The sequence below is a fragment of the Labeo rohita genome, chromosome 22 (genome assembly GCF_022985175.1).
Source record: "Labeo rohita strain BAU-BD-2019 chromosome 22, IGBB_LRoh.1.0, whole genome shotgun sequence".
NCBI classification, from domain to species: Eukaryota; Metazoa; Chordata; class Actinopteri; order Cypriniformes; family Cyprinidae; genus Labeo; species Labeo rohita.
The window spans coordinates 65,597,123-65,669,211 of record NC_066890.1 but is presented as its reverse complement, the minus strand read 5'-3'; the positions used below and the strand labels follow the sequence as shown (position 1 = coordinate 65,669,211).

General features: G+C 37.7%; 1 protein-coding gene and 2 pseudogenes across 4 annotated transcripts; 1 reads left to right on the top strand and 2 right to left on the bottom strand.

Moving 5' to 3' along the window:
- The first annotated feature begins 31,381 nt into the window (after nt 1–31,381).
- On the top strand, nt 31,382–51,301 carry LOC127153480 (uncharacterized; annotated as a pseudogene).
- A 6,204-nt stretch (nt 51,302–57,505) lies between these two features.
- Nucleotides 57,506–59,049, bottom strand: LOC127153454 (putative nuclease HARBI1; annotated as a pseudogene).
- An 8,540-nt stretch (nt 59,050–67,589) lies between these two features.
- Nucleotides 67,590–70,356, bottom strand: LOC127153497 (zinc finger protein 239). Of its 4 annotated transcripts, XM_051094573.1 has the most exons (4): nt 70,262–70,304; nt 70,116–70,143; nt 69,519–69,670; nt 67,590–68,552 (listed from the first exon to the last, which is right to left on the bottom strand). In XM_051094573.1, exons 3-4 carry the CDS (start codon nt 69,601–69,603, stop codon nt 67,948–67,950), a joined length of 690 nt encoding a protein of 229 aa, XP_050950530.1. In that variant the 5' UTR covers nt 69,604–69,670; nt 70,116–70,143; nt 70,262–70,304; the 3' UTR covers nt 67,590–67,947. The 4 variants fall into 4 exon arrangements, with proteins under 4 accessions (XP_050950530.1, XP_050950528.1, XP_050950526.1 ...); XM_051094571.1 differs by lacking the exon at nt 70,116–70,143 and having other exon boundaries at nt 70,262–70,356; XM_051094569.1 differs by having other exon boundaries at nt 69,519–70,143; nt 70,262–70,286.
- Nucleotides 70,357–72,089: the final 1,733 nt, after the last annotated feature.

Below are 72,089 nucleotides of genomic sequence, written 5' to 3'. Positions count from 1 at the left end.
TCGTTAACAAACATTCTTTCTGTGACAAAGAAGAGACGTTGACGAGCTAAAACTAATATTTGATGATAAAAAGTATGACAAAACTTATGTCGCGTCTTCGTTAACAAGACGAGACGGGACAAGAATGTTATTTGAGGACGACCGGACATTGAAAAAATGCACATACAGTAGTCCAAATGTGAGTATCTCACGTAAATTATGTAAATTATGGCTTAAGTGAACGTAAACAGGTGGGTAAAAACTGAATGTGTGTCAGTATTACATGCATGCCTTCCATCTTACAAGGACAGCATTCCTGATAAAATATCAATCTGTCATTAATGTTAACCTAAAGATGTAAAATAAATGCCTACATGTTAATTAAACTTACTGTATCTAAAAAATGAGTTTAATTTGTATAGCGTATGTCTTATTGTGCCTCTTTTTAAAAAATTATTATATATATATATATATATATATATAAATTGACAACTATAATTATAATAATTATATAATAATAAGTAATAGTACAAGTACTCCTTTTTCCATACTGTTAAAGGGATAGTTCACCCAAAAAAGAAAATTGTCATAATTTATTCAAGTTTTCCCAAATTTAATCCTTGATTCAAATTTATCATAAGCTTTGAATTTGAAAGAATTAATGATTAATAGCTACCAAAATAAATGTTAGTAACTGCAGTTTGATTAAAAGTAATGGCTAAAATCTGACAAAAATGCAATGACTTTTTGTAGACTAAAACTAGACTAATGTGACGGAATGTGATCATGAGTGTGGACCAAGAAATTTGGCTGCTGAACATACTGTGTTTTATTGTAAATAAACAATTTAAAAATTAAATTTAACGTTACTGAACGTAATTCAAAGATCCGATCTTGTGTCGGCACCAATAGCCTTGGGGACAATGCGCCGACACATGGTGCAGTTGCGCCTCGGGTCCCCCGAGTCTCGCCTCGTTGACCTTTCCCGATCCCACTCCCCCTCTCTCTCTCTCACACTCACTTTCTGTCTCATCTCCACTGTCCTATCAAAGAAAAATGGAAATGATTTTGCATTTGAACAGCGAGATGTTTCGTTACAGCTTGGGTTTGTAATATGTAATATTTTTGTACTTATCTGGAGTTATTCATTCATTTTGCAGGATCAGTACAGATTTGTTACTGGAGATAGAGTGTGGAAACACAGACCAGTACTGAAGAGGTGATGTTAGTTTTGTAATGAATTGTTGCCCAGTCAGCTCACCCTGATCACACATTACCAGCTAAAAGTGCAATTAAGTCACTATACCTATGGATTTTAAATGATTTGAATATATTCCCACCTGTGCATTTACAGATCCCCCGCTAATAATCATATATTTTACAGGTAACAAACCCAAGGAAGGGGGCTTCAGCTTTGTTGTGTCAGCCATGGTAAATACAGGAACATTCTTCATGAAAATGTGTGAGAGAAGCTTACAAGGCAAGATGAGAAAAAATGTAAGTACCTTTCTTAATTTTCATGAATTTTGAGATATTTATCTATATTTGGGTAATTGATAGTTATGTTTTATTCCATGTAAAGTAGAAATAAAAAAAGTTTGTATGACTGTTATCTATTTTTAAAGCCTAGTGTCAGTGAAGATGGTGTGGTCAGGAAGTCTGGTGTTTGTGGGAAATGTGAAGGAACATCTTCCAGCATTCTGCTATGATGTTGCCCTGATGATTGAGGTAATTCACCTCTTAGGTGATTCAGATGTGGTCACAAGTTTACATACACCTTGCAGAATAAACTGCTTCATCAGAGCAGAAATTGCTTTTTTTTTTTTTTTTTTTTTTTTTGTGATTCTACCCCTCTACCCTCTTACTGCTTATTATTAACATTAACATAACTTTGGACTGTAACTGTCTATTGCTTTCACTCAACTGAACCATTTATAATAACTGAATATGTTTTATAATAATTGTTCTTCTGTGTTTTTTTTTTTTCTTTCCTAAAGGAATTTTTTTCTGACTTCCCTGCCTCTTTGGAATATTTGGATGGTGTTCTGACATTTATGACATTTTAAGTTTACTGCCGATAGAGAGCTTCTGGGACATTGACAAGACAGCACTTCCCAGCAAGTTCATCTGGAGTTCTTTTTTTTTTCAGATCTTTTTTTAATTAATTAATTAATTAATTTAGTCAAACTTGCATTCAAGATTTTAGAATAAAACTTTCAGTCCTGTTTAATGTTGGTGCTAGTAAAGGTTTGAGAACTTATGGCCTGGTTTCACAGACAGGGTTTAGACTAAGCCAGGATTAGGCCATAGTTCAATAAGTCATTTTCATTAACATGCCTTAGAAAAAACATTACTGGGGTGCATCTTGAAAGAAAAAACAAACGCACTGATATTTTTAAAGATCAGTCTGTGCAAAGTTTCTTTCAGTTGAAACAGCATAGAATTACATTTTAGTCTGGGACTAGGCTTAAGCCTTGTCTGTGAAACCGGGGGTACAATACAGTTTGGTAATTTTTTCTTTTTTTTTTGTATTAAGTATGTGTGCGTGTGTGTGTGTGCGCGTGTGCGTGTGTGTGTGTGTGTTAGTAATCTACAGTAGTCAACATTTGAAGTGGATCAAAAGCTTTCATCAAAGTTGTCCTAAAACTAAATCAATACCTTGACTTCATTGTCAGAGATATATGACATTTAAGTACACTGAAATGACATTAAAATATATTTTAGTTCACATTAAATACTTATTCAGAAGTACGTATTTACCATATTTCAAAGTACACATAAAATATACTTAAGTCCCAATTAAGTGTTTCAAAAATATCACTCAAAAGATCAACTAATTGCATTTAATGTAATTTTGAACTGTAATATATTTGAAATCAATGAAAAATAATATGCATTTAGGTGGTCGAAAACATTACATTTAATTCACACTAAAGTGTATTGTTAACTGACATAGTAGTACACTTTAATCATATTTTAAAGACACTAGAAGCAATTACGAAAGTACATTTAAAGATGTACTAAAAAGTCCCACTTAAGTGGTTCGAAAAAGTCACTCCAAAGTTCTGCTTAGTGCTTTTAATATAACTTTAAAATGTGATACATTTTAAATTAATTACAAATACAACATACTTAAGCAGCGAAAACATTACATTTAATTTGCACTTCTGTGTGTTCTTTTAAAGTATATTAATTCAGCAATAAGTACACTTTATAAAAGTATACTTAAGTGCACTTCTTTTTCACAAGGGTCTACATCTCACTTAGTGTGCGTTTACTTTTTTTCCACTAATTTTCTTGTACCTGTCCCTTTTCTCATCAGCCATCTACTGTTATGAACAGAACTGTCTCCACCTTCTTGCAAAACAACCACCTCATTGTATTCTGTTTGCAAAAACATAACTTTATCTTAGTTAAATTTAAAGTATCACGTTATGACCATGTGTTGTTTTATCGTAAAATTACTTAAATAATATAGATTTAGTAAAACTATATTTTCTAAATTGCCTAAATGACAAAAATAATACAGTAATAAGTACATTATGACAATACCTTTACATAAAAATTCTTACTCTGAACATGTTATTGCTTTATCATGAGTCATATTTGGTAACACTTTAGATTACAGTTCCGTCATTAGTGATTAACTACACAAGAACAAATAACTAATGCACTATTAACGTTCTAGTAACTACTACTGACTAATAAGAAATTCTGCTTAACGAATCAGTAAGTAACAGTGCTCAGGTGAAAGTCGTAGTTCACTATTAGCTAATCAGTAACTACTATTTTTTCATATCTCTGAATGATGCAAAATGTATAATTAATTCTGAAGTAAAGGTCATGGTAACCCACTAGTAATGACTTGGGTAATACCAAATACTTCAGAAGGAATTACTAATTATTTGGATCCGTATTCTAAAGTGAAGATCATGATAACTCTCTAGTAATGACTGAAATCATTGTAAGCTATTGAGGTATATGTAAGGTTTTGGAGAGTAATGACTCAAGTGTTACTACATCCTTCAGAAGGAATTACTAATTATTTGGATCAGTATTCTAAAGTGAAGATCATGGTAACTGTTACGTCCCAGATGTAAAAAGTCTAGGGTAAAGGAGTAACAGAGAAAAGTAAAAATAAAATTGGTTGGGGTGAGTGCATACCAGTCCCCTACCCCACACGACAGACACATTAAATTCCAAATTAAAAGGTATTTTATTGACAAATGTATAGTTGACAAAGTAAAAAACTGGAAGCAAAATAGATTTCAGGAGGGGGCAAGGCCAAAACAACAAACAAAAGGACAAAAGTAAAACTGTCTAAACTGACAACATAAAAGAAAATTAATAACAGAAATGTACACTAACTCCCTAACTAAACCAAAAACAGGAGAAAAAGGTTTACAGAAATAAAATGGCGCCCACCTCCCTACAGTTCCCAACACACAGGAACACAAACACTTGATCAAAAAGGCTACAATAAGCCGTAACTTGTATGTTCTACACAAGACCAATATCTGTGACACAATAAACACAGCAACACGAGACAGGCAAGGGGAACAGCACTCTGTAAGGCAAGCTTCAATGTGGCTGGCACGTTGAGCAAACTTTGTTTGCAGCCTCAGCCCAGTAACGAGCGGCAGGTGTGAGTGAACACCTCCCTCTCCTCCACACCTGGTTGAGCAGCAGGTAGCATACACAAAAACAAAGAGAGAGAAAGAGAGAGAGAAAAAAAGCACACCACAGCACACAGCATCCAACATTATATAAAGAACCACGGAATGTAACAGTAACCCACTAGTAACGAAGCCATCGGAAGTATGACTACCCAGAACCTTACAAAAACCTCAATAGTTTTTAATGACTTCAGTCATTACTAAGAAGTTATCATGATCTTCACTTTAGAATACGGATCCAAATAATTAGTACTTCCTTCTGAAGTATTTGATAATACCCCAGTCGTTACTAGTGGGTTACCATGATCTTCACTTTAGAATTACTTATACATTATGCATTATTTACATTAATTATGAACCTGTATATAGTAGTTCTTAGTAGTTCTCTGGGAGATATTAAAAAAAGTAGTTACTGATTAGCTAATAGTGAACTACCATGATCAACTGAGTGCTATGACTTGCTGATTCGTTAATCAGAGTTTCTTGTTAGTTAATAATAGTTACTAGAATGTTAATAGTGCATTAGTCATTTGTTCCTGTTTAGTTATTCATTAATGATGGAACTGTATTCTAAAGTGTTACCTCATATTTTTCTCTTATTAAAATTATCCCTGTTTTTTAGCGGATTGATTACAACCTGTTTTAATTCACAACCATAGTTTTACTACAAATTTCATGGTTGGACTATGGTTAGTTAATTTGTGATTACCATGGTTTAACCTATAGTAACCATGATTTTTAGATTGAATTTTTGTAAGGGTTGTGTTATTATCTGCTCTGGCTCCCCCTAAACGTATTATGAAACGATCTCTTATAACATTTGTTTGCTAAATTACTACTGTACCAGTACTTACATAGAAAACTATACAAAGTAGCCAGAAAGAAATGCTCATTTTTAAGAAATACGTCAGATGGATTTGGAGGCTTTTGCATCTGAACTCTTAATATATATTAAAATAGTGAAAATTCACAGTTTAGTGCAGAAAAACAGTGATTTATTGCAGCAAGCAGAAATGACTGTGTCTTTCTTTCATGTTAAGAACACGCTGCAGAGGTGCTTTCTCTTAACACCAAAACAGTTAACCTATCAAAATAAACCACGTAACATTTATAATAATGACGGAGAGCAAGAGAACAATGCTGTCTGAATTAGCTGCTTACTTAAATGGCCTTGCTCGTCTCAATCTGCTCAATCTTTTACATCATGTACAGTGACTAAAATAATTCTTTTACAACAGTAAAGTGACTTTTACTTGTGATACTTGACTGTTGTGTTTCTATTCTCAATACCTCATTTTAAACCCGTTTTTCTCAAAATTCTATTCCTGAAAATCACAGTGATCAGCCAACTTCAGATAGCCATAACTTCTGTTCCATTCAAGCTATAGACAAAATAAACAGTTTTGGAAAGGGCTTACCGAGATTTAATTGAAGGGAGGCAATATGTACTCTGTGAGATTAGGCATACCTGAATTGAAGAGTGTCCCATATCCACATACATTGGGCTAAATGGATGAAAATGGTCTCAATTTACACAAAACACCTTAAGTTTAAACACACAGGTGGAATAATTCATAATTATTTTTGTACTTGTTCACAATCCATAGTGTTAATCAGCATATTTGTGATATATGCCTTAAATTGATTTGTAGGACACTTTTTAACTTTATGAATGGCAATATTTTCCTAACCTTACTAAATGTATGTGTTATCATTTACATCAAATTCTTACATTTTATCAATACATTCAGTTAGAATAATTAGACTCTGTATGGTTGTTACCATTCAAATAAAATCAGTATCAACAAACTCCATCATTCCACTGCAGAGAAAACAATGAAGCTGCATCGAAAGTGCCATTTAGATATATTTACTCAGACTGTTTAATGAACATAAGAGGTAAAATTCCCTTTCACTTGCCCCTTCACAAAATCCACTTGTCCCAGACAAGTGGACAAGCCTTAATGTTGAACCCTGAGTTGCATGTAAATTGAGTTCCTAAGGGAGAATGTGAATGCAACTAGTAATGGAACTGACAACCAGTAATATATATAGTGGTAGACAATCAGGGCCAGCAAAGTCTTCTCTGCCGGCCTAAACACTATCAGAATCACTGACTTAGTTCTAATATATTTTTCCAAGGATGTGTATTACAGTTTTTCTCGATTGCTAAAACACTATAAGTAGTCTTTTGAACTAAAATTTCAAAACCATAATGCCATTTTTCAAAAAGCACACCCATTTTCCTAAACTATAAACACTACTCCCCTGCTTTAACACATGAGTCAGATTTGGTGAACTGTTACTGCAAAACTCTACACACAAATCCCTACATTTCTCAGTGCTTACATCATGTGGTCATTTAGAAAGCACTAGCATTCAATATTGTTCACTCAAGTCTGCAAAGTTTGAGCTCAATTAGTACACAATTACCCAAGTGGAAACACTAGGAGTCAAAATTTATCACACACCAATCAGAAGCTTTGATTTAGATAAAAGGGCCAAAGTCAGTTTACAGTTTGGTGCTTTTCTCAGATCAGAAATGAAATTCTCAAAACTACTTGTTCAACCTCCACATCATGTAATCACTTGTGCACATCATAAAATGTTTCTAATTTTTTTTTTTAACAAGTTGTGTTTGCTTTGGTACGTTCATGTAACTGATTATGCAATGGATTTGTCTGCTTTTTCCTACATTTTCAGTCCCTATTGTCATGTTGCTATAGTCTTACCCCTCAAAACATCAAGTCATTAGCTCATCGTATATGTCTTTGCAGGAAATGCTAAACTTTTTATCTAGTTGTCATAAACGGTCAAGCATATTCTACACATTTCTATTAGACTTTTTGTATATTTGCCATAAATTGTTAAAGTGAATACTGACTTTCACCAGAGACTACAGATCAACCAATGATAAAGCAGTTCTTTGAAATAGCTCAAAGGTACATCTCAACATCTCATGAACCTTCAGTTGGAAAGCATATATAGACAGAGGACAACACAACACAGTTACAAATTCTGACAGTGCACTTTCTAATGTATATTTCCGCCTTTGCCCATATTTACTTTTTTTCTTTCCTATTGCACAATGACTTTGTAATGTATTTATATGTTATTTTATTTTGTTATATATATATATATATATATATATATATATATATAAATTTTTTTTTTTTTTTTTTTTTTTTTTTGTCAGACCACTAGTAAAAGTGTAACTGTGAATACTATCTGCTCTTTTTCAATCAATATCCCGCATACAGTAATATGCAATTTCGAAGACAAAGAGTATAAGGTGAAGAATGACGACAACAACATGGAAGAGAAATAGGAAGGGCAAGAAAACAAGCAGTCTTATATATTTTAGTTGATGCGTGCCATGCAAGGGGATTTTACCTCTGCTGCTTGTCCATGCCCAATTTAGTCTGTGATGTTGAGGAGGTTGTTTGGCCTGTCCCAGACCAAAGACAGGGTGCTGGGGCAGAACAATTATTTTTGTTGTTGTTTGCTGTTCTACAGTACAATAAATTAAGGATTACAGTTTTTCTCAATTGCTAAAACACTATAACTAGTCTTTTGAACTAAAATTTCAAAACCATAATGCCATTTTTCAAAAAGCACACCCATTTCCCTGAACTATAAACACTATCCCCCTGCTTTAACACATGAGTCAGATTTGGTGAACTGTTACTGCAAAACTCTACACACAAATCCCTACATTTCTCAGTGCTTACACCATGTGATCATTTAGAAAGCACTAGCATTCAATATTGTTCACTCGAGTCTGCAAAGTTTGAGCTCAATTAGCACACAATTACCCAAGTGGAAACACTAGGAGTCAAAATCTATCACACACCAATCAGAACCTTCGATGGAGATAAAAGTGCCAAAGTCAGCTTAGTTTGGTGCATTTCTCAGATCAGAAATGAAATTCTCAAAACTACTTGTTCAACCTCCACATCATCTAGTCACTTGTGCACATTGTGCAATTTTTTTTTTTTTTAACAAGTTGCGTTTGCTTTGGTATATTCATGCAGCTGATTATGCAACTGATTTGTCTGCGGTTTTCATGTTGTTGCTATAGTCTTTCCCCTCAAAACATCAAGTCATTAGCTCATTGTATATGTCTTTGCAGTAAATGCTACATTTTTGATCTAGCTGTCAAGCATATTCTACACATTTCTATTAGACTTTTTGTAAATTTGCCATGAATTGTTCAAGTGAAAACTGACTTTCACTAATGTAGAGACTACAGATCAACCGATGATAAAGCAGTTCTCTGTAATAGCTCAAAGGTACATCTCAACATCTCATGAACCTTCAGTTGGGAAGCATATATAGACAGAGGACAACACAAGAGTTACAAATTCTGGACTTTCTAATTTATATTTCGGCCTTTGCCCATATTTCTCTTTTCTATTTCACAATGACTTTGTAATGTATTTATATTTTATTTCTTTTTTTTTATGTTGATTTTTTTTTTTGTCAGACCACTAGTAAAAGTGTAACTGTGTATCCTATCTGGTCTTTTTCAATCAATATCCCGCATACAGTAATATGCAATTTCGAAGACAAAGAATAGGAGGTGAAAGAGGAAGAGGAGGAGAAGAAGGAGGAGGACGACGACAACAACATGGAAGAGAAATAGGAAGGGCAAGGGCAAGAAAACAAGCAGTCTTCTATATTTTAGCTGATGCGTGCCAGGGTTATAACCAATTAGAGTGTGATGTTGAGGAGGTTGTTTGGCCTGTCCCAGACCAAAGACATGGATGCTGGGGTAGAATAATTATTTTTGTTGTTGTTTGCTGTTTTGTGCTGTACTCTACAGTACAATAAATTAAGGATTAAAACACTTGCAAATGCATACATTTGTTGTGTTCATCGTGTTAATTTAAAAAAAAAAATTTCCCCAAGCAACACTTATTACCAGTTTTCGTAGTATTGTTTTGAATTGATCTCATCAGTGTGTAAAACTGTGTTATAGTGTGTGTGTTTTTGAGGGTTTGTGTGTCATGTCTGAGAGCAAAGTTTGTTTTTTCAGCAAGATTGAGCGGTTTTGAGTGGAGAGCTTCATTTTGACCTGAATATAGTAAGTTTAGGGAATTGAGTTAGAAGTTACGGATTTGTGTTTAGAGTTCCGCAAAAGCGAGGCATAATTTCAAGAAATGTGTTTAAGCAATTGAGAAAAACTGTAAATTACTTCCAATAGTCAGTTCTCTTCATTCCATTGCTTTTCTCTTGGATGTGCTGCTTCCAGTAGTGTATGTTTATGTTAGAGCTTTTATCCAATCATATTTCAGCAATCATGTTGCCAGGGTCAAAGGAAAACCACTAGATTATGGTAGGTTAATTTTCATTTTTGACTTTTTAGATTGCTTTATGTGTTGTATGATGATGTTATTTGCAAGATATAAAGCCACGTTTAAGTTTCCGTAAGAATATCTCAGTTTCCGAGTCAAGCTTTTTTTTGTGTTGCATTATTGGAATATTTCTGTTCCCTTTCGAGGAACTCGAACTGCGTCCTCTAGGGGTCGCTATGGGGAACGCCATCTCCGTGACCCGTGTCTGAAGCCTACGTACAAAAATGACGACGGTGTTGGCCGGCAACAGCCTATGACGTCACTTCCGGCACAACCACAGTATAAAAGGACACCGCTGAGTGCATGTTCCCTCACTGAAGGTTTTAAGGTCGGCTTGCGTGTGATGATGTGTGGTAAAGAGCAAGCACTTTCTGCATACTTCAGCATACTTTTTTTTTTATTGCACTCATTGCGAGAGGCAAGCACGCTCTGATACCCGCAGGTTTCATATGGCTCATGGGCTGTGCATTTATGGTAAGGAATAAGTGAAAATCAGCTCTCGAGGGAGTTGAATGCAATCGTTGCATTCATTGCTTGTTTCTTGTGCCTGCTTTCACAAGCTCACGGGTTGTGTGTGTGTGGTGAAGAGCATCGCGTCCAGCTCTCGAGGGAACTGGATGCAGAGTATGTGAGCGAAGCGCGGCGTGGAGTGGCGTGATTTTGAACGGAGCGAGGAGCAGGTTTTTAAAAGCCGGAGCGTCGTGGTTTTCACTCGCTCTAAGAGCGCTCCACTATCGCGCTCCATCACGAGTATAATTTATGCCAACGGCCCGTTATATAACTGCATATTTAGCAAGAACTCACATGTTAAACGTAGTCAGCTAACTTGATATAGATTGATCACTGAGATCAGAAAGAATGTGAAGAATATAATGACAGCAATATACATGAACGGGAGGTTTAAGAGGATAGTTTTCGAGGAATTTGTTTGCTCCTAGATACTGAATATTTTCAGATGAAAGCATGATTTAAACAGGTATAACACTTATTTACACATGCAGTTGCTACCTCAATAATGGATTCAATCAAATGTAATCTTACTGCACTGCTTCTGTATCCGATTTCGACTGAGCAGAAATCTGTAGGAAATGCAGCGATCCGTAGATACAATAACTGACAAAAATGAACTGTTATTTAAATCCTTTACAAACTAAATTTGCATTGAAAATAGCAGATGATACTTTTTAATGCTGACAACCACGTAATAAGCTGGATAGGAATGTGGTAGGATAATAGTTTGCACACTAGTGGTCGAATAAGCCACACAAACTTCTCTCCTACTATTTTATTGTTTTGTTTTATTGTAATTAGGGGTGTCGCAATATACCGGTTTTCACGATAATCGTGATATTCAAATCATGAAATATCGACATCGTGTTAATTTAGGGTTCGACGATATACCGGTATTGGCAATAACCACAATATTTAAAATAAATAGGACTCTAATGATGACACGGCACGTAAATGTACAGCGCCAGTACCTGGTTGACCTTCCAGGTGGCAGTAATGCGCCTTGCTGCATTTGACACCCGTCAAACAAGAAAATGCGCAGCTACTGTCATGTCATCGGAGCAGGAGAGTGAGAGGCTCTGTCCACACCCGAAAAAGTAAGCTCGCCAGTATGGGAGTTTATCGGTTTCAAAGAAAACAGCTCCTTAGACAGCCCAATCTGCAGAAAGTGTCAGGCTACAGTCAGTGCGAAGGGGGGCAACACCACCAACCTTTTTACCCACCTCCGTGTCCATCACCCTCTGGATTACGCCATTTTACAGAAAGTAAGTTGCTATTATTTTACTAGTTATAGAATTGGAAATGTTCCATTAACCTGTTAACAGCAGTTTTCGGTGTTCACATACTTAAATTAACGGTGATTCTTATAATAAGTATCACGGTTTCTTTATTCGTTTTGTTTCTGTATTTGTATTTGCAATCAAGTCACGGCCAATACGGCCTGTGCCTCACACTTGATTTCTTTGTTCAAATCTATTACATGACTAAAAATGATTTATAAACGCTGAGTGACCACATTTCTACTTTAAGTTGAACATCTGCGGTGGCGCCGGCGCAACCATAGGTTAAATAGCTTAAAATAACATTACGTGTACATTAGTTAATACGTATCAGTTTTGATGTTAATGTTTATTTATTGTACTGTTGAACTTTACAGTATTTTCTGTTTTGTTATTTCATAGGGAGCTTTCAAGAAGAGAGAGCAAGCCAGAGCCTCAGGTCAGCTAACAATTTTTGAGTCTGTGGAAAGGAAAAGGAAAGCAGACATGACTAGTGCATGTGAAGACACAGCTATCACTAAGTCACTAGCCTACTTCATAGCAAAGGACATGATGCCCTTTAGAATAGTAGAGAGGCCAGGATTTAATGCACTGATGAAAACAGTTGCTCCAAAATACAAAATCCCAAGAAGACAGCATTTTTCTGAAAAAGAAATCCCAAACATGTACATAAAATTAAAAGAAGACATTGCCAACTCTTTGTCTGAAGCTAAACACTTTGCATTTACAACTGATCTCTGGACCAGTAACACTGGTCACCCCTATATGAGCTTAACAGTTCATTTTATCACACCAGCATGGGAAGTGAAAGCTGCATGTCTAGAGACTGCATATTTACCTGATGACCACACCAGTGACAACATCAAAGAGACATTCGAAAACCTAATTAAAGAGTGGGGAATTCAGCAATCAGCAGTGGAGTGTGTCACTACTGACAATGGCACAAATATGAAGGCTGCATTTAAATCCCTTCTTCCATCCAGCTGGCTCAGCTGCTTCGGACATAATTTAAATCTTGCACTTGGAAAGGCCATGAAGATTGACCAAGTGGATGTTGCAGTGAGGGCTTGCAGGAGTGTTGTCCAAGGATTCAACCACTCATGGAAGAGGAGAAGAGAGCTAGCGAAAAAGCAAGCAGAACTTAATCTTCCTCAACATACCTTGATCCAAGACGTTGTAACTAGATGGGGGTCTACATACGACATGATTTCTAGGTAGGTCTGAATTTCTTGTGCATGACAGTGTTCTGCTGATTTAACGATTCTGTCATTGTCAACTCTCAGCATAAACTTTCTTATCAAATATAAATGATTGTGTAGATTAGGAACTTTTTTTCTTCACCTTAGTAATTTTACCTAATATAATGTTTGCAGATTTGTCGAACAACATGCTGCAGTGACAGCAACTCTCATGGCTGACAGGAATACCAGGCATCTTGTGCTAAGGGGGTCATACATCTCTACACTTGAGGACATGTGTAAGGTGCTGAAGCCACTCAGATCCTTTACAGATTCCCTGGCTGCAGAGACCTGTATTACAATCTCATCCCTGAGACCTGCCCTTCAACATCTGACTGAAACCATCCTGGCAGAAAAGGATGATGACAGCAACCTGGTGAGGGGCATGAAACATGCAATCTGCAAGAACTTACAAGAGCGGTATGAGGATTCTGATATGGCTAATGGTGAGTAGGCTGGTACTACAAATGTCTCCAGTCTCACTTTATTCATAGTTTTATATCATTACTACTCATTATTACTGAATGTGTTTTATTAGCTGCATTAATAATTAATTTTCTATTTGGTTCATCTACAGTGATTGACATGGCCTGCGTACTTGACCCCCGCTTCAAGTTGAACTTCATGGAGGAGGCAGATTCAATCAAAAGACAGCTGGAACAGCAGCTCATGCAGCATACTGCCGATGAAGGTAGCACTTGTACTCTGTCACAGGTGTCTTCTGCCAGAGGAGAATGTGAAGATGAGGGAACCAGTGCCTCTGTCCCTGAGCCCCCAAAAGGCTTGGTTGGAATTCTCAAAATGATAACAATGAAAAAACAGGAGAACAAACAATCAGCAGGCATGATGAAGTCTACACTAGCCTTTCAAGAAATTTCTGCATACACAACTTTGCCCACTATTTCTGTGGATAAAAACCCACTGCAGTGGTGGAAAGAGAATGAGCAGGAGTTTCCAAGGTTGGCAAAAGTGGCACAAAAGATCCTTTGCATTCCCGCCACCAGTGTTGCATCAGACTTTTCAGCTCTTCAGGAAACATTCAGACAGTGTTTCGCTCCATTTTGAAACCAGATAAACTTAACATGCTTGTCTTCCTTCACAAAAATTTGCCATAGATTAAAAATTCAAGATGTGAAAATGCATTTCCCCTGTATTTCTAAGTATTGTTATGTTTGTTGGATAAAAAAGAAAAACAAAATAAATAAAGTAAAAATTTACTGACTGACTGAAGTTTTTTATAAATATCGCAATATATCGATATCGTGATATTTTTTTACGGCAATAACCGTGGTGTGAAAAATTGAATATTGTGACAGCCCTAATTGTAATATATGTTATGTGATATTTCAAAACATACTGAAATAGTTTAGCCATAAATTTCCTCTGAGCGAAGGTGGAGCGGTGTTTCTGATCAGCTGAGCGAGGAGTGGAGTGGGAAATGATGAACGCTGATCGCGTCTGATTGTTTGCACAGCCCTAGTGCTGGCTAAGACCCTTGTTTGGTGTTCTTAATAGCAGCTTCCTGGAGCCTGCCGAGATGGTGCTCTCTTCCCTTATCGTGTTTATAGTTTAACAGCCCACTGCTAGTGGTCTCGGCAGTTGCATGGTCCCCTTTCCTAGAGCCAGCTATCTGAGGATAGCCATGTGCTAGCTCGGCGGATGCTCCCCTTCCTAGGGTTTCTAAGTAGCGGTCTCTTTGAGCTCTTACCCAGATACCGCTGTCTCCCCTGCTAGAGTTATAAGTAGACAGTCCACACTTTGTGGTCAGGTTAGTCTCAGCTGGTTCCCTTCTAGGCACATTGACTATCTAAAATACCCTTTTGCTAACTCTGTGATTGCTCCCCTTCTTAGGGTTTTTAAGCAGCAGTCTCCAGCAGCATCCATTCTGAAATCCCGTATGTTAGGGATTCACACGCTTATGGCCCGTACCCTTCTTGAGTTGGTTCAGACCCCGGCCACCTTGAGTCCCACTCCTTGTGAGCATCTGCCAGGCTAAGTCCCAAGTAAGGGACTACAGGCTGCTTCCTTAAGCTTAAGGGAGTTGGTACTTAGTGCTCACCTCTATGATGGCATGCACTCCCCTCAGCATGGCAGCGTGGGTATACTGTTCCCCATAGCGACCTCTAGAGGATGCAGTTCGAGTTCCTCGAAAGGGAATGTCTCAGGTTACGTATGTAATCCTGGTTCCCTGAATAGGGAACGTTACACTGCGTCCTCTAGTCTCGTTGGCATGCTTCGGACGTAAAGCTTCAGACGAAGAAGCAAATGTTGTGTTCTACTGGTGTCCTTTTATACTGTGGTTGCACCGTAGTGACGTCATAGGCTGTCACCGGCCAGCACCGTTGTCATTTTTGTATGTAGGCTTCAGACACGGGTCACGGAGATGGCGTTCCCCATAGCGACCACTGGAGGACGCAGTGTCTCATTCCCTTCTCAGGGAACCAGGGTTATATACGTAACCTGAGATGTTTTAAACCATGAACGCGAGCCAATGAATATCACACAAGCAAAGTGCAAACCTAGTTAAGCAGGTGAGCATCTTAACCTCATTCATTAAACAGAAAGTGAAAGTAAAAACACTGACAGCGTTTTCTAATGCTGCATTAATGGTGCATATTCTCTCGTATATTAAAAAACACGAGAACGTATTTTGCGTTAAACAGGTTGTTTTTGAAAATCGGTGCATGAAATAAAGCTGCTCTTAATTTGCAACACAATATGACAAGATAGGACTAGGAACTCGTGATGGACGCTTTGAGGCACGGCTTCATGAATCTTCGAAACTTTTGTGAATCAATTGCCAAAGTCACATGATTTCAATGCAAGCTCTCCATAAAACAAACAAAACAGGCACTGCAAATTAATATAAAATGTTTCAAAAAACACATATTATACAGACATTTAATATTTAATTGTATTTTATTATTATTATTATTGTATTTCACATACTATATTTTCAATAAAACATTTACAATGGGTTTTTAAAAACTGTTTTTATACACATTTTGGCCTAAGTTTTTGTTGCATTTACACACTTTTGACCAGTAGGCGTCATTAGCATGTGGTGTTTCAAATGCTTAGAAAAAGCGAATAATTTTGCGAAGCAGTTGGTTCAATTAATTTGAAGCTTCGAAAAGGTTTGTTTCTCCCATCACTACTAGGAACTTTGAACTACACAAAACTAAGAAAACCTAAACAGGCTCCGTAATGTGCTATCCCTAGGAGAGAGATAAAAACAGCAACACTCAGCTATGAATGATGGTTTTAGTTTCCATATTTCCTTAACCAAACACACCTGATTCAGATCATCAGCTCATTGGTAGAGACTGTAAGACAGTGGTTCCCAACCATGTTCCTGGACGCCCTCCAACACTGCATATTTTGCATCTCCCCTTTGTCTGACACACCCATTTCAGGTCTTGGAATTTCTACTAATGAGCTGATGATCTGAATCAGGTGTGTTTGATTAAGGAGACATGGAAAACATGCAGTGCTGGGGGTCCTCCAGGAATGTGGTTGGGAACCACTGTAATAGGCTATTTGTTTATTTTAATAGTAAAACCATGCTTAATTTTTGTATGGGAACTTGTAAAAGTAGCCAGCTTACATACTATTTCACAGTTACAGTAATTGTGTATTTCGTCATCTTATTTAGGCTAAAAAAAAAAAAAAAAGGGAACTGGCTGTGACATCCCTGCTGAAAAAACAAACAAAAAAAAACAGCTAAACCCTAGGCTGGTTGGCTGGTCTTAGCTGGTTTAATCTGGAAATAGCTGGTTTTAGCTGGTCTCCCTGCCTGGCCAGGCTGGTCAGGCTGACCAGCTAAGACAAGCCTGGCCAGCTAATGAAGCCAAAACCCCTCTAAAACCAGCCTACTGACCGACTATGACCAGCTAAGGCCAGGCTGGATGACCAGCTAAAACCAGCCAACCAGCTTAGGCTGGTTTTAACTGTTTTTTTTTTTCAGCAGGGATGTCCCAGACAGTTTCGTCACTTAAGTTGTTGCGGTTCTCTAAACAGTGCACATTTGCAGCTTGTTTGGATTTGCAAATTTTTTTATTATTTGTGTTGTGAGTATTTGCAGTGCATTTCTATTTTCGCAACACATTTCTGTATTTGGTTGTGTTGTGATGTTTTCTTAATTTGCAGGTGTTTTTTTTTTTTTATTTGCAGCGCTTTGAGCTGTCTCTGTCACCTTAGTTGGCAGCATTTAATTGTGCATTCAAACTGTTCATTTAGTTCAGTGGTTCTCAATCCTGGTCCTGGGGGCCCCCTGCTCTGCACATTTTGCATGTCTCCCTTATTTAACACACCTGATTGAGATCATCAGCTCATTAGGAGAGAGATCCATGAACTGAACTGACGAGCTGATGATCTCAGTCAGGTGTGTAAAATAAGGGAGACATGCATAATGTGCAGAGCAGGGGGCCCCCAGGACCAGGATTGAGAACCACTGATTTAGTTAAAACTCACAGATTTTGGCAAACCTTTCTACGGTAACGAAAGAAGAGGACTTGCTTCATGTGGTCATCGGACATTCTGCTTCCACAGAATAGTAGTTCCACATAGATCTCAGTTTGCTAAATGATTTCAGTTATTTCAAAGGTCAGACTCCTTACAGGGAAATAACCAAAAGCTAAAACAACAACTGAGCAAAATTACATATTTTAAACAACAGGATACAAATGACAAATGATATCCATATTTTTAAAAATTCTGTTTTATGTATGTATGTACATATGTACATACTCTCTTTCTCCCCATACAGATGCACACACATACAGTACAATACTATGGACACACACCCACACAGAAACGTGTTGTTAGCATTGCTCTGGTGATATTGGCAGCAAAATAGTTCAGCAAATTAAAAAGCTCTTTGGTTTTTCTAATTGTGATGATTTTGGCTCACATTTAACAAAAACCCACCAATTCACTATCTCAGCAAATTAGAATACTTCATAAGACCAATAAAAAACATTTTAGTGAATTGTTGGCCTTCTGGAAAGAAGATATTAATTTACTGTATATGTACTCAATACTTGGTAGGGGCTCCTTTTGCTTTAATTAATGCCTCAATTCGGCATGGCATGGAGGTGATCAGTCTGTGGCACTGTTGAGGTGGTATGGAAGCCCAGGTTTCTTTGACAGTGGCCTTCAGCTCATCTGCATTTTTTGGTCTCTTGTTTCTCATTTTCCTCTTGGCAATACCCCATAGATTCTCTATGGGGTTCAGGTCTGGTGAGTTTGCTGGCCAGTCAAGCACACCAACACCATGGTTATTTAATCAACTTTTGGTGCTTTTGGCAGTGTGGGCAGGTGCCAAATCCTGCTGGAAAATGAAATCAGTATCTTTAAAAAGCTGGTCAGCAGAAGGAAGCATGAAGTGCTCTAACGGGTAAACGGGTACAGTGACTTTGGTTTTCAAAAAACACAGTGGACCAACACCAGCAGATGACACTGCACCCCAAATCATCACAGACTGTGAAAACTTAACACTGGACTTCAAGCAACTTGGGCTATGAGCTTCTCCACCCTTCCTCCAGACTCTAGGACCTTGGCTTCCAAATGAAATAAAAAAACTGGCTCTCATCTGAAAAGAGGACTTTAGACCACTGGGCAACAGTCCATTTTAGCCCAGGTAAGACGCCTCTGACATTGTCTGTGGTTCAGGAGTGGCTTAACAAGAGGAATACGACAACTGTAGCCAAATTCCTTGACACGTCTGTGTGTGGTGGCTCTTGATGCCTCAGACCATTCCTTGTGAAGTTCACCAAAACTCTTTAATCGATTTTGCTTGACAAGCCTCTCAACGCTGCGGTTCTCTCGATTGGTTGTGCATCTTTTTCTTCCACACTTTTTCCTCCCACTCAACTTTCCGTTAACATGCTTGGATACAGCACTCTGTGAACAGCCAGCTTCTTTGGCAATGAATGTTTGAGGCTTACCCTCCTTGTGAAGGGTGTCAATGATTGTCTTCTGGACAACTATCAGATCAGCAGTCTTCCCCATAATTGTGTAGCCTAGTGAACCAAACTGAGAGAGCATTTTGACGGCTCAGGAAACCTTTGCAGGTGTTTTGAGTTGATTAGCTGATTGGCATGTCACCATATTCTAATTGGTTGAGATTTCTTTAGTAAAACCACGGTTTAACTATGGTTTTTGTAGTAAAACCAAAGTAACCACAAAATTAACCAAGATTTAACTATGGTTTTTGTAGTAACCACAAAATGAATTACGATTTTACTATAGGGTTTGAAGTAAAACCATGGTAACTGCAAAATTAACCAAGGTTTTACTACAAGAACCATGGTTTAACTATGGTTTTTGTAGTAAAACCACAGTAACCACAAAAAATTAACTATGGTTTTACTATAGAATTTGCAGTAAAACCATGGTAATTGCAAAATTAACCATGGCTGTACTACAAGAACCATGGTTTAACTATGGTTTTTGTAGTAAAACCACAGTGACCACAAATCAACTATGGTTTTATTACAATAACCATGGTTTTTGTAGTACAACCACAGTACCTACAAAATTAACCATGGTTTTACTACAGTATTGACAGTGAAACCATAGTAATGATGAAATAAAGCACACATCTATAGCTTAACTGTGTTTTCCAGTAAAACCATAGAACACGAAATTAAATATGGTTGTACTATGTGTGCTATACCCTGGAATAAAGAAATGAGCACGATTTTGTAAAGAAAGAAGAAAATAATTAAATAAATAAATAAAAATAATACAGAAAAAAATAAAAGAATGGCTTTTATTGTCACTGTATCAATTAGTTATTATAAGCTCAGCAATAATTTATTGTTTATACCCCTCCTTTTGGGGGGCTCATGCATTTAACTTTATAATTACCTACAGTTATCTACAACATATATTATTATTATTGTTGTTATATTATTATATTTTTCTCCATATCGTTGTTATTGTTATAGTCATTACAAAATACTTGCGTCAGTTCCAGTCCCTGATAGCACACGTACATCTCTGAGACGTCTATTTGACGTCGGCATTTACATCTGCAAGACATCTGCAAGACGTAGTTTGCTCATCTGCAATACGTCTATTAGATGTTTCCTATCAGATGTCAAATAGACGTCTATTAGATGTCTTTAAGATGTATATGAATTAGAATGTATGTAAAACTGACATCTTACAGATGTCTGCCAGACGTTTCCACAGAGCAGATGCTTTCCAGATCAAGAGATCTTTAAAATACATCTTGCAGACGTATGTGTGCTATCTGGGGTGTCTATGGCGATTATTGTTGGATATCTCAAGACTTTGGCGCGCTTATGGCTTTAAAACTTTCACGTGACGAACTTGCAAACAATGGTCGGTGCGTTTCTTTTATTCGATTAAAAAAAATAAAAAAATAAAAATAATAAAAAAGGGTAGAAACTGGCATTTTGAGTTATTTGAGGACACTCAGGTAGAGACATATTGGAGTTTAATAACGAAGATATTGGACCTTTCCAAGGATCATCCAGACATCAAACCAGACCTCAGTTCGTAGCCAATTATTTTGCAGGTGAGTGGCATTACTAAAGTGTATTTATCTGTATTTCTACATTTAGGCGTTTCAGCATTGATAAACGTGATTGTTATCGTTGCGATTGTTTAATTATTTCTGTTTGATATGATTTTAAAGGCTAAATGCATGATAGTCAGTAATGACACGGACAGTTTCCTATGCATGCGAAACTGGATTTTGTAACCGACATAACTAAAAGTAATTGCGATCAGGCGTTTACCGAGTTTAAAACATTCATTAAAAGAATTGACTCCTAATAATTGTTTGTTCGTGTATTGGACTGTATTTTTTTATTTCTTCCAATCAGTCATTACTGTGCTGCTGCGTCTGTGTTTCTTGGCAACCTTTTTGCTATCAGAACTAACGTTACATTGTTGTGTGAGAGAGAGTTGCTATGTGTTTATTTTATTAATACAATTAATATTAAAATACATATTTTTATGGAATACCATTATAAAAGCAAGCCCCGTGATGTTGTGGTTTAACTCTTAAATTAAACCACAGTTTCACGGGACATTGCTTCATTTACTAAATAAAACTGACTCAAAAGAATCATTAATTTAATTACTCTACATTCATATTTGAATGCTGTGTTATACAGCATTTGTATTAATCTGGAATCTTTTTTTTTTTCCACGTGCAATTTAAATGAGTAAAGAACCCTGGAAGAGAAATAAAGTTAGCTGTTAATAAATATATAATGAATATATAAGTATATCTCACTTTTTTCCGCAGCCTACCGTATACAAAATGTCCTGTTCTGTTGGCAATTTAAGTGCATTAGTGGTAACCCACTGAGCAAACGACGTCCAAACGACGTCATTTCAACGTCTTTGTCGGAATATAGACATGATCTGCACGTCGGGTGGACGTCTCATGTTTGTTGGGAAGTAAATTTATAAAACACTTTGCTTCCAGTTTGTTCTTTCCATGTAATGGCATTCAATAAAGTCCAATAATTTTCTAGCTTTAAAAGGAATGACAGTCACGATACAATTAATATGACTCATGTGCTATATTCCAGGCCTTCTGAAAAAATATGATAGCCTTGGGTGAGAAAAACCTATACTTCTTAGTCTGTCTGGGTGCTGCTCAGTTTCTTATTATTTATGCATCCTAGCTGCTCTCTCTTAGGATGCAAAAAAAAGGAAACAAAGACAGAGCAATTGTATTTTTAAATTCAAAATATGCTTGTTCACTCAAGTGTAATTTGAAAATGTAGTCTTTGTGCAGGTCTGCTATCACATTCTGAGCCTGAAAATGATTGCATGCCATTGTATGGAAAAGATTGATCAAGACACATGAGGGTTTTTTACCAAACCCTAAAGTATGTGCTCAGAAAACTTTAACAGGGTTTCCGCAGGTCATAAAAAAATCTTAAAAAGTCTTAAATCGCTTTTCCGTGAATTAAGGCCTTGAAAAGGTCTTAAATCAGAGCAGAAAGTCTTAAATTCATATGATCATGGCATTAATTTTCGTGAGGGATTCTTTCGTCATGTGTTTCATTTTAAAGTGAAACAAAAGCGTAATTTCTGTGTAAATACATGGCTTAGGTCACAAGCGTACTTACGTCGCTCAACATTCATTAAACAATACGTGATAGATGGCGGTATTTGCTGCTTCATCTGTCAGTCACCAGGAGAAGAACCATCCCAGTTCCTCAAAAAAAAAAAAAACGTCCTATAGTAATATGAACATATACATACACATATAGTAGGCTAAGCACACATAACACACCATTCCCACATTTGTGCCCACCCTCGCTCTCGCCCTCACCTAAAGTAGCCTAATGTTTGCGGCTGACTACAATCATAATAAGAATGCAGAGAAAAGAAAACAAAAAAAAAAGCCAAGATGATGCCCGTGTATCACTTTCAGGTGCGTTCATAATCCTGAGAAACTTGAGACAGAGACTGTTGACGTTAATAACGTGTTTTAATGTCGGTAATAATTTTACCACCACCAACGCACCTGCCCTAGTTTCCATGGTTTAAAATGCATATATAAAATATATATAAAAACAGTGAGGCAATAATGATCAATTCATTAAAAATAATCATGGTTTCATTAAATAACACTGTTAAAATACATAATGTGGGCTAATATAATTATTTTTTTTTTTTTTTTTTTTTTTACTTCATAATGAGGGAGGGGTCACAACAATACAATTCTGTTTAGGGCACCCATTTGGCCAGAAGCGGCCCTGTTTACAAGCTACTTAAACCAAAGGAAAGTGAAGAAAAGAGGGAAAACTCAAACAAACTAAAAACAAAAAACTGCTTGATGCCGAATTGTCACTAATTTGAAAGTGAAAGTAAAATGTGCACGGCACTTTTACTGAAGCAAAACGACGAAAAGAGGGAAAACTCAAACTAAAAACAAGCAATTGCTAGACGCTGAATTGCTGCTAATTTAATTGTTGTATTGTTTTCCCTTCAATTTTTTTTTCCTTAAATTTTCTTAAGTTGGTCTTAAAAAGGTCTTAAAAAAAGTCTTAAATTTACCCTTTTAAAACCTGCAGACAACCTGTTTTAATACACAGCACAAGTCAAATGGGATCATTATGTGTTACTTTTGCTTCTTTTTCTTAAAGCTTGAAGCTGATCGCGGTTTACTGCTATTGTATGGATGAGCATGTGGTCCAAAAGAGAGAAGAACAAAAGAACAACACCAGGGTGAATAAGAACTGAAAAAATTATCAATTTAGGGTGAATTATCCCTTACACATTGAACCTAGAGGCTGTATGTTTTTTTTGGTCAACCCTTTTTTTTGTTTAATTAAATGATGTACTGGTATGTGTGAGACTAGTAAATGATTTTTCTTTTATGTTAACCCTTGCAACCCTTATCCTCTTTGTGGAGGGTGCCAATGATTGTCTTCTAGACCATTGCCATGTCAGCAGTCTTCCCCATTAGTGTGGTTTCAAAGAACAAGAGATATCTGGAATTTATACTGTAGGGATGGTCATTTAATGAAACTCAAATGTAAATATTCTAATATTTTGAGATACTGGAGTTTTGACTTTCATGAGCTGTAAGCATCAGCAAAATTAAAACAAAAAAAAAATAGAAATATTTTACTTTACATGCAGTAAATCTAGAATATACAAAAGTTTCCTTTTTTTTTTAAATAAGTTACAAACAAAAAATGAACTTTTTCACAATATTCAAATTTTTTGAGATGCACCTGTATATAACGTTAATGATGGAAACCAAAATACTGTAAATACTTTAGGTTGTTTATTTTTTAAGATGCATCTTAACTGAAATGCAGAAATACTGTATTACAGAGTCAATCTTCTGGATAAAAAAAAAAAAAACCTTGCTGTGAGCAACCACATCTTCCTCCCGAGTCGTCTGATATTGCCACATGTCCTAAAGAAATAAACATCACAGACACCAAAAGCATCTACTTACTGACACGGCTGGTAACCGTCAGCCTTTTCATTTCAACAATTACAGACACAAAGGGCAACTTTATTAAATACCTTAATTTTGCTGGCGAAAGTGTGTCCACACTTGTGTTTATTTGTAAAAAAAAAAAAAAAAAAAAAAAAAAAAAAAAAAAAAAGTGTCTTACATATTGATAACACATTATCAATTAAATTAAGTATTTTAAATAAAAAACAGGTGTGGCACAAATATGGTAAAAATGGACCTTATATGGTATTATTATATTGGTGAGGTATATAAAGGTCTACAGCCTTTATGTGGCCCACATGTGGCTAACAGACCAAAAGCCATTATGTAACCATATTTGTGCCACATCTGTTTTTTATTTAAAATACCCATTACACAGTAAATCTTAAACACATCTTAAACACAAAATTGATTCACAGACTTTTTTTTCATTTTTATAAAATAATTTTAATAACAGAAGTACAATACATAACAGAAGTGTGTTATGATGTGATGTCAAATGAGTAAATAAATACAACAATACAATAATGGATACTTTTAGTAAGTCTCGCCAGTCTTTCTCACTCGCAGTCTGTCAGGAAAAAGGAGAGAAAAAAGAACATTAGCATTTCATAATTAGTATCATACATTATATGTTATCTGAATATTAAGATAAGACATGAGTGCTGCTGTGTAGCCCTTTTTAAATGAGGAAAACTGTAGCCACTCTAATAACAGACCATTTTTAGACATATACTTAAATATACATAACATTAATGAAAATATGAAATGGAAAATTATCCAAACATGTAAATTGCACATAGGCAGTTTTCTAACAAAGTAACAAGCGGTGGACACTGAATGTCTTGCGTGAGGTCAAAGTAATGCTGTTTTATTGGCGTTTTTCCAAGGTTGCAAAAATAATTGAGATTACATGAGACATGAGATATTCGTTTGTGTTTAATATGTGTTTTAACTAGTAGAAAAGAGAAAGGGATGATCGCATACACGTGCTCTCTGTGCTGCCGCTTGCAGCGGTCTGTCATGACACATCAAAGAGCACCAAAACGGCATTTATCGTTTAAATTTCCTGATATAATAGACCATTTTAAAGATGAGACTTTATGATGTGGACTGCCACAAACCTGCCTATAACAGATTATAACTGTAACTGTAAAATGATGTGTGTTTTTCCAAGTAAAAGCTAAATGTTAACCATAGATGAATATATTCCATGGTGTGCCATAGCCAAGCCACATATGGCTCTCAGTTGTGTGCTGTCATTTGGGTCATATACCTCAATACAAATAGTCATCCAAAAGAAAATTCCCTCCAATTCTAAAGCATACTTTACCTGCCTGTTATGTGTTTTAAATTGAGAAATGGCTAGGTTTAGGGGTACGGGTCAGGTTAGGTGCTCAAAAACATCTATGTGATAATCATACCCTAGAATATCATGTCATGATGACAAAATTACACCCCAATATACTGTATAATTTAATGATGATCAAACTCACCAATCACTGGCCGCGTTACAATAAAGATAGTAAAGAGTGCTTTTGGCACCCGTGTAGTCACACGCATTTGCCTCTGTCACATGGTGGGATAGAATACCTTGTAAATGAGAAGCTGTTGTCTCACACCCTTTTTCTAGTTAACCAGGTGCAATTTCTCAATAATATAAGTTATTTATTTATTCTCATTAAAAACAAATGCCATGCTTTTTCCAGAACACCTACAAAGAAAAAAATATATATATATCAATCATTTACGTGAATGTTGGCATTGAAAAGTTTTTAGTGGGACACTAATGTCAGATAGCACCATAAATGCAGTGGTTTTGGGCTTAAATATTAATTTTGATATTTATGGCTGGTTTCCACCAAGGGGTACGGTTCAGTACAGTACAGTACAGTATGCAATTATGCCCGTTTCTATTGTCAGAAGTTGTGAGCGGTACCAACAAAGCGAACCGTACCATACCACTTTTTTGGTACCCTTCCATTGGAGTACCAAGCACAGCAAAAGGTACCGAAAGAGTGGAGCTAAACTCGTTGCAGAACATTGATTGATTCACAGTGGTTTGTCACTTGCACATGCTTCAAGGGCACAGATAATGTCACGCTTTCTTCTTCGCACAAGAAGGATGTCGATCACTACTAACCACCAAGGGCATAGTTTTGGTTTGAACATTGGGGAAGTTAAAGTGTGAACTCTTTTAAGGAGGGTTCTGGGGTCATGCTCACTCATAAGGTTTATTTATTTGTTTGTTTGCTTATATATTTTTTTCATCAGTTCATCAGGCTCTTAATGATTTAATCTGTGCCATCTTTTGGAATATTTGAAAGACATTTACCAGAGCTCTTAACTGTAGCATTTGTTATAATAAGACTAGCCTATTAATCATTACCAGGCCAATAATTACTTAATTTTTTTAATTAATCAGTATAGCATTTGTTATGAAGAAACAATCACCTGCACATTTAGCTACAGCATGCCACAGTTGTAATGTAAATCTATAGGGAAAAAAATATTCCCTTTACAGATAATTTAAAGGGGTCATCGGATGCCCATCTTCCACAAGTTGATATGATTCTTTAGGGTCTTAATGAAAAGTCTCTAATATACTTTGATTAAAAATTCTCAATGGTTTTGTAAAACAACACTGTAAAGAAGTGATTTTTCTTTACCGCTGCAGACGGCAGCGCTGGCGCTTTCATGTACACGCACACACACATACCTTCATTATTCTCCCTTCCCGTCCCGGTTTAAGCGGCACAGCATAGTGGGTGCACACGCTAGCTGGGTAGCATCGGTCAAAAAAACCCTCTGTATATTAATAGATACAAGTGGAAAGTCTGTATATTTCTTTTATTTGCTTTATTTTTTGGGTTATTTTGGTACTTTTTTTTGGTTGTGTATATATATTGGTTTGGACTGAGCACTTGTAAATATCTACACTGCTGGACTGCTGGATTATTGGTGCACGTGTAAATAAAACACCAGTTTACACTGAAAGAAAAAATTTGCGGGTTAAGCCAACATTTTTTTTTTGTTTTCTCTGTTTTCTGGACATTAACACCCACAGTAGACCTTGCTACAAGTTTACAGCTTCACATTTGGTGTCAGAAGTGGGATGGCTACCCGTAAGAAAGCACCAAAAGGCAGAAGGCCTGGTTTGCGTTCACAAGCCAAGTTGGAGGCTAAAGGGGACGAGACCTGAGATAGTTTGACGTTGGAAGGACAGGAGGCATCATCAGTAGAGCCTCCTGGAGCGTCAAGCAAACCCGGCCCAGGACAGACCAGTGGCCCTTCCACATTGCCCAGCGGGGGTCTGGTGAGCCTTTTTACTTTGTCAAAATGAGCTCAGCAAAAATCATCTCATTCTAAGGGGTTGTTCCTTTAAATGCAAATGAGCTCTGCTTGCCCCGCCCCTCTCTTTTCTCTGTGAAAAGACGGTCTTGTTTACATTAGCCGCATGTAGCCACTAAACTTCCTAACTACCACGTTATAAGGAAAGGCGATCGCAAAGATTCATAAAAAAACCCTTATACTCACTTCTGCTTTAAGTGAAGCTGGATCATAAATGATTCGCGCCAACATAGATATATGTAGATCTGGAGGCGCATTCCCTTCACAAACAAATGTAATCTACTTCATCTTCAGCGGCTCAGATGTCAGGAGTAAATGACGACCACTATGTTCATTATTGCATCCAGCAACACGACTCCTCAATCGCTCAATCGGAGATATTCTTGTCTAACTTACAGCCCTGCTTCAGCATCGAAACAAAGAGGGCGGACTGTGACAGCTGATTCGAGGTAAAACACTCATGTCAATCAACTATTGTGGGAGCGGCCTCTGTCTGTGTGACGCCACAACGACAGGCATCTGAGAACGGCTCGATTTGAAAAAGGGAATGTTATTTTTACAGATTAATTAAAAACCGCTGCATGGATTTTTATCATTATAGGGTAGATTTGTACATACACTGCCAACGCACATTAATGTTCAAACAACATGAAAAAGTGAACTTAGCATCCGATGACCACTTTAATAAAAATTCTACAAAATTCTCTGCAATACCTATGGTTCACGCAAATTTTATCACACTTTTATCACAGACTATACGGTGATTCACGCGACACTCAAGAACTGCGATTCCCCTTCAGTCGTACTCTTCGACATTACTTCATAACTGATGTATTTGGGGTCTCACTTGGGAGCCCAATCAGTATATAAGATGGCGGCGTGCATCCACTCATTCAGATTTTTGCTTCAGAGCTGATTGCTTTGTGAGCTACTTCTACGAAGAAGAAAGAAAAGAAATCCTTTCATCGCTGCAGGAGTGTCTCGGCTGTGTGGAACATCCTTTCTTTGCATTTCAGCAGAGAGATCGCCCTGATGAGTGCTACGGTTCTCCCCTGGGCAATCCAGCCTAAAAGAGCAATTTCCTACAGCATACACGGCCGTTGAGAGTGTCTTTTTCAAGACGCATCTCCAATCGTGTTCTTTTGGGGAATGATAGTTTCCTTCTTCCTCATGACGGTCACATTCGCTGTCTCACAGGTCTGGAATGTAAACAAATGTATGTTGAGATGGCATTTGTGAATGGGTTATGCACGCGCTGCATGGCCATGCCCATCATTACGCTCAGTCATAGCTTACATTTAAAGATGTCCATTAGTTCCTCAAACATAGTGTCCAGAGGCCAGTTAAAGCTCACCCTCAGTGGCGGGAGTGTGGGCAGGGCTTCCCTCGATCTCCACAAGGACTGGAAGTTGTAGGACCAATAAATGTTTGTCCAATCAAAATGATTGGTCCAAACATTACAATAGGCTGTCATACCTGCCTGTCAACATATGTATTTGCATACCTCTGCTGACAGCATACGTCATAAGCACATTCACGAACGCTTTGCAGACAGACCGCAAATGGCAGGCAGACGTCAACAACCTGATCTTCCTTCCTGGTATTCTTTCCTGAATACTGTTACTAACTGTACGCAAGTGTTCTCACAGTTAATGACGTATGATGTCGTAACGGCCACTACAGCATGTACAGTAGATTTGTAGCAGACTGACAACTGCGCATATGCGTATCTGTACGTTCTGGAAAGGTGAAGAGATGACTCACTCTACCGACATCTGTCTCTCTTTATTTTAGTTATGTCCTTTCTGTTTGTGACGAGAGTTGGATGCATGCTTGTGTACGTTTTTCGCACGATCCCCATGTATGTGGACGAGTGTGTCGACGCGTGAGGCGTTTTATCTGCCATCTTCTCGTCACCGGTGCTAATAATACACGGGAGACAAGAAGATGGTGTGTGATGATGTGTGCGCTGTACCACACAGTTTTCCTATCTGGGCTGTTGAACATTTCAACTCGGTGTTACAATGTATTGTGGTAATGCTGTCTCTGGTCGTCTGGTCTGTGTAAAGATGTGTTTAGGGGGCATGGCTTTGGGGGGCAATTTGCAGGGAGGGTGGGACTTTTGCTTTCAGTGCCATCAGGCTAAATTTAGTATTTAATAAAAATCTCCTATTGCACCTTTAACTAATGATCTGTAAAGCATTATATAATGTTTGTTAATGATTTATTAATGAAGGTTTTAATAATTGTAAATCATGTGAAAATAGTTTGAAGATTTAAAAAAAAATGCATGATAATATGAATTGAAAGTTTGATAGTAGTCAACATTTGAAGTGGATCATTTGAAGACCCGTTCTTGTCTTAGGACAACTTTGATAAACATTTTTGATCCATTTCAAATGTTGACTACTGTCACACCCCTGTGGACTGTTTTTGTGGTTTCCCCTTGTGTATGCCCTTATTTGGTCTTTCCTGTTCCGTTTCCAATTATGATGTCATTGCTTAATCGATTTCACCTGTCTCCCCCTGATTAGTCTGTGTATTTAAGTTTGGTTGTGTTCCCAGTTTGGTCGTCGGTTCTTATAAGTCATTTTGTTTTGTCATTCAGGTGTCATTTCTTTTACGCAAAAGTGCGTGTGGATTCCTTGCTTTTCCTGTTCGTTCCTGTTTATACTGTGGATTATTTAATAAATGTGCATGTCCTGGACCTCCTCGTCAGTATTCCTCATTACCCGCACACCACGCCGTGACAACTACTGTATATATCCAACAACAGCCAACAAACACACTGAGCAGTGCTGTCATCTGAAATTACCCTTAAAAGACAAGAGTAGCATGACAAAGATATCTCTTTCCTCAGCGGACATTTAAACTAATGTTTTATTGTGAATATGAGACTGAGCTGAAGAATGAATGCTGTATCAAATGCAGGTAATCACACTCGCTCAGACCATCTCTCTCATAATATCCATAATACACTGCTTTTAAAACAGCAATACAATAAACTTGTAATGAGGCAACTCAACTTTTCTTTTGTGACTAGTTCTAAAGTGACGTTTCTAAATTAGTAACAGAGGTTGGGCTCAGCTGTTTAACTGTCAAACTTAGATTTGAATCTGTAGTGGAAAGAAGTAGTTCTGCACAAAAGAGGGCTTTTAAAGACACTCTGTTGTTGTTTCCTATGTATTTACACACTCGTGCCATCAAACTTTTGTATAAACGCACTCGTAGCTGTGAGATATGGCTGTATATCGGCACGCTGTGATTACAGCCATATCTCACTGCTATGAGTGTGGTATTGCTCATTTATGCCATTCCGAACACAGCTTTTGAACTGATTTCAGTGTACTTGAGTTATATTAAGCTAATTGTGGCAAATATAATAGGTCATCTGGGTATACAGAAAATGTATATACTATGCACAATATACATACTGGATACTGCAGAAATAGTAAAAGTAGTATAATAGAATGCCATTTTGAACACAGCACAAGAAATGGGTTTGTCAGACAAAGGAGACATGCAAAACGTGCAGTGTTAGCGGTACTCCGGTAACATGGTTGGGAACAGCTTGGCAGATACAATATTTTATACAACAGTCTGTGTTATCTGATCTAAAATTGAAAGACAGTATTTTCCAAGAAGAATTATTTTATTTCATAAATAATTTACATTTATTATTTTATAGAACATCCATCAGTTAAAACCTTTTACTGCATGTGTAAGATAAAGACTTTCTTCTGGGAAGTTATTGCATTTTATGTATTATTCCTTGTATCTGTTATCATCTTCTGTTAGAGCGTCAGATCATTTCAGAGTGGTGGTTTGAAAAACATTTTGGGAATTGAGTCATAAGCTGCTAGGAAGTCACATGGTGTCTGTAACTGTAAAATATAATAGCATTTTTAGTTGAGTCAATTATATCAGTAAATCATTAGCAAATTGTTCCTTTTTACTCCTCCTTTAACTAAATAAATACTGAGTACACTCAGTCTCATGAAAGAACATTCAACAAAGCAAGATTTACCAGTATCCAGGTACGTTAGAATAATCTGTAATTTTATTTACTTTGTTTTGTCACCAAATTTCTGTGATGGAATTCGTTAAAATCAGGTAACCTGTCTGGTCACAGACTCTAAATAACGCCACATAATTAGTTTTATTTAGATAAAGCACAGTTCGTAAGGCATGCTGTAAAATGATTTTTATCAGTATTATTACATCTAACCTAACTCTATAGACACATATATTGCCACCTGTAACACTTGTTGTTATTACATGAGAATTATACAGAACTAAAATTGGTTTTTGTTTTGTTTTAATTTTAATGTGCGACTTCAAATGAATGGTGACTTCAAATGAAACTATTTTAAGAACTTCTGTAGATGTTTTAAAGAAATTAAATCAAACTGGTTTGTAATAAGGTTAAGATGGTAATGTTGTTTGTGGCATTGTTTAATTATCCTCTCCTGAGAGATCTAAAGGCGGTTCCATTATGCTCTCTTTGTAAGATGTAATATAAGCCTCAGATGTCCCCAGAATATATCTGTGAAGTTTCAGCTCAAAATGTCTCAATCTGCACAGAATGCCGACATTAAACAAAGATCTCTTTTGTCTCAACTATCACATTGTAACACCACGCCACGCCAGCAGAGGGAGCTCTTACCTAGTACTGTCTGTTACCGCTCCCTCTGCTTCCTCTATGGTTACTTCCAGCCATATAAAGAGGGCCATGCCAAACAGACCCTGGCGAAGTATTCTGTAACGGGGACTCAACGTGACAGCGTAGATAGATCCAAATGCGAGCTTTATTATACAGATCGTGGTCAAGACAGGCAGGGTCGGACACCAGCAAACAGTAACATCCAAGGGCAAGACAAAAGCGTAATCCAAAACACTGGCAAAGGACAAGGCAGGCGGCCAAACAATCATAAAACAGGGAAAACAGTCCAAGGTCGAAATCCAAGAGAGCAGTCCAAAGTAACAAAATAACTAAGGCAATGAAACAAGACAAAAACTATGGCAATGAAACAAAACAGTGACAATGGAAATAACTACAAAGAAACGAGGCAATGAAACACAAGGAAAATGCTTGGTAGAGTCCACATCAGCAAAACAATACATGCCAGGGTCTGTTTGGCATGGTCCTCTTTATATGGCTACCAAACAGGATGTAACCATAGAGGGAGCGGTAACAGACAGTACTAGATACGAGCTCCCTCTGCTGGCGTGGCGTTACACACATACATGCAAGGATATGTCAAAAACACACAAAAACAAGTTCACATAGTGCTGGGTATGTCTGTGACTATAAACAGTTGGGGAAGAAATCGCGTGTGTGTCAGTATATTGGATCTATTAAACAGTCTCTCGGACATGACGACAACACACCACTAACGCAACTCAAACTGGCCCTGTATGGTTGGGTGGTAATTATTTAAATGTGGGATATAGTGATGTATACATTCCTAGAAGAAAACTCAGGATTGCAATCGAGGCATTTGAGGGAGTTTAGAGTTTAGATTTATTCAAAGAATAACTTCCTTGGGAGTGATTTTGCACTTCGTAACTTTGCAAATCTTTTTCAAGCACAAATAGCAACATTATGTACTAAAGGAAGGTGGAAGTATAAAAAGCTTAACAGAACCCCTTTAATGTGTTCTTGTATTTGTAGTCAATTTGATCTAAGGCTGTGAGGCTGGAAATCAGTTGTAGCTATTGTGTTTCTGCTTGTCTGTAGTATTTTATCTTGTCTCTTCTCTTTATTTACCAGTTGTCATTTATTTTGGGAATTTCCTAAGCTCCAAAGGAGAAGCTTAAAAATTATTTAATAAAATATTTGTGGATTTTATGCACCTCATATTTGGAAATGTTACAACAATACTCTACCCATAAATGAGCAATCTGTGCATAAAATCCACAGATAATGGCTACATAGCACTGACTAATCACAACACTTACGTGCTTCAATCATTAACCACTTTATCCTAATCTTTGAAATAGCATAAGGAAACCTGTTTTTGTTTATAGTGTTTTTTTTTTTTTTTTGCAAAAACCATGGAATGAATAATTTTTGTACATGCAAATATATACATTCAAACTGTTTTTTTTCTTGTGTGTGTCTATGTTTTAATACAGTTGTCTGTTTTATAGACTATAAAAACAAATGTATCTGCACACACAACATATTAAAGATGATGCATGATGAAGCAGAAATTGCTGTTGTTGGAATTGGTTGCCATTTTCCTGGAGGTAATTGTTAACATTTACAGCCTTCTGTTGTTCTTTATATAATGTTTTTGGCCTTGTATAGCCTAATGTTCAGCAGTTTTATGTACATTGTATTTTCTCATCTTTTTTAGGTGAGGGACCTGAAAACTTCTGGCGAGTCCTCCTTCATGGAGAGAACTGTGCAGTTCAGATACCAAATGACAGGTTTAATCTCTCTCAATGGTACGATCCAGATAAGAATAAAGCAGGAAGGACATACACAGCAAAGGCAGCACTCATTGATGGGTAAGACCTCAATTATTTTTCTCTTAAAAAGAAGTATACATTTTTTTTAGGTATTATGTTTGTTTTGTAAAGGTTCTTTTTTATTTCATAATATATGACCATTTTCCACATACTCTCAGAACCTCTTACTGAAATGCTCAGTTTTGGGGCCTGGTTTTCAATGTAGGAAACAAAAATGCACAAAATAAGAAATGGGAAGCACCTAATGTGTTTTCGAATGGGAACTTGAATAGGAAACACACTACATTCTCTAGTGGATATTATGGAGAATGCCTCTGGTATAACCACTATCTGAAGTATGTATCAAAACACAACAGTGAATTTGACATTGACTGGCGACAGCCTATGACATCACTACCAGTGCGATCATGAGCATAAAAGGCCTCTGTAGAATGTGTAATCTTCTTTGTCTTCAACAGACTTTAATAGTCAGGCCTCCCCTCACTTTACAGCTGGGGTTCTCTACTCTGGCCCTCGAGGTCCACTTTCCTGCAGAGTTTAGCTTTTATCCTAATCAAACATGCCTAAACAAGCTCTTCAATCTCACCTGCCTGTAATTTTCTAGTGATACTGATCAAGGTTGGAGCAAAACTCTGCAGGAAAGTGGACCTCAAGGGCCAGAGTTGAAAACCCCTGCTTTATAGAGTCATCATGCAGAGGCCTCTGTCCTTAGAGCTCAGTTAGAAAGTGGTGCCAAATTGTTAGGCTCTCTGTAAGTCACCTAGGCTAGCTGCCTTTGCAGAGGAGTGTTGCTAGGCTTCCTCTCGCAATACGGAGTCTTTCTGCTGAGGCTTCCACTCCTTAGTTAGGTGTACTCTCCATTTAAAGAGTCATTATGCAGAGGCCTCCATCCTTAGAGCTTAACCAGACAGTAGTGCCAAGTTGTTAGGCTCTTTGTGAGCCTCCTTGAATAGCTGCCTCTCCAGAGGAGTGTTACTAGGATTTCTCTCACTATAGAGTCTTCTTTCTGAGGCCTCCACTTTATAGAGCTCCACCTGGGCAGCAGTATCAGATTGTTAGGTGCTATGTGTGGCTCCTTGATAGTTATTCTTGACTAGGAATAGCTTGCTTCCTCTTAGTTTAGAGAGTTGTCATGTTGACACCTCTGTCTTTGGAGCTTAAGTTTGGGTTGTGCCATGTTGTTAGGCTCTCTGAGGCCTCGCTGGTTACTGCCCTTAATTAAGTGCATCACTAGTCATCGTCTCACTGAAAAGTCATCTCTTTGAGGCCCCTGCTCCCCAGAACTCCATCTAAATAGCAATTCCAAGTGGTTAGGCTCTCTGTGAGCCTCCTTAGAAGCTGTCCTGAGTGTTGAACCTAGTCAGGCTGCCTCTCACTTTAGAGAGTTGTCGTACTTAGGCCTTCATTCTTAGAGCTCAGTTAGGCAGTGGTAATGAGTTGCAGGATCTCTGTGAGACTCCTGGGATCGGAGCATTTGTTAGTCCGCATTTCACACTAGAGAAAGTCATCCTGCTAAGACCTCCACTCCCCTGAACTCCACCTGGTCATTAGTGACAAGTCATCAGGCCCTCTTTTGAACTTTTAAGGTGTAGAATGTAGGTTGGCTGCCTCTCACTGAAAAAGTTATTATCAGCTAGGGGCTAAGTTGCTAGGCTCTCATCACACACCAGAGATTTTTTTTTTTTTTTTTTTTAAATTGTAATAGTATTGATATTACAACATCCCTTGAATTGAAAAATTGGTATAGATATCTATTAATTGGTCTGTTTAACAATAAAGCATGTTTTTCTTTCAGATGAATCTCTTCAACTGTTATATCATGAACCTTCAGTGTGATTTCAGAAATCAGAAATTTACCTTAATATGTTTCTTCAAATCATTAAATTTGTTTTGATTTGATAGGAGTCACAAAACCGATCACTCTCTTTCTAGCCAATCATGTTGACGGATAAAAATAAAATTAAAAAATGAATGTAACAACCACAGATGGAGAGAAAACAGCACAGTAAAACTGCAGATCACTTAAAATGTACTCAAATAAAAGAACACAATTTTTAAACTACTTTGTTACTTTACACCCCTGGTGTAACGCATATGTGAGTCTCCTCATGCTTTAGAGAATCTTCATATGAGGCCTTGGTTTTTAGAGCTCGTTTAGGCAGTAGTGCCAAGTTGTTATGCTTCTTGTGTTATGCTCTTTCAAAGAGCATTGCTAGATCTCTCCTCGCTGTATAGAGTCGTTTGGCACTCTTCGAGCCTCCTTGGAAGCTGTCCGTCAAACATAGTTAGGCAAGATCTCAGGCTACACATGTAACCATGGTTCCCTGAGAGGGGGAATGAGAAGTTGCGTCCCATTGCATTGCTTTAGGTATTCCTATGCATGTCTCCTTCAACTAAGAAGTGAATGACGTGTTCTACAGGCGCCCTTTTATACTCACGGTCACATTGATAGTGATGTCATAGGCTGCTGTTGGTCAATTTCTAGTTAATTATTGTGTTTTGACACATACTTTAGATGCTGGTCACGTTGGAGGCATTGCCCCTAGTGTCACTAGAGGATGTTGAGTCTCTTCCCCTTTCTCAGGGAACTATGGTTATATGCGTAACCTGAGATGTTTTGGTTAAAAAAAACAGGTTGCTGCACAATAGTATGGTGAATGGTGACTGCAAAAGATGGCAGGATCTCAAGTGATCAAAGCCATTTGTTTAGACCAGACTTATTATGTCAGCATCTCCTGACCTCAAATTTACTCATTAAAAGCAAAAATTAAAATTAATTTACTCCGATCCAAACCTCTATGACTTTCTTCTGTGATGCAATGTGTTTTTTCCCCATACAATGTTGTTTGGACCCCACTGACTTTAAAAATGTCTTCTTTATTTTCCCACATAAGAAAGTTTACAACCTTAGAATGGTAGATGACAGAATATTCGTTTTACATCTCTGTAGTATCTTATCTCAAAACATTAAGCATATCATTTACCTTTTATTCTGTCTAGTCTGAATGAATTTGACCACAAATTCTATGGCATCACTGAAGCCGAATCGATCAACATGGACCCCCAGCACAAACTTTTGCTGCAGTGCACATACAGGGCACTAGAGGATGCTGGGATACCAATGGAAAAGGCCAGCGGAACAAGAACAGGAGTATTTATAGGTAACATAAGATTTAATATATTCTTACTGTAAATGACTTTTTAACCTGTCTGAGAAAGAATGTATGCTTGTTCAACCATAAAAATGGATCTTTTGGAATCTTTTAAACCCAGTGGATTATATGTACAAAATGATCCAGATTTTTTCTAGATAATGTTGTTATTAATGCCACTGGACAATGACTTGCTGCAATTTTTGATTATTTATTAAGTGTGTACACACATGGCACTCAACTCTACAGTGCACTACCCAGAACTGTCCGGTCCGCAACACCTTACCGGAACCATAGTTGTTATCGGGCATGACATCACATCGAAACATTCGTATGCCTCCATTCCCGTCGTACGAATAATTGTATGTTGATAAATATGGAGGCTGAAAACAAACGTCATTTAAATATCATGCCCCTAAAAACACCTCGATTTAGAAGCCTTGCCGCTAGAGTTTCTGACATGGAGAAACGAAACCAGGCCAAAAAGAGGAAGTAAACTCATGAAAGAGAAATTGATCTTACTCTAAAAACACACTTTAACCTTATATTTGCAAACAATAGCATTAATTTATACAATATGTATATTAAATACCAATAAATATAACTAAACATTTTTAAACATTATAGCTGATTTAGTTCTCCTTAAAGAGCAACAAACTTTAAATATAACAGTAATACAGAACAAGAATGAAAAATGAGTAGCTATAAAATTTTATATTAAACTATAAACTAAAAGGCTATAGTGAATACAAAATACAAACGTTGAGCTAAAATGAGTAAAGTGAAACTAAACTGCATTGGGCTCACAAGCCTCTCTCATCAGCATCTAAATGTTTACATTTTTTGCCATGTAAAATTTGGTTGCTAAACTATTATCCATGATGTTGTTGAAATGCAAAATATACATATACTTCACTTGTGCTCCAAAATGGCTGAAATGTCAAGTTAGCAATGGTGAAATTTGTGTGTGTGTATGTGAGGCGCCTGCAGGATCAGTTACTTTTAATAAAGTAAAGATATAACAAATAAAATGCATTGAGAGTGTCACAAAAACAAAAGTGGCCTGTACTTATCGCAGAGTTTTTTTCTTTTGTTAATCTGTTAATTATTTAATATTCAGTGTAGGCTAGCCCTATTTATTTTATTACTTTTATAATTTCTGTTTTTCTCCGTTCACCAAAGCGCAGCACTTCACTTTACTTGAGTTTTTTTTCAGCCTACTTTTACATTTACTCCACAACATTTGCTAATTAAAATGTATACTTTTACTCCAATACATTTCCCCGAAGCATATTCGTTACTACAAATAGTCAGAAGTTAGAAGAACACTGACTGCAGGAAAGCAGGCTTGATGAATCAGTGGCCTGGCGCTTGCAAGTTAGACTCCTAGAAACACATTTGCTCATGTGCAAACAAGTGCGTGCACAACTGCGAATGATTCACTTTCCACTCAAGTCGAGGGTGGGGTGTGTGATATACAGTGTATCTTCTGCGATAATAAATACGCTAAATGCTATTTCAGATGCAGATTCCAGAATGTTTTCTTTTGTTGGAATGAAAGACACGACGTACTGGACAAAGTGCTTCTTATTCTTACCCAAAAATACAAAATGAAAATAAAAAATAAAGAGTTAAAACTGAACACAGTCTTGCTATTCAAGCTATGTATGAACATTTTATATAAATTTATTTGCTTCTTTTCCATTTTGCCTTTACTTGTACTTTTACTTTTAATACTTCAGTACGTTTAAGATTTTAAGAATACTTTTTGTACTTAAGTACAATAAATTTCACATACTTTAAGACTTTTACTCAAGTAATATTCTAAACGGTGACTTTAGCTTCTACCAAAGTCATTTTCTGGTAAGTTATCTGTACTTTTACTTAAGTATGGCTTTCAGGAACTTTATACACCACTAATGCTGCTATTTGCACATATAAATCTAACGCCCTAAAAAATAGAAAAGCTTTGTTTGTCGATCAGGAAAATAATCTAAATGCTGTCAAAATGCAGTCATTATACAATTCTTTCAAATTCTCTGTGTTGCACGCAAATTCAGGCTAACTTGCTAAACTTGTGTAACTGAGCTCAGACCTGACGTGAGATTTGATCATAGCTACCGCTCACGTCCATATCGATAAATTCTAAGTTTTGCGTAGAAACAACCGTACGCCCAATTTTCTGTTGTACGTTCGTTTCATAAATAAGGCCCAGTGTGATCCGCAGAACCTCTGTCAACTTGTTTACTTGTGGAAATGTCAGACACATCTTGTTCATTTGATTGTGACTCAGCTTCTTGAACACTTGTGGTCTTAAGTCCCCTCTGTTTCCTTTTAGAATTGCACCATGCTCTGTCTGAATCTTGTATGACCATGCTAATTATCTTTCAACATAACCTTTTTGTGTCCATGTTCCTGAGGATACAAACTCTCCAAAATCTCCATGCTTGAGTTTCCGCAGGGTCTTTGCTTTCTTGTTGTAGTTCTCTCTTTGTTTGTTTTTCTTTAATTTTGGTAGCTCCAGCAGGTGTCAACAAGTCTTGGTGGATGGGTAAGTTTGTTTCCTTTGACCCATCGGCATTTGGGCTGGGGACAACCCATTCTAAAGTGGAGCACTCCTCTAAATCATTAGACTTTTATGGAAGTCTGACTTTCCATCATGACTCTTCTTCATTAGAGCCTTCACAAGCTTTACAGAACTCTCCACCAGCCCATCGGACCTAGGGTAGTTTGGGCTTGATGTGGTGTGTTGAAATCTCTACTCCTTAGCGAAGGCATCAAACTCCCTACTGCAGAGAGAGTGTACAGTAGCATCTCACCAAGGCTCAAATATTGGTTTATGATTTAGTGCTTTTAGAAAAGCAACTGAATCTAAAACATTTCCACAAATGGTGTTAAATTCACAGATCTGGCGATGATCAAGGCCATTTTTAGCCATGTCAAGTGCTCAGTGGATTCCTTAGGCTGCATTGCCTGAGATAGCATGTGAAGTTGGTCTGTGCACACTCCTCCACGGTAGAAACATGAAGAACAGAAACCAGGGAGTGGTGGTGCCGCCGCCGCCACAGTTGGAAGCAAGGAAATGATCCACTTGCGAACTGGCTTCAGAGAGTGCCACCCTATGAAGCGGTTCTTTTCAAAGGCCTCCGCACAAAGCCCCTGTAGAGTCTGAGTCTCCCAATGTAGTGCCAGAGAGAGCTTTAGTTTCACAACTAAGCTTCCCCGTCTTCCGCTTCTTCTACTGCGCGTTCTCACTGGTAGGGAGCACAGCCACCGGCGTAGACAGTCAGGTATGGACATCAGTAAGGGAGGGGGACCATAATATGAACCAGTTCTTGCTTGATTAAGCAGTTTGAAACATCTTCCAAATTTAAAAGAGATAATCATAAGTTAAAACTGGCGAATCACACTGTGTCAAATGAAACACAAAACAGAATAAAACAAGCAAACAAGACATCGCAGCAAGCAAAAGACAGCCAGCACATACAACGGCGCCATCATGGATGCCTGTTTATGGCCCTGTTGAGATCTCTTGGATTAAGACAGATTCTCAAAGACTTTTTTTGCTTGAGCACAATGACTAGTGAACTCACACAGTCTGTTGGTTCATCAGTTTTCTTCTCCATGCAAGTTAATTCTTCAGGAGTCAGGGTCACTGATACTTATTCTGTGTTCCCCAGGCAGAAATTTGAGTCCTTCAGCTAGATCTTGTACTCTTCCATTAATGAAGTTTCATTTGCTTTGAACTGTGATGTCGCTACAAACACTCTCCTCACTAAATGCAGTTTTTCACATGTGCTTAGTCCTGGAATTGGCTGGACGCCCTTTTCCACAATCAGCATTTGTGTCTTTAACAGCTGTCCCTTGTGTTTCATCAGGCAGCTTCCTTTGACAACGACATCCTCACCTGTGTATCCTGTTGCTTTTATTTTTGTTGAGTATTTTGTTTTTAACTCTGAGCGTTCTGTAGTCATCTGTGGACATGAGGTTAACTTGTGAACCCGTATCTAATTTGAATGGAATTATTATCTCATTTACAGTGGCTGGTACAATCCATTCAGCTTTGTCTGTCATATTTGTTTGAACAGAACCAACAAAGAATTCCTCTGGCTGTTCTTCAGCTGTACTTTTTTCTTTGCAACATCAGGTTTGCAGCGCCACCTTGTGGTCAAAAGTTATACTGAAATTTACTAAAATGCTGTTTTGAGTATATTAGCCAACTGTAATGAAGCTGGTCTCAAAATATTATTTGGGTCATACATACACCAATTTTGCCTTACTCAGCCGAGATTCCCGTCTGCCATTTTGATTTCTGTTGAAAACCTACTTTTTCAAGCTCCTCCTAGATTGATGGTCTAATTTTCACCCAATTTGACTCATCTTCCAACCATATTTGCAAAACATTATGGATTTCGTGTCAATATACAAAATGCTTATCGTTTAACACATCAGTGAAGTTGCTGGAATGATGCAAAACTGCGTTTGAGGCTGTATCTCTGTAAAGCTTTGACATACTGATACCAAACTTTGCATGTGCCATTGTCACCTCACACTAACCACACTACATCAATATGATAACAGTGCCACCTACTGGTCAAGTGTAATAAACAATTCATTAACCATTAATGATAAAATTTCCAAAAACGCTAAGCCTATTGTAATGTAACTGGTCTCAAAAATTTCTTAGGTCATGCTGAGACCATAGATACTAATTATGCTATAGTTGGCCGAACTTTGTCTGCAATTTAGATTTTTTTAACTACGTTTTCAAACCGTTCATAGACCATTTGTCTGATTTTTACCAAATTCAAGTCAGATCATCTTCAGACTGTTCTGACAAAAAGTCACAAATTTTCTGTTGATAGATTAAACCAATTTTGTATAGCGCCGCAACAAATTTGAGGCATGATGCCATACTGCTTCTGAGGCTGTATCTCTGCAAAGCTTTAACATATTGACACTAAACTTTGTGTGTGCCATTGTCACCTCACACAGAAGACACCACATAGATTTGATTACAGCACCACCTATTGGTCAAAAGTGATAACCAATTAAATTATATTACTAGAGGTTGCATTTACTTAGCAATTTGACTAAAATCATCCTAAAATGGCTTTAATTACTCATTGTTTCAATTGTTCTGATGCTCCATGCCATGCTTAGCTCCTCATATTGCCTCTGTTGTGCTTGGCTCCTTAATTGCTGCTTGGAGCTATATTTATTGTTGTTATCCATACATTTTCAAGTTTACTGTGTTGCAAGAAATGCAGAAAAAGTAGTAAAGCACTTCATTCATTATTTCATTCATGCCCAATTACAGTCAATAACAACAGAGACTGAAAAAAAAAAGATTGGATAAGGAAAACTCTGGCTTCTTATGGATGGGCCCTAAGTCTCTGCTTGTGTTTTCACAGCTTTGTTGGGGTGGCATTTAATATAGTGGGTATAAAGCCCAATAGAATAGGCTTGTTTTCACACATGCTTCGCACACTGGTCATGCTGGAGGTGCTCTTATAACGTCAACACGATGATGCAGCATCTCGTTCCCTTCTCAGGGAACCGTACATTCTCTGAGTATTTTCCTGCGCATGAGACCATCTAAAAACTTTCAATAAAGATTTCTACAGTAATACTGATAGGAATTCATCATTACCAGCCTGTCTAACATGTTTTATGCTTGTTTGTTTTTCAGGCCTAATGAACAGAGACTTTGAGTTGGCTAATGTGAGGATTCATCCAAAACACATAAACCACACCATTGGCACTGGTATGGCTATGAGCATAGCTGCCAACCGCATCTCATACATATTCAACTTCACTGGCCCCTCAGTGTCTATTGACTGCGCCTGTTCCTCATCCCTTGTTGCTCTTCACTTCGCTTGTCAAGCCATAAAACAAGGTAGTCAAAATTCAAAATATGTATGTACATTTGGGGATAAACGCTGCTTATTTCACTTATAAGAAGATTCACATATGTTTTATTAATATTATTATTATTTTTTTTTTTTTTTGGAAAGGGACCATGCACAATTTTTAACATAAATGTTTCCATTTAGTGCACTGTACTGGATTTAGCCAAGGCTAATTTTCATCCATGGTCCCTTGACAGGCAATCACAAACATAAAATGTAAGATAAACACATGTAGTAAAACATACATAAACATATACATACACATTGTTTCAGGGCCAGCAAAAACAGCAAATATGGAATCAGGTTAAATCACAACCATGTCAATGTTTAAGTTGATTTTTAATTTGAAAAGACCAATAGATGTACACATCCTTATATAGTCTGTGTCACAATTGTGAGATGCACAGAGAACGCAGGAGACATAAACTTCACTTGCTCAATCTTTAATAATGCAGTCGCTGGGGAATATAACTCAGGAACAAAGTAAACAACATAGACGTTGGACTGGACACACAAGGGAACAAACAGGAATTTATACACATAGGAAGATTAACAACAGGTGCGTGAAATCAATGAACTAAAGAGAACAGGAAACCAACCATATAAGGAAACTTAAGGAACAAAGACAGGGGGAAACACAGCAAACCCACAAGTCCACAACACTGACATTACTCCCCCCTCCCGCTCCCGAAAGGCGCGTCCCACGCCATAACAGTATACACTGAGGAGGGAGGGTGGGCGCCCTGGAGGCTGGTACAAGACGGGGAGGATACAGGAAGCCTCCAGGGCAGATCTGGGAGCTCGGGAGCCATGGCGGAACAGGCAGTCTAGGAGCCATGGTGAGACAGGCAGTCTCAGGAGCCACGGCAGGTCAGGGAGCTCAGGGGGCCATGGCGGGACAGGCAGTCTCAGGAGCCTGGCGGGTCAGGGAGTTCAGGGGAAGAGCTTCTGGGCTGAGGACAAGGGTAGAGCTTCGGTGAATACGGGAATGGTCAGGGCTGGGCAAGCAGTCCGAGACATTAGTGTGTGTGGTGGTATGTCGGGGTTCTCGGCGTGGGGTGAGCTGGCAAGATGCGGCGTACCTCAGAGCAACCAAAAATTATTATAATGTATTATAATTGTTAAGATTATTCATGAGATAATACAACTTATTATAAGTTTTTTTTATAATGCATTATGCATTAATTATGACGCTTTAAGAATACCTCATAATGTATTATAAATATGGATTTCATCGAAAGTGTTTCCTAATCTTCTGATATATGCAGCATGATTAAGTGAAAAACAGTGCACTGCATTAAGTGATAAATCTATTAGCCAATCTATCTATTTCTTCCTCATTTCCTTTTTTCTTCCTTTTTGGGCCAGCAGTGTTAAGTGCAGTGTGAGTGGTCTGAGCGGTGGAGAACTGGTGGAGTGAATGGCTATGGTGGAGACAGAGGGATGGAGGGCCTGGTAAAGCCAAACGGGTTGAGGGCTGGGGTCAGAAAGTCAGTTGTAGAAAGTAAAAGTGTTGTAGGGCCCAGGCGGAGTCATGAGCTGTGCTGAGGTGGAGCTGAACGGGTCAGAGTTCCTTTGCTGAAGCTATGACTTTGAGAACCATGGTGGATCTGGCTAGCCAGAAGACCATGGTCACATCAGTGGAGCCGGCGGGTTGAGGAGAGATGGCGAAGCATAATGAGATTTGTTGAGATTAGATTTGTTGGAGGAAGAAGGGCTAGGACCCTGGGCAGAACCAAGGAGTTCACCAAGAAACCAAGGAATTCATTGGTCTGGATGAGATCAGCAGAGGCAGTTAATTGTACACAATTGTACAAACAGCACTTGTGTCCTACAGTTATTTGAGACTGTGAAATGGCCATGTGTGGAGGTGTGAGCTGTATTTTGGAGCCACTCATTTTTGTGTCTCTTTCCAAGGCAAAAATGATCTCTTCTGATGGCACCAGTAAACCTTTCAGCAGCAAAGCAAATGGATATGGCAGAGGTGAAGGCTGTGGGGTTGTTCTCCTAAAGCCTCTAAAAAAGTAAACAAAAATATTGTCAAATTTAAACACATCACTGTAAAGTCAATGTACATAATAATAACTACTGCAAGAAACAACAATATGTTGTATGCATTTTGACAGGCTCTCAAAGACCATGATCACATTTGGGGCATCATCAGCAAAACTGCAGTAAATCAAGATGGCCACAGTGTTAGTCCAATCACCAAACCATCCATGGAACAGCAGATGGAGCTGCTTAAAAAATCTACTCAACAGAAACTGACCTGACTAGTGTCCAGTACATTGAGGCACATGGGACTGGGACTCCAGTTGGAGATCCAATAGAGGCAGGTAGTATCTCAAAAGTCATTGCCAAAGCAAGAGCTCATAGGTCAGTACCACTCATCATTGGTTCTGTTAAGGGCAATATTGGGCACACAGAATCTGCAGCAGGTGTTGCAGGGCTTATAAAGGTTCTTTTGATGATGAAGCATGAAACCATTGTGCCATCATTGTTTTACTCCATGGAAAACTCCAGCATAGATGCTGAATCTCTCAATATAAAAATACCCACCACAGCTGAAAAATGGATCAGTGCCTACAAATCAGGGAGGTCTGCAGGAATAAATAACTTTGGCTTTGGTGGAACAAATGCACATGCAGTTGTCAGACAATATGTGCAGTCAAAAAAAACAAAACACTCAGCCGAACAAATCACATCAGTATTTTGTAGTTTCTGCAGCCTCAGAAAAATCCATGAAAAATATAATTGAAGACACTGCAAAACAGATAACTGCAGGGAAAATATCAGATCTGCAGTCTTTACTGTACACATCTGCATGTAGAAGAAGTCACTTGAAACACAAATACAGGAGAGTATTTCAAACATCATCACTGATAGATCTGCAAGAGAAACTTACTGCTGCTATAGAGAAAAAGCTTGTACCATCAAAGACAGACTCCAAGCTAGTTTTTGTGTTTTGTGGCAATGGTGTTACATATCAGGGTATGTGCAAAGAGCTCCTAAAACAAGAGCCAGTTTTCAGAGAGGAAATCATTAAGATTGAAACTCTGTTACAAAGCCACAGAAGTTTGAATCTGATAGAGATGCTGGAAACTGAATCTGACATAAGTAAAGAATTGTCTGATCCAAAGATTGTCCAGCCTCTTCTGTTTGCTATTCAGGTAGCTGTTGTCAAACTTCTGAAACACTGGGGCATCAGTCCTGATGCTGTTTTGGGCACTCTATTGGAGAAGTCGCTGCAGCTCATTGTTCTGGTTTGTTGTCACTTGAAGATGCAGTAAAAGTCATTCATCATCGCAGTTCTTTGCAAAGCACTGTGACAGGAGGGAAGATGCTGGTTGTCAGTAATATGGCTGTTTCTGAAATCTTGAAAATTCTTCCATCTTTTTCAGGAAGGGTTTGTCTGGCTGCTTACAACAGCCCACAGTCTTGCACCCTCTCAGGAGATGCAGATGATATTGACAGATTGCATCATAATTTGAGCAAGTCAGACACTGGAAAAGATCTGTTCCTTCGCATTTTGGATGTACCTGCAGCATACCACAGTCACAAGATGGATCCCATTTTATCCAAAGTGAAAGAGAGTATAGGCTCTTTGCAGGCACATGATTTGGAGACAGAACTGTTCTCAACAGTGACTGGTGAAAGTTTTGTTCCTCAGATTTTATTACTGGTGAATACTGGGCAAGAAATATCAGGGAGCCAGTTGAATTTGAACAAGCTGTGAAGTCTGCAGCTAAAAACAAAAGGAATGTGATATTTGTTGAAATTGGCCCAAGAAGATCTTTGCAGAGGTACATCACTGAGACTCTGGGAAATGACTTCCCTGTGCTTCCCTCACTGCAGCCAGATAAAGATCATGAGACAATGCTTGCTATTGTTTCTAAACTGTTTGAGCTTGGGGTCAAAGTGGACTGGGAAATGTTCTACAAAGGTTTTGAGACTGAACCAATTCCCTACCCACGATATCAGTTTGATGATGTGAAGAGAGATGTCTTTGCTTCACGTTTGCAGTTGATTGGTCCCACTTGCAACCATCCAGTAGTTACACAAATGGGCACAGACAGTTCAGTGTTCAGCTGTGATTTATTCTCTGAATCAGTGGCCTTCCTGCAGGACCACAAGGCACAATGGTGTTGCCATCATTCCTGGGGCATTTTATGCAGAGTTGGGTTTAGCAGCTACCATGGCATATGCAAAACCTAAGGTCCCACTTAGTTCTCTGCAGCTCAGCATAACATTCCAGAGTCCATTCGTTTTCACCAAAAATGCCCCAGATATAAAAGTAGAGCTGGATCCATCAGACAACTTGGCAGACAACACATGCAATTTTAAAATACAGTCTACTTCTGCAGTCTATGCGTTTGGCACAGTAGAACTAAAAATAGGTAGAATGCCCGAAGAAGAGTTCATTTCATTGGACTGCATATTTTTAACTGTCTTAAATTTATTTTAAATCAATTTTTAAATCATTCTAAAAGTTTTTATTTTTTTGGTTTTATTGTATAAACCTGCCTTGCCTTGCATTTCTAAAAGATGCACATTCCTCGTGACTACTGGAAAGGTCTATAAGCATCTAAGTCAAACAGGATTTGAGTATGGGTCAGTCTTCAGAAATAAGGCAGATGTTTACTGTGGGAAAGAATTTAGAGAGGCTGTATCTGTTGTGAGGATCCCAAAGGAATTACTGCATCAATTACATGACTATTACCTCCATCCTGTGGTCCTGGATTATGTCATGCAACTTATTCCTGGAACTATGGTGAATGAGCTATCAGCAAGACCCCAGTTTCCTGCACAAATAGGGAGCCTGACTGTATTTGAACCACTGCAAGAGGAGATTGTTGTATATCCGAGAACAGTACATGTGGGAGAAGATGATTTTGACATTTGTGGCTGCTTAGCCAACAAACAGGGTAGGGTGTTGGTTGAACTCAAGCATGTGAAGATCAGAATGCTAGGAAGTCATTCCCAAGTAGTCGAGGAGTACTTCTTTCACAACAAGTTCAGTGTCATCGCTGAAGATGCCACATCTAAAACGTCAATTAAAGCATTGGTCTTTTCTGATAAGGTAGGAATTTCTAAAGCTTTGCAACAGTACTTGGACCCAGCATCTAGATATGTATCTTCCTTCAAACAGTAACATACTGTTAGAATATGGAGTTGAACCTCTTTTGTCAAAACTGAAAATTTCAAGTGTAAAGAAAAACTTCCAGGAAATTTTGTTCATGTGGGATGATGCAGACCTAACCTCTCTCAAATCAGAGAAGGTCTTGGACAGTATGGCAGGGTGTTGTGAGATTTTCCGAAAGATTGTTTGTTATCTCAAAACAAATAATTTCCCAGGTGATATCAGAGTAATAACCTATAGGTCCTCTGAGAGCATAGTGGACTACATAAACCCTGGGTTTGTTCTGTCAGGCATGACAAGAGCATGTGCAGCTGAGTTGCCAGAACTTTCCTTCCAGCTAATTGACATGGGCTCTGTCACTTTTGAAGACATCAAGCTTTGGTTCAGGTCCTTAGATCATACCCCTGTCACAAATATCCAGAGCTAGTAGTGAAGGAGGGTAAAATTCTCAAACCTGAAATCACCCACACACCATTGCCAACCATGGCAAGCTCTTCAAGAAATGTCCACATGTTGCACGATGAAGTCTTCATCTTGCAAACATCTGACCCATATATAATGACAAATCTGTCAGCTTCTCAAATGGATAATTCCACTGAACTGATTCAAGGAAAAATATTGAGCTTCACCTTAGTAAAATCTGTGTTCATTCATCAGATTACTTTCCAGTCAGCATTTCTGACCTCAATTATGGTCAGACATTGTATTGGAACAAGCACACAACTGAAAACCATAAGCTCTTAGCCCTTGACTTCAGTGGCACTGTCACAGCTGTGGGTAAAGATGTCAGCAAATTTAAAGTTGGTGATCATGTTGTGGCTTGTTACCCTGTGGCTGCCACCTCTAAAGTAGTTCTCCCAGCAGCTGTTTGCTGTAAAGCAAAAAGGCTTTCATTTCTGAATGAAATCCCTTGTGTCTCTTATATGGTACTGGCTTGGGAGATCTTGCATGAGGCTTTACCCAAGGCTAAACAGCAAAAGAAAATTGGGTATTTTCTCCACTGTTCCTGACTCAGCATTGATGAATGTGTTAATTACTATTGCAAACAGATCAGGTTGGAATGTCAAAGTGAGCACACAGGCAGATCAGCTGTCTTGTGATTTTAGTGACGTTGTGGGAGCTGTTCTTCTACCTCCGTTTAATGTAAAAACCGCTGAAATAGCTAGCAGTGTTAGAGGCATCAAAGACATTGTGCTTGTCTATGACAACCAGACAGAATTTCCATTCAATACAACAACATTCAGAGATACAAATGAGGAAGTCCACTTTCATTTTCTATTCATGTCCCATATAATGCAAAAATGGTCTCTGCAAACACAAATGCCACAAATCTACCATTGGCTGAAATCTATGCATTTGGACAGAAAGTCCTTGTCTTTGGACACAACAGCTGTTCAAAGAGTGAAAGCTCAAGACATTGATCTTCTGTCTGTAAAAGAATCTGAATCATACTTCACATGCCAGATCCTACCCATTATAGTCTTGAACAGTGAAGCCAAGAACCAGCTGTCTGACATTCCAGTGATGCCCAAACACAGTCTATTCGAAAAAAATTCAGTCTATATTGTCACAGGTGGTCTAACAGGGTTGGGCTTTGAGACAGTAAAATTCATTGCTCAGAAAGGAGGAGGAAACATTGTCATTCTGTCTAGGAGTAATCCAACCCCTCAGATGCAACAAGAGATAAGTAAGCTCAGTAGCCATTATGGTTCTGTCATTAAGTCTCTGCCATGTGATGTTTCTGTATCTGAGCAAGTGGACCAGACAATTGTTAATATTGGAAAACTTTTTCCATCCAGTCCCATCAAAGGGGTATTTCACAGTGCAGTTGTCCTGCATGATGGGCTGATTGAACGTCTTGACAAATCACTTTATGAGAAAGTTATGAGGCCAAAAGTAAATGGAGTGATTAACCTTCACCGTGCTACCATACAATGCAATCTGGATTACTTTGTGTGCTATTCCTCCATCTCTGCCTTCATTGGCAATGCCTCACAAACAAATTATGCTGCAGCTAATACGTTCATGGACACTTTCTGTCAGTACCGCAGAAACATTGGGCTTTCTGGACAGTCCATTAATTGGGGGCTTTGAATCTTGGTCTTCTGTTGAACAAAGATAATGTCCAAAGATTTCTGGAGGCAAAGGGAATCATGCTTTTGGAGATTCCAGAAATCCATGAAAGTCTTGAGCAGTGCCTCTTGATCAACAAACCTCAACAGGTTGTATGCAAATTCAATTTTAAAAACAACTGGAATAATATTCTCAGTCAGAACAAATCACTAAATGTGCGGTTGTTCAAATTAGTACAGGAAGCAATGAATAAAGCTGGACTGGACATGTCTAGACCTGAGCAGCCCATGACATCCTCCTCACATGATTTTCTGAGGTTCATGATTAGTGAAGTGAGTGGTATTGAGATGGCCGAGCTGAATGATGATGTTCATCTTTTCGATTTAGGCATTGACTCAATGTTGGCTATGACTCTGCAGAATCTGATCTTCACTAACAGAGGTGTTAATGTCCCTCTAGTGACTCTGTTGGATCCAAACAGCACACTGTCAACAGTTACCAAAATTCTGGAGGAAAACTGTGTAGATGAATATCAAAGTGACGATGGGAGCAATTCCACATACTTATAATGGTGATTTGTATTTCTCTAAAGCAGTCTTGTTGCAGCCTCAAAACAAAGACTTTCTTGGAAAATCTAGACATCTTGATGTGAAATTAGTATTACTACATTCAGTACTACAGTACTTAATTAAACAATGCAATTAACTTAAGTTCATCTAGCCTAAAAAGATAGACATTGGCATTGACATCTGTATTCCTGCATATTCCAATATGACAAATTTAATTAAATTTCCCTCCAGTCTACTGAAACACTGACTAGAGTGGCAACTCTACTGATTCTTGGTGGCTCCTATCTGTAAAAACCATATATATTTAACAGCAATATAATGTATCTAATTTAATGTACTTGAAATCAAATCTCTATTAAGTGGCACATACTGATATGCTTATTCGTTCTTCATTGCAATATTAAGACAATGGTTTTAAAATTAAATGAAATCCTTAAAAGTATGAAATACATTGTAATTAATGACCAGATCCAAACAATAGTATTAGTAACATATATAATATTTTCTAAATACTTTATGGTTTGTATGCAGAATGATGTTTAAAATGCGGTTTTAAATGATAATTGTAAACAGTAAAGATAATTGTATGTAATGTATATGTCTCTCGTATGTTGATGTGAGGGGTGTTTTTTTTTGTGTGTTTTTGTGTTTTTTTTTTATTGTACAAAAAAAAAATGTTCATTGAATATTCATTGCTTGTATGTCATGTATAGATTGAGACTTTCTGTATTAAATTCTAGTGTCATGATATTTTACAAAGCAAATCTTGGTTTCTAAATCGATTTGACACAACAGTCAAAAGAGTGAGCTGAACAATTTATAATTGTCCTAAACAGATTGCAAGGTTTCATTCCTTTCATACAAATTACAAATCACACAGAATTTTATCTCAAAAAATTGTGCACAAAACTCTCAAATGTTTTCATAATAGTTAATACAAATACAAAGTTCTGGCATGAAACTCTAGATGGCTGTTACGACCTTTGATGGAAATTTTGTCTAAGAATTTAAAAGGAGTAACATTGAGATGACCAAAAGAAAAAGCTTAAGGTAAAAGTGGCAAGAGAAACGCAGGACATCAAATTAGCACCGCAAAAGATTTATTGCTCCCAAAACCATGAGTATTTACAACATTTAAGAAAACAAAATAGTAAACAATAATAATTTGTATAACCAAGACAAACGGGAGAGGGAACTGAAAGTGGCGCTAGAAAATCAAAGAAATAAATATAACAAAAAGAACCCCACTGTCTCCTCCCGGTCCTCTAAATAAGAAAACAAAAATATGAAAAGAAAAAGTCTTCAGCGCAAATGCGCCCTAAACTTACACTAACTAAAAAACACAAAAATACACATTTAGCGCACTTCACTAAACTAGTGTGTCTAATACATAAAAAAACCCTACGTGCAAGGTATGTATGTCACGTGACTAACTAGGCTGTTCCACGTCTCCGTTGTCTGTAAGTCAGCAATTAGATCACAAGTTTAAGTGGAGCATAAGTGGGCTAAAAGTGTCAAAGACACACGACGTTTGTCATGAACTCAGGTGTCACAAATGGCAAAACTTTACACAGATCATTCCAACAAATCTCACGTTAATCTCGTAAGCATTAAAAGTAGTAGCAGATAAACGGACACAACAAAACAACCAGTGACACGCCAAGTCAAACAGCTGAGATCTTCCAGTTGCCGCTTCCGTTTTAAAGGTGACCAATGATAATTGACAGCCACGTCAGCCAATAGAGTTCCGAAGGTAGGCGGTACCTAGAAGCGCTAAAAGTGAAAGAGAATAGAAAAAAGAACATACACAAGAAAAAGAGTGTACGGTTCGTAACAATGGCGTAGTCTGATAGGTCCATCTCAATCTGACATAATGACATCATTATGACATGGCACAGCTGATTGGCTACTGATACAAGATAGAACCAATGAGCTCGCTGCTCAACATTCAAATATATGACTAATGTTTGCTGTAGCAGTTTGCAGCTTGGTTCAGAAACCCTCCACTTTCCCCAGCTCCACCTGTATAGATCTGTTACGAAGTAATTCATGTATGCTATATGGGGGTTATTTCACGTATGTCATATGTGCAGTGGGAGTATTTTTTACATGCTCACGGCAGCATGTTGTGGATGTATTGGTAGTAGCAAGCCTCAGTACATGCTCTGCAGCAGCAGCAGCGTAGATCTATTCCGCCAAGACCAAATACATTAACATTGTCATGTTCATTACCATGCCAATCTCTCCGAGAGTTGTCATGACAAATCTAACCAATACTTTAAAATATTTTAAAAAAAAAAAAAAATGTAGCTCATTTTATTGGTCTTACACAAATCAAACATTTATGTACCATTTGTCCAAACACAACAAACTCAATTCTGTAGTTTTTCATATCATTAAATGCACATGGTATATTGTCAGTTGGCCCCAAACTAATAACTGCTCACTTAAAACTGCTCACACCCAACACAGTAAACACGGTTTTGAAGAAAGAGGTGTAAGTGTAAGAGTTTGTGGAGTGGGTAGAAAAGAGGTGTAATGACAGAAAGAAGAGAGGAACAGGTAGAAAGATATGAGCAGAGAGGAGAATGTTAGAAAAAGAAGAGAGGAGAGGGACAGGGAGAAGAGAGGAGTAGAGGGCAGTGGTGTGGAAACTAAAAAGACATGGACAGAGAAGAAGTGGACAGCAGGGTGTAAGGAGAAATAGAAGGTACAGACAAATTTGAAATGAAATCAAAGTTACCCAAATTGACCATGTAAGAAATCATAGTCTCTCCTTTCGAGAAGCTAAGAAACAGGTCTAAAGAGTTAGTCAATACACTTCAATATTTTAAATATTTTGCTATGATTGTTGATAGTGCAGGTTTATAGTCATCCTGGGACAACTTCTGTTCTTTACATGGAAATGTCTAAACATTTTTCACAATTGACATTTGAGAACATTCAGGTGGACAGTCAAGTTTATTTTGAATGGAACAAGAGCATTATTGACATGGTGGTCCAGAACAACATCACCAGCCACAAAGAAGAGGCCTGTTGAGACAGGAGCTTGTCAAACGTGGATTCAGCCTTCTCATATATTTCCCCCCATGATGTAAGTGCATCAAGAATCTAGTGTAGATACAATGCAGTGCAGATGAAATTCTCTTTCAGATGTAAATGAAAGGCAAGTTCAGTAATTCAGCATATGTTATGTGCAACAGCAAACACACACCATACTTGTTTTCATGCATTGTGGGGGTCACATCAGAATTGCTACATAATGAGGACCACCTTTTCTAATGATCTTAGAAACCTGAAATATATATATATATATATATATATATATATATATATATATATATATATATATATATATATATATATATATATATATATATATCAAGTCATTTTAAAGACATAAACTCGCTTGTTCAATAAAACATTTTATTTGTGCAGTTTTTTAGAGCAGTCTGAAAAATAGACAATCTACCTTCAATAGAACAGGAGTTCCACATCAAATGCTTCTCCACAGCAGGTATTTCCCGCTTGTTCTATGGTGTCCTCTTAACAGAACCTGTGGATGGGGAAAAATAAATAAATAAAGATTATATATATATCTTTATTTCTCTAAAAAGTTAAAGGGATAGTTCACCCCAAAATGAAAATAAGCCTGTTATTTACCCTCAAAGCATCATAGGTGTATTTAATATAAATGCAATCGGAGTTATATTAAAAAATGTCCTGGCTCTTCCAAGCTTTACAATGGCAGTGGGTGGGTGTTTCTGTTCAACAGTCCAAAACAAGTCCAATAAAGTGCATCCATCCATAATATAAAAATAAAATATAATAATATAATAAATATAAAAAATATACATGGCTCTGGGGGGTGAATAAGGGCCTCCTGTAGCGAATTGATGCAATTTTGTAAGAAAAATATCCATATTTAAAAAGTAATAATAACTTTTCTCTAGCTTGCAATAACAGTTGTATACGGAAGCCGTTCCAGGGAGGATGATGTAGGATGTACATCATCTGCCCAGAGCTGCTTCCGTGTATAACTGTTAGTGCAAGCCAAAATTAAAGTGATTATTACATTTTAAATATGGATTTTTTTGTTTGTTTTTTGTTTTTACAAACATGCATCAATTCACTACAGGAGGCCTTTATTCACCCTTTGGAGCCATGTGAGGCACTTTTTCTTATGGATGGATGTCCTTTATTGGACTTCATTTGACCTGTTGAAGAGAAACACCCACCCATTGCCATTATAAAGTTTGTAAAAGCCAGGAAAATTTCCGCCAATATTTCCGCCCATGTTCTCTTATTTGTTACTTGAGTGAACTAATATTCAGCCAGTCACAAGGCGGATAATCCCTTGGTCATGTCTGCCATTCGTTTGAGCTTCAATCTCCTGTTGCTCTCGTGATTTTTAATTCATTCACTTCTTTGCTCTTTTGCGTTCTGGGTTAAAAGTAGGGGTGTGATGATACATGTATGCGTACCAAACCATTACGGATACAGGCATGTCGGTTCGGTGCATGAGGCCTTACAACAAATACAGGCAATTCACCCTCAATCCAGAAGGGGGCGCCCACAGTAACGCAACTCTATTTGAAAACCATCGGCAGCAGAACAGCGAATGCCAGGAGTTGTGCACATGAAAACAAAGCCCACTAGACAGTGACCAGGGGCCTGTTTCAGTAAGGAGGTTCAACCAACTCGGAGTTTAAACTTGAACTCTGAGTTGACTTACCGAGAGATTAAAAACTCAGAGTTTTCGGTTTCAGAACAGCTGATCTGAGTTAGGTCAATCAACTCTGAGTAGACTAATTCAGAGTTAAGCGCACACACCGAGACTATAAAAAGGCATTATCAATGGAGCGCAGATATTACGAGTCACCATGGCAACATCTGAAAAAAAGAGATCAGCATTTTTTTCTCCAGCTGAACTTGATGTGCTCATGCAAAGTTATAGCAAATATGAGCATATATTTAAAAAAAAAAAGCAACACCACTGCATCGGCGAAACAGAGACAGCGTGGGAAAACATAGCTGCTCAAGTTAATGCGTAAGTTTACATTTAAAATATTTAAAGTATTTAAATATTTAAGTATAATAAAAAAAATAAGTAATGTAATGTGTGACGTTTATTAACTTTTCACTTGAAAAAGTGGGGAATTGGCTGTAATTTTGAAGTTATTTCAGATGTAATTGCATTAAATTACATAAAATAGGCTACTGCATAGTTTCTACAACAAATTTGACAAAACAAGAATCCATATAACCTTAACTTAATGTTCAGTGGAAATGTTTAATTTAAGGTTCCCACTTTTACACACGTTGATCAGTTTAAGATAAAATTTCTAAAATTGAGTTTTTAAAAGATTTAAAAGTGCACTTGTGTGTCTGCCTTTTTTATTGATCAAGTGGTAGAGGTTGATATGACATTTAGAATGTAAGCAGTACTAAAAAATAGTTTTTAGAACGAGTAATAATCCCATTAATCTAGTTACAGTACATGTCCCTGTTGAAGGTCAGTGAATTTAAGCTAATTATTTATTTTTTGCAGTAATATCAAAGGTAAAACTTAAAACTATGGTATTGAATCTAATTGTAATTTTCATGTAGGTGCAATCCTGCAGGTATTAAAAGAACATGAAAATATAAAAACATAATTCAATCAGGTAAGGTTTGAGCATGCCATGGATGTAGTTTTTTTTTTTTTTTTTTTTTTTTTTACAAATGACATTTATTATGTAAATGGCAATACATGTCTAATGCTATTTTCATACAGTGCTCTTTTTCATTTGACGTCTCTTCAGCCAACAGAAAGAAGGCAGAGGCTCGCAAGACTGGGGGAGGCCCTGCACCACCACCACTCACAAATGCTGAGGAGATGGCCCTGAGTCTGAACACTGGAAGGCCAGTGGCTGAGGGAATTCCTGCAGGGTGTTCATCAGAGCCAGTCACTCCCCAGCACACAAGTGTCTACATAAAATGTAAGAGGGCTACACACACATATATATAAAATTTACTTACTTAGTTTCATTTTTGGATTGGTCTCAATAGATTCTGATGGCAATATCTGCCTTTTGGAGCCTCCTGTCTTAACAGAACCCCAGGCAGTTGTAAGTGTCCTAATTTCTGGTGTATTGAGTAGGCTAAGTAATATTATAAAGTGTGCTCAACCAAATGCTCATCTTCTCAGGATGTAGGGGATGATGACACCATTTCTGCTGATACAGAGAGGCCTATAGAGGTAATGTTATGTCTGTAGACATCAAACAATCTTTACAATCACATCTTCACATTTTTGTGTCCAGTAACCTATAGAATGTAAGTATATCCAAGTATAAACGTATATTGTTGTCTTCCCCCATCACCACCCTCCAGAGTGTGGAAGAACAGGAAGAGGAGGAGGAGGGTCCATCAACTTCTTCTGCACAGATGAACACAGTTCAGTGATGTACAGTAAATGCCAGAGTTTAATTCAATGGAAGTCATGTACAACATAATGTAACCCTAAACTACTGTATTTTTAGTTACCAGTAAAGGAGTTATATAGACTGAATCTGCTTAAACAAATTGAAAAAAACGATAAAGAAATGATATACTTGGATCGACAGATCCTAAAGTCAGATATGGAAATCGAGATCCTGAAACACAAGCTACAGGTAAGATGTGTATTGTGATTAGTGGATTATATAAAAGTTTTGAAAGAATATAGAAATTTAACAGTTGCTTTTTAATTTGTAGGAAATAAAGAAGACCAAATAAATTGTTGTGACTTATTTATTTCTTTCATTTTTTTTTTTTTTTTTTGTGGTGGTGGCTGATTTAATCAGAGAATGAATAGTGGCATATAAGGTCTCGGACCACCCTTCCACCCTGGAAACCTGCAGGGTGGATGGGGTCTTCCTCTGGGTCTTGTATGTGTAGGGCAGGATGTTGTTCCCCTCTACAAATGGCAATATTATGGAGAACTACACATGCCACAATGATGTTGCAGGCCTTTCAGGGGTGACCCTGAGGTGACGTAGGCACTGGAAACATGCTTTCAACAGACCTATAGTCATTTCCACCCTGCCTCTAGTTTTACTGTGTGCCACATTGAATCGCTGCTGTGGGCCTTGTTCAGGTTCTGGGTAAGGGGTTAGCAGTGTAGGCTGGCATGGGTAGCCCCTATCTCCCAGCAGAAAGCCGTCAATCTCTCCTGTAAAAAAAAAAAGTTCACATTGGTTTAGTGCTGCATTGAAGTGCCCAAGTGTGTAGTGCATACATTTACTTACCACTTTGCAGTGTGTTGCTTAGGGTAGACTCATGGTATATTCGTGAGTCATGAACAGAGCCGGGCCACTTGGCCTCAACATTGGTGATAATATGTGCAGCATCACATATGATCTTCACAGTGGAAAGAATAAGATATATGAGATATAGTATTGCTATGTGGTGTTTCACCATTGTAAACTGCATGCAACTCAGTGTACCTGCACATTAATACTGTGGATTGACTTTCTATTAACATAGTCTGCCTCATTTTCAGTTGGTGCAATGGTAGGTATATGTGAGCCATCAATGCATCCAACCACACTGGGAAATCCTGAAGGTAATTTTAAATATTAGGTTACTTTCAGAGGTCGCAGCAAAATGTTATTAACTGAACATATATATTTTTTTCATATTAAATACATTTGAACTGATTTGAACGCTACAAACCAGCAATTCTGTAAAATTCCTCTTTGATGACTCCCAGGGGTTTGTGGCCAGGAAACACTACAAAAATGTGCAGAAAGCCTTTCAGAGCGAGGCACACTTTCCGTACAGCTCTGCATACAGTGGCCTTACTAATATGCTCCGCATCCCTGATATTGTACAGAAAGCTTCCATTAGCAAAGAAACGTAAAGCTGCACATAGTATCTGCTCGGATGTAAGAGCACGGCCACGATGGGTGATGTTAGTGATGTAAGGATGGATTAGATTATGGATATATGTAATTGATTGCAATGAAAAACGGTAACGCTCAAACAAAAATGTATGGGGAAAAGACAAAAAAATCCACTCTGGGTCTCAAAATCCTTGCCCGACGTAAATGTAATTCTCTTCAAATTAATACAGCCTCCTCATCTATGGGATCCTCCAAAAAAGGACAAGCCATTCTCGTAACTTTGTTCTTTGTGTGACTGAAATGTAGGCAATGAATGACTAAGGCTAAGGTGAGAAATACCGCTTCGTCTTTAAAAAAGGGGAGGAGACCGACAGAAACTCATAGTTTAGAGAATAAAACCTGCTCCTGACCAGGTTAGGTTCACAGAGTAAGTTACCTCTCTTTCAGAAACAGGCTTCACTTACCCTGCTTTCTCGAGTTTGACAAACCTGCCATTTTGAAATGGAAAACCCAGAGTTTCTCTCATTTCAGGGTTAACATACTCTGAGTTTTCACTTAACCTTCTTTCTGAAACGGGCCCCAGGTGCTGATTCTGAACGCGTCTCTCACTGACAAAGGAGTATAACATTACTTTAAAGGCTTGCACACTGAACTGTCTGCGAAATGGAGCTTTGTGCTCTTGTAACCTACCTCTCTCATTCGGCACAAATCCAAATATTCCATAATATTTCCATATTTGTGATGCATCCAAATGCTAAACTATTATTTATTATGTAAATGACAGACTTTGTACTTCAGTCGCGTTCAAACGGTGACACAGTGAGGCGGGCGCTGATGTTAAGTTCACTTTTCAGTTTTATTTTGATAAAGTACCAACTGCGCTGTGAAGTTAGATATGCTGGAAGCCTGGAACTGAAATGTTTTGTGTTTGTGTGCGCCGGCGCAATTCCCTCAACTTTCCTCATACCAGCAAAATCAACTTAAACAAAAAACAAATAGGATGTCGCTTTCTGCCATTCCAGCAAGACTCTCGTGACCCTTCGGACATCCCCTGTCCCCCTTCTCTCACATTCCTCATGCACACTCTCCCTCTGTCCCTTGAAGAATGCATACGAATGCGCATCATGAATTACATCTACATTACGATTTCAGAAGGACAATTATTTGAGTATTGCTACTAGAGCAACAATATGCATTAGTAGTATGTTTTTATACCTCCTATATGCTTGGTGTGTTTATTGTAACCTACGAAGCTAACCAATGTTTTTTTATAACCCTTTAAAGAGACAAAGTTATTAACCTGTATGCAAGATACCTAATGCTTGGTGTTGAATGTTTTATTTCCAAGATGTTGACATGAATGAAAAAGCTGATATCATGTATGACGCTTGTATTACAATACTTATTGAAGTTATTAACAAAACTTGCAGAGATGTTCCCCCATGATGGAGGAAACATTATGTTAATTTTTGCACAATAAGTTACAGCATGGGGCGTGAATCTGTCCTTGCACAACTACAGCCGATTGGAAGTTTGGGGGACGAACCTAATCGGCTTGCTTAAAATCCCATGTTCCTAACAGCTTTTTGCCTTTCATTTGAATGTACTCTCATCAGCAATCCCTGCTTGACCACTATGCGATTGTGCCATCCAGAACCCTACAGAACCAGTTAAAGCTTCATGAAACCTTCAAAGTCTTTGTGCCCGTAACTCTGACTTTTAAAGAACTTCCAGCTCATCATGCTGTGTAACCAAGCAACCAACCGAAGCTTCCCCGGCTTGAACTGTCCGAACTGGCTCAAACTGGCCGAACTTAGTGAATCACCGAACTGCTGGAACAGCTTGAAACACTCCGATGGCGTGAACCGCTTGAGATGCTCCTAATGACAGAAACACTTCGCCAGCACAGAGTTCATAGCCCTCGACTAGCAAGGCGTTCTTGCCATCCAGAACTCTCCAGAACCTGCTAACAGCTTCGTGACTGCCATGTGAGCTCAGTCTCTCAATTCTGAATCCAAAGGATTTATATATATACTGTGGCAGGGTGAAGAAGCACACAACAGGTTTGGTGGTGAAAAACCCCCGGAGGGTGGATTTGTTAATAACAAAGTGTAAAAATAACTCAAAACGGGTGCTCTGTGAAGTCCTTCCGGTGCGCTGTGCTCTGCGTTTCCTCTTCCCGTGCTCCATGACTTCGGAGGTGACGTCCGTGAGGGGGCATGGCCGAACCGTCACAGGCTGCTATCTGGGTAGAGAGAGAGAGCGGTTAGCGTCTGCCTGCAAGGAGAGAGCTTCTCCCACTGGCCTTTCGAGGTGCTGAGCTTTATGGCAGACGGTAATGAGCTGCAGCTGTGACAGCTCGGTCCACGCTGAGTGTTTCCAGCTGGTCCTTGTTTGTTTCCAGGGTGACGCTGAAGAGAGCTCGGGAGACCTGTCACAGTATATATAGTAGTCAACATTTGAAGTGGATCATAACGTTCATTAAATTTGTCCTAAAACCAAAAAGAATACCTGTTTTTGTCTTAGGACAACTTTGCTGAACCGTTTTTGATCCACTTCAAATGCTGACTACTGAATAGTTGGATTTAATATGGTTCTTCACTGAGGAGGTTTCAAAATTTATTTGCAGTAAGTACCACAAAAGCTTTTCAGGATGTGCGATGCATGCTTTTTCAAGACGGACAGTTGTTATGTCTTGTAGTAGATCAACCACTTACGGTAAGAGATCTAAGGCAGATATCACGTTATTCATGCTTTGTTGTAACGCCACACCAGCAGAGGGAGCCCTTGCCCAAGTACTGACTGTTACCGCTCCCTCTGCTTCCTCTATGGTAACTTCAAATGGTAACAGGCAATGCTTGAGCCTCGCCATGCCAGGGTCATCCTACCAGAATCTCGTCCCGTCATGTCTGCCATATCCAAAGCAAGTCAAGTGATGGCTGATCCTCTGCTGTCAAGTCAAGGCAGAGCTGCACTTTCAGTACCAAGTCAAGTTACAGTGTGTCTCCTGAGCCACGTCAAGTTACAGCTGTTGTTCCCGAGTCAAGTCAAGTTACAGCTCTTGTTCCTGAGTCAAGTTACAGCTGTTGTTCCTGAGTCAAGTCAAGTTACAGCTGTGCTTTCTGTGTTAAGTCAAGTCACAGCTGTTCTTCACGAGTCAAGTCAAGTTACTGCTGGTGTTCCTGAGTCAAGCAAAGTCAGAACTGTTGTTCATGAGCCAAGTCAAGCCACAGCTGATCTTTACGAGCCAAGTCAAGCCACAGCTGATCTTCACGAGCCAAGTCAAGCCACAGCTGATCTTCACGAGCCAAGTCAAGCCACAGCTGATCTTCACGAGCGAAGTCAAATCACAACTGATCTTCATGAGCCAAGTCAAGCCACAGCTGATCTTCATGAGCTAAGTCAAGTTACTGCTGTTGTTCCCAAGCCAAGTCAAGCCACAGCTGATCTTCATGAGCTAAGTCAAGTTACTGCTGTTGTTCCCAAGCCAAGTCAAGCCACAGCTGATCTTTCTGTCAAGTCAAGCTACAACTGGTCTTCATGAGTCAAGTCAAGAAACAGCTGTTCATCCAGAGTCTCGTCACGTCACAGCTGACCTTCCAAAGCCACGTCATGTCACAGCTGTTCAACCAGAGCCTTGCCACGTCTCAGCTGATCGTCTAGAGCCTCACAACGTCTCAGCTGACCCTCCAGAGGCTTGTCACATCTCAGTTGACCTCCCAGAGCCTTGTCACGTATCAGCTGACATCCCAGAGCCTCGTCATGTCTCAGATGTCCTTCCAGAGCCTCGCATGGTCTCGTCTCATCTCCCAAGCCACACAGAGCTCACACTCCCAAGCCACGCAGTTTTGAATAATACATACCTTAAGTACATCACAGTATGAAGGATAATACTTTTACTTAAGATTTTACTCCGCCTCCTAACTGATTGCCCTTGGATAGGTTTATCGAGGACACCTGTTGCTGGATTTCTGTCTGGCCTTTTAAAAGGCAGTATCACAACTGGCCAGCGGGAGCTGCATGTGGGATTTGATTTCTGTTTGTCTTTGTTTTATTTCACACATCCAACATTCCTACAGCCCATTACGTTCATGCATTCACTTAACTTTACACCACTGATTCCTGACTGTCTCACGCTACATTGCTTTGTTTCTGTATAGTTCTGTTTTGTTAATAAATTTTGTGTATTATTTGCACTTTCTTGTGTATCCCCGTTTTTTTGTTACGTACTTTTCGGCCATGGGGTGTAACAGAATCACAGTCTTGTAGCATATTTTCTCACAAATACATTATTTTTTCTTGGATATTTAGAACAAATTCCTTGTAAATGACAAGGGGTTTTTTTCCAATAAAGGTATGTATTGTTTTTCTTTTTCTGAAATCACTCACCATAATTCTTATGAATATAATGTAAGATGAGCCTTGTGAGCATTTACTATGGTCAGATGGTAATGTTTACAGAAATACCATAGTAAAGTAAAGGGATATGAGAGTTTGCAATACAGTAGGCAGTAGGGATGTCACAATACTCAATATAATATCAAACCGTTCGGTATGACATCCACAGTTCAATACGCGCTTGTGAATTGCGGTTTTTCGGTTTCGCATTTAAATAACTTTTTATTTCTCTTAGAATTTGCTGTATGTGTGCCCGCGATTTCACGTGCTGAGATGAGGAAACGCTTCCCCACTTATATTTGAAAAAGCAACACACGCAGAGCATCTTCCATTCTAATGACCTGCAATGATAAGCCTTTCTAAACCTGTTGTCCAACAAAAGTTATAAAAACAAAAGTTATAAAAAACATTATAACTTGTTTTTAATTCACAACATCAGTCGAGTGTTTGAAATAACTTTGTGTGATCAGATGTGGATTTTTATCACAGACAATAGCAGACAATAAATTCAATACTCATATTCTATGTATGTCGATTAGCAATGGCTTATGAAAATACCCGAGATGGCTTGAAGAACCCAGATAAACCATATATTATTGCAGACCAGTGTTTATTGTCCTTACATTTTGTCATTCAAAATGTTTAACATTATATCTTGTTTTTAATAAGTTACAGCAATAGCCATGCTTTTATCCATATTAGAGAAGCTAGAACGGAACATCATCAGCGCTACTTCTTTGACGCATGTTTTTTTTGCACAAGGGCGCCCTCTGGCGTCCAGTATGAATGAAACCCATTCTATTTTGTGTAAAAATCGAAAGAATAATACCTCTAACAAAAGAAAAAATAAGCAGACACATACTAAACCATGCTTTTTCTAGTGTACAGACGTTTATGGGAGTATTTTTTTAATTTGTTCCAAAAAAACTCACACTGAAGTGGCAAGATATCTGAACCGAACCGAACCGAACCGAAAACCGTGGTCAAAAACTGAGGTATGTATTGAACCGTGGACTAACTGTATTGTTGCATCCCTTGTAGGCAGATTATAGTAATTGATCCAGTAATTATTAATCTAACAGTGAATCACACCTCAGCTGGTCTTTGTCCCGTGTGCTGCAGTGAATCAGAGAGCAACTTAATTCAGATTTAATAAACACTACAGGTGAAAACATGTTTTTCATCCGTCGTCACTGAAGTAAGTGATCTCATTCCCATGTGTCCTGCAGTGTCCCACTGTTATGATTGCGTTATTTGATCTTACAGACACTCAAAAATTAAAATGATGTGCTTTAGGCCTCAGAGATGAAGAAGTGCTCCTACAGACCACAAATATGACTGACAATGTGAATCACACAGGCTTTTTCAGCTCATGGTTCAGATTATGTGATCTGTCGTACTGCCAGTCAATCTTTGACATCTTTATATTGTAAGCTAGCAGCCACACCATCATGTTAGCCACTGATTTTTGTTTTAATATTTTAAAACTTCTTTGATCATGACACAAGCTGTGCTTTATGTGTTAAATGATTTCATTATAAGTGTGTCTGATCCATTTATTTTGTCTGGTTTATTCACCGCTCTTAGATAACGAGATTTTGTGCTAACTTCATCTGATAACTGTCATCATTGAGCTGTTTCACCTCATCAAACACGTAAAAACATAAAAACACTGCTCATACAGATACTACATCTTGACTGTATGGCACAGCGGTGTCGATTGTCAATTCACTAAATCCCAGGGAGTTCAGTACCATGTTATGTTTCAAGTATAGGTGTGATTATACTGACCTGGGGCTTGTACCATGAAGCCAGATTAGCTGGATAGCCAGATAAGTTTCAGTTTAGTTTGCATCAATGCTGGGTTTTAGGTCCCATGCAGAATAGTTGATAGCTGGACCTCTTCTGTAATGAAGTGGCAGGTCACTCATACTGAGGTCCACATTTCTGCTGTTAATCTGACTGTGGACGCCTTTGAAACTTGTGCCACAGCCTGGTCATTGGTGTTAAATCAAATAAACACGTCAGCCACATTTCCCTGGTGAAAAAAACATATGCTGGTAAGTATGTTTTGATGCTGGGATGCTAGTTAGGTATGTTCTAATGCTGGTTTAAGATGGTCCTTTGCTGGTTTATGCTGGTCCTTAGCTGGTTTATGCTGACCAGCATCCCAGCATCAAAACATACCTACTAGCATATGCTGTTTTTTTCACCAGGGTTTATTCCCTATATTGTCTCATCTCTCACATCAACACAGTTCCTCAACAACTCCGCCCCCTTTTCCCCTCATGCTCACCTTTGAACCACCGCATGCGCTATTTTAACCCAAAAAAACCTTCTTACAAGTGAACAGAGTAGGGAGAAAATAACATGTTAACACCTGGTGACCCTGTGTTTTTCTGCCAACATTTTTTTTCAGGGCCTTCCTTTCTGGGAATGTGTACGTGGGATCCAGGAGGTGGACAAAGACCCTAAAGCCTTCAATTTCCACCACAAACAGTGGCTGCGCATCCATAATAATAAAGTTTAGCAAGGCCTCATCCAGATGTTGCTTCCTGGACACTGATAAAAGAAAAAAAAATAGTTTACATAACATATTGTATTGTATTGTATTGTATTTCATTGTTCTTTAATACAATAATAAATTTACAAGCTTGAAATAAAATAAGTTGATTTTATTATTATGAAGGAGATAACGTTATATGTGTGCAGCTACAGTATTAAGAATAGTTTGTATTGAATGAATACTATGCCAAAAGGGTGAGCAGAGTGGGTTTCAGCTGAGGTGCTCGACCGCAGAGTATCTGCATCCCCATGCTTAGCACAAAGGTTATTTCCAAACACCAAGTGTTGTGAGCATATGAGGCACTGGACCTCATTTCATATATCTCCTTATGATGAATGAAGCTGCGCCAAAGATTTACATTAGTCACCTCATTAGGTGTTTCATTGTGACATATGAAGCCTCAAACGTCATCAGTCACGTGATCACGGAGATTTGATACAAGCCTTGACACAGTCTTTCAAACCAGTCTGCTTCAATAGAGTAAAACAGGCTTCAGAGCCTTAGTGTCAAAAGTCCCATCTCTACTGGAACTGATGTTTTGTTCTGGACCGTGGAATTGTTACGCTGGAGAAATGGTGAGTGGTTTCTTTAACTGCTATTCACATGTGCTGATATGAAATTATAATGCAAATATGTACTGGGGAGGGGTCTCTGTCAGATTTATTCATAGAAAAATTGTAGAGCACAAGATTATGGTGCCACAATCAAATAAAGATTTTTAATTGTCACTAATTAAACAAGTATATGTTCAGCTAATTGTCAGCCTCTTACATCTTCTCAAACAATATATAAACAGCATTTTAATTTGTATAATAAAGGCTGATAGTAATACATACAAATGTAAAAGAAAACCAATCTGGATGCAAGAACAGCTTCTTGCCCAACTTATTAATGAAAACAAGAATGCAATCAAAGAAACATTTAGATTTGGGATGACCTCCAAAACCAAAAAAGATGTGTGGGAAAACGTATGTGTGCAAATAAATGCAGTGTGTTTCTAAAATGTTTATGTTCCAAGGCAGATTGCAGACAACAGCCATTTGCCCTGATGAAAGAAACGATAGAAAACATCACAGAATTTGTAATGATTCTACTTGTTATAATGGGAATTGTACTGGTTTCAGTGGTGACTGTATTGGTGCCTGTTGTTCTCTATTTGTAATTGGTCACCTTCTATTGTTGGTTTGTTAAAACCACAAAAATCTAATGGAACATGTATCAAAACACACTATAGGAAACCATTTTTTTTTTTTACGATTTTAAGGGTTAAAAGTTGATGGTTTGTAATGTTTGTAATAGTATTTGTAGTAAAAACCATTAGAATTTCTGTGATGGTTTGTATTGTTTTGTTTTGTTGTTTTTTTTAATTTTGTGATTTGGTCTTAGTGACTTAGGAGTCCTCTTTACTACTGCTAACGTTTCACAGATTTAGGAGCTAGTTTTAGTGCTAAAAGGCTTAGTGAAATACTCTTAAAGCAAAAATGTAGGAGTCCTAAATTTAGGATTGACATGCCCATTATGTTTAAGATTTTCTCCTAAATCAGCAAGTTATGAGCTACTTTTATCCTTAAGATGTTTTGTGAATACAGGCCCAGATGTAGAATTAGTTAAGACAGGAACAAACTACACAACTGTAAGGCTGATTATGAATGTAATATGATACTTCAGTCTGTGTTTACAGTCAGCATTTATCATAAGTGTGTTTAGTTCAGTCTTAGAATGTTCCAGTTAGTTGTTAAGTGTGTTTCTGGCTTTAGGTTGCATACTTGTAGCTATGTTTCCATCTTTCCAAAATTTTCTGAGAGTCAGGCTTGCATAGGTTCTGCTCGATCCTCTTCAATAACATTCTCTGGGTCTGACTCGGGCTCAAATTGATAGAGCAATATTGACGCCATTGTTTACAACAATGCGTAAACAAAGGAACCGGATGCAACCACCAGTTATGGTTAGAAAGTTTTCTAATAATGTGGACATGAACACGTTATAGTGCACCCCATAAACACAATAAAGCCCTTGAAAAAAGCCAACAGACAACCCCTTTCAAGTTGTTGAAATTAAATTTAATGCTTTTGCAGACTTTTCAAGGACCCTCGGGTACTATACTTTCTCCAGAATGAATGCACAGGTGAATTTCAAAATGTCTTGCCAGAATAAGTTTACAACATAACTCTACAGATAAATTTATGTAAAACTCACACTGAAGATGCATGAAAATACCTCTCTCTGGTGTTGTCAATTCACTAGTTTTTATGTCTAAAACTCTTTCAATACTGTTGGCAGGTGAAAAACTTCTCTCAAGTGTGAGCTCTCATGTAAGTCCTGAGGTTTGCTTTTTTTATTGAAAGTCTTTCCACAGTCATTACACATAAAAGGTTCCTGTCCGATGTGAGTCATTATGTGCCTCTTAAGTTGATACCTGTCTGTGAAACTCAGTCCACACTGATGGCAGTTAAACAGCTCTCTCTTAAGTGGATCTTCATGTGCTTATTTAAGGTTTCTGTATATGGGAAACATTTTCCACACTGATCACACGTGTAAGGCTTCTCTCCAGTGTGAACTCTCATGTGAATCTTGAGTTTTCCTTTTTGATTCCAGGTTTTTCCACACAGTTTGCAGGTGTAAGGCTTCTCTCCAGTGTGAATTCTCAAGTGACTCTTGAGAATATCTGTTCGTAGGAAGCTCTTTCCACAATATTGGCATGTGTGAGGCTTCTCTCCAGTGTGAACTCTCATGTGAATATTTAGTGTTCCTTTTTGATTGTAGGTTTTTCCACACAGTTTGCAATTGTAAGGCTTCTCTCCAGTGTGAATTCTCATGTGGACTGTAAGGTTTCCTTTTTTATTAAAACTCTTTCCACACTGTTGGCAGATGAAATGACTTGTAGTTCCAGTCTTCTGAGCTCTTTTTTGAGAGGAAGTGTTTTCAGTCTGTGAAAAACTACAAGATTTTTCTCCAGTTATGAAATCGTGATGTTTCATATCTTTCTCTTCCATTTCATTCAGATCTGGACTCTCCTCTTTCACTGCCATCAGGTCTAAGGTGGAAAGACAAATACATGTTAAACCCAGTTTAACAGCATAGCACTTGGAATCCGTTATGGAAAATTAATATTTACAAAATTATTGTTTACATTTTGTCCTTACGAGTTTGTGTTATGCACCATTATACAGGCATTTAAGCAAGCTTGGATTCCTAAAAACACTAATTACACAAGCAAAAATTATGAAACAAAGCGTAAAGATTGTGTAAAAAGGTCGTGTTAAGGTAGCTTCAAGTATTATGCAGTTACATTTCAAAATAACTATAATACACTAGAGTTATGTGTGGTGTTATTTAAATTACTCTCATAATTCATTCTTCTTGTGTATGTGCTCTGTTTGTTGCTTATTTAGTTATAAGTAACAAACAGCGCTTACTGGATCATACTTGAGCTAGTCTCAGTCTGTCTAAAAAAAAAAAAAAAACATGTTACTAAAGATTCACTGAGAGTTTGTTCCTCACATTTACATTGTGGATCTTAATATAAAGAAGATGCCACACATGTGTAGAAGATCAAAGTCACAACAGATGTTTTCTTTGGTGCACAATTTCTGTCTTTGATTTAAACTGTCTGTCTCACAAAGAGTTTGATTTCAATCTATTATGCATTATTGTAAAGTTACTAGACATGTTATCTGCTCTCTAAAGCTCTTTAAATGAAGAACAAATGTAGACAGCATGCACTAACTATAGTAAACTGTGTCAGCTGGAGAAATGTTTGATATTACTAGCAGACTGATGTTTTTGAAGCTCTGAATATTGTTCACATCCAAGCTTTCATCTGCCTGGAAACAAAATCACATTTACAAGATACTAGTAAAGTGAGTGCTTTTGAGAAGGAGGGATAAAAAATTCTACACTCATATGACATTTAAAAAAATATATATAGTTCATGTCTGTAGGGCTGGACATTTTAATAAGGATCAAATGAGTGAGTTCAGCTTTGAGAATAAAAACCAACCTGTTTGTTCCTCAGTATCTTCATGTTTGACTCCGAATACTTCTTCAATTTTTATATCTTCACTCTCCTCTTTAATAAATGCCATCTTTATAATAGTGTGTCACATGGATCTCAGATGATTTACCAGGGTCTTTTCTGTGTGTTTCTGTGTCCTGTTTAAGAATAGAATAATTAATACGTTAACTGTAAAATAATTCAAACTAAATCTCTGGGTGCATCTAGTTGATTATGCATAAAAAAATGAACAAATAAACAAACTAACAAAAAACTAGTGAATAAAAAGGACACATTACATAGAAGATTGACATTTACATTAAGATTCGTTATTTAATTATATTAGTATTTGCAGAACAGCATGTTATATTTTATTATATTAAAACTTTAATGATTTTTATTTTGTTAAACATATTTGTTCGTTATTCTCTGATGCCTGTTTTGGGCAGCAGTGTGTCGTTATGGTGTGGTGAATCGAAAGAGTGAATCATTTTCTAAATCAACTGAATCACTTGACTCGGAATTTCGAAAAGATCCGTTTCTCCATCACTACTCGCCAGTGACTGAATTCGCGTTTATGATGAACTGAGAAATGAGACCCACCGTTTCTGTAACTCCTGTGTCGGAGCGCCTTATACACACAAAATAACCTTAATTAATGTCAATAGATAATGACAGTTCACAATTGCATATACAAATCTCTAAACGACTTGCTGTGATTAAACACTTAAAATTGCTTAAAACATCACCTTTCTTTAGCCGAATCACAGGCAGGAGCGCAGCGCAGCCTTATGACGTCACATCGCCAGGCCAAAATAAAAGTCTTGTTATATATTAGGTGAACATAATATAAACAATTGATTTATAATCATAATTATTCTCCCCATATCATAACAAATACATACTGACAATGATCAAATCTGTCTCTGGAGTTTCAGCAGCTCTAAAACAATCAGCAGAACTATTACACTCATTATCAGAGAGATCCAGGAAAGATCAATTCACGTGCAACTCGAGTGTTGATTAACATTAACAATGACTCCAATAAAATAAATGAAGTAGAAGCACAAGAGCATCACAGACAAAGATGACAGTCTCACTTTACATTTGTATTCACACACACCTAAAAAACAGATTCATTTAGAATTTAACATTTATCCTTCTGCTGAATTTCATAGGTTACAATTTAATTTTGACCAATATAATTGTGGCTTTTGCAGTAATGATATTGAAATAAAATTAATAAATAATAAACAGACAATCATTAATTTGGCAAGGAGGATTTTGACTGCATTAACAAATTTCTTGATGTGCCTGTGTTAGAAAGTAAATATTTATTATTCATAAGTATTTTGGAAAATACAAATAGTGATTATATAAATTATTTTAATTATTCCATGATTCTTTATACATAAAGTCAAATTTGTGTCTGTATTTATACCCACACTCAGTCAACTGGACATACATATTAGTTAATTCATATTTATGAAAAACAGGAATGAAAGTTATTACGAGTATTTGAACATGTTTATTTATTGATATTTCATATTATTTTGATTTATATGATTGCATAATAAGTTACGTAAAAGCATCAGAGTCAAGAGATTTCTGAATTTTATTCTGTACCTTCAGATGATGTTTGTCGTTCTTTAGCTGAGCCGCTCTGTGTAGATTTGTTTGTCCATACCAGTGCCAGTCTCACCATCATAGTAATGCTCCTTAATATAGCTGAAAAAAAGCTATCCTATAACATTGATCTTTGAGTCACTTAAAATTAAAAAGTTACTTGTCAACCATAGCTTTCGCAGAATCGCAAGACTGAACCTTTTAACACCACATAGGATTGTAATCTGGGTAAGAGCAACGAGTGATCAACAGTATCAAAGTCTAAAAGAATTGATATCACAGTGTCACCTGCACCGGTAGCAAATAAAATATCATTTATCACTCTCAGCAAAGCAGACTCAGTGCTATGAACAGATTTAAAACCTGACTGAAAATTTTCAGAAATATGGTTTGTATTTAAAAGAGAGTGAAATTGACAGCTTTTTCTAGTATCTTGGAGATTAAAGTAACACAGAAATAAGAAGTTAGTTGCTTAATTTAGACATGTCTTAGGAATAATTACTGCAAAATATAATTATTTTGGTCAAAATTAAATCACCTCCCACAAGCATTAAGGGACCCCCCCATGACACCCAAAAAGATATACTTGGGGGGGTCCCCTGGTTTTTTGATTAAACTATAATACTTACAACTAATGAAAATTAAATGAAAAGATTTAATTGCTGTATTAAATTTAGACTTGCTCACATTAAATCATATTTTATTTTTTACGCGTTTTTACAGCGCTGGGCATAATAACCAATCACACACGACTCTGTTGAGTTTAGAATGCAAGGCAAGGCAAGGCAAGGCAAGTTTATTTATATAGCACATTTCATACACAGAGGTAATTCAAAGTGCTTTACATAAAAGGAAGTAGAATAATCATAAAAACAATGATCACAACAATAAAACAAAAAATGTAAAATGTAAAAAACTGATTGATATAATGATTTAAAAATGATTTAAAAA

What these genes read in the sequence shown, in the direction of transcription:
- LOC127153497 (XM_051094571.1), bottom strand. Translation starts at nt 69,603, where the DNA reads ATGGCATTTATTAAAGAGGAGAGTGAAGATATAAAAATTGAAGAAGTA. An exon ending in AGATACTGAGGAACAAACAG is followed by an intron (nt 68,553 to 69,518) that starts GTTGGTTTTTAT and finishes TTTCCACCTTAG; the next exon opens with ACCTGATGGCAGTGAAAGAG.